Source organism: Saimiri boliviensis, chromosome X (assembly GCF_048565385.1).
Source record: "Saimiri boliviensis isolate mSaiBol1 chromosome X, mSaiBol1.pri, whole genome shotgun sequence".
In the NCBI taxonomy this organism is placed as follows: domain Eukaryota; kingdom Metazoa; phylum Chordata; class Mammalia; order Primates; family Cebidae; genus Saimiri; species Saimiri boliviensis.
The window spans coordinates 25,172,609-25,244,697 of record NC_133470.1 but is presented as its reverse complement, the minus strand read 5'-3'; positions in this window follow the sequence as shown (position 1 = coordinate 25,244,697).

Genomic DNA, 72,089 nt, shown 5'->3' with positions numbered 1-72,089 from the left:
TCAAATATGAACATGTTGGCTATTGTAATCTGATAAACTCACATAGAAATAATACACACACATACACACAATTTTTCTGCAATATTTGATAGTTGCAAAAATCATCACTTTTACCTTTAATGATTTCCTTAAACAAAGACATTCTCTTACATTACCTCAGTACAATTATCTAACTCTAAAATTAACTTTCCTATAATATTATCAGCTAATCCACAAATCTGATTCAAATATCACTGATTGTCCCAATGACATCTTTTGCTAGCAAAAACAATTTTTTTCTTCCTGGTCCATGATTCATTCCAGGATCACATGTTGCATTTAGTTGTCATGTTTCCTTAGTCTGCTTTAATCCGGAACAGTTTCTCAGCCTTTCTTTGTCTTTCACGACTGTGATATTTTGGAAGAGTACTGGGCAGTTATTTTGTAGAATGTCTCTCAATTTGACTTAGTCTGATGTATCCTCACAGTTAGTTTCGGATTATATATTTTTTGGCAGTAATCCCACAAAGTGATTTTATAGGATACACATTTTACAAGAAGCAATTACCAAATAGACTGTTGTTTGGGGTTTTCAGGAAATGTTGCTAAATGACTGCCCCTACTTATTTTTGAAAAAGTGAAATAAGGGTCCATAATACTGTGAAAATGCATTTGTGCAGCTTACTTGCCTTTCAGTTCTTTTAAGTTGTTGGCTTTATTTTTCCTTTAAATATGAGAGGCTTTTACTGTGAAGCTATATGTAACAGCACAGTTTCCTATTTGAAAGAGTATCGTACTCACACATTGAGAGAATGTAAGTTTACATAACCCAACATGCTGTTCAAGTGAGTAGATGTTCTTAAAATCATAATGTGTACCACGTTCCTAAGAAAGTAACTCAATACAAATGAAAAATAAAATAAGGTTTGAAGAATTGGAAGGATTTATGTTTCTGCATTGTGATAAAAGATAAGCTGATCATAGAATTTCTATGTACATATCATTTTAAGTACCTCTTTTACTTTGCAAAAGCAGTGGAATTCAGAAATTAAACACATTGTCTATGGAGACAGACTGTCTGGGGAGAATCCTAGATCTGTGATATCCTAACTGGGAGACTCTGGATCCCTCTAATTTCAGTTTGCCCATTACAGATAGGATTGTAATAGTATTGAGTTAATGGAGCTATGGAGAATTAAATGGAACAGTATAAGCAAATTCCTTACAGTGGTTCCTGCCATACAGCCCTCAGACACTGCTGTGATCTAATTACAAATGACTTAGTGCAAATCCAGGCTTATCCACTTTTGTGACCTTGGACAAGTGCTATTTAAAATTGAAGAAAATATTGGAACATATACCTCTAGGGAATATTTGCTTTTCTTCCAAAATATAATTGCTGAAAGATTTTCTTCTTCAATGAACACAAGTGCTTTATACATTACCTCAGATGTGTTTCATTGTTTGGATTATGCACAGATGTGGGGATTTAATTTTTATTGTTAACTATAGCTACATATTGACACTGAAAATGTACACAATTTACTATTTTAAATGTGCTGAAATATCACATTTCAAAATACCTTTGCAAAATATCAAAGAATTCTGTGTGTGTGTGTGTGTGTGTGTGTGTGTGTGTGTGTGTATGTTGACCTTAAGTCTACCAGTAGTCAATCTAACCAGAATTTCACTTGGCTTAGTTAACGTTCCAGAGAAGTGGCTACTTACTTTACTTTATCTGCTTAAACTGGACACCAGAATGTTTACTGCCATTGTCACCTGTGGGACATATTATTCACAAATTGCATCCAGAGGATGGTGCAATACATTGTTATTTTCCAGCTGGTAGAAAGATCCAGTTAGTGCAAGGTCTCCCTCTCCTCTTGTCTCCCTAATTTTCTCAAGTCTTACCTTTGCCTGCACATCACGGCTAAGCCCTGTTGTGAAAGAAAATCATTAGAGTCTAAGATTCTTTGGCCTTTTTTTTTTTTTTTTTTTTTGGTGACATGGATTCGGCAGCCAGTATTCATTTAATATGTATTTACCTCCTCCTTTTCAAAGCAAGACTGATACTTTTAATAATATCCACAGAAGTGAAACTCATTACCTTAGAAAACAGAATATTCCATTTTCTGGGAAGCTCAAATTGTTGGGAAAAGTCTTCCTTATAAAAAGGGGAATTGATGACTGTCATGAATTAAGTATTAAACTTGGGCCACCCCTTTATCAGTTTCCTTTTTAGAGAACTAGAAAATTTTCCTTATATACTTCAAAGAGGTAAGTTTAATTATAAAATAATAGATGACAAAATAACATGATAAAATAATAAAATGATGAAATTACAAATAATAAAATGAAAATATAGCTCAAATTTATAACATTAGAGACCATAAACTTAAAATTATTTAGATCAATTTATAAATAATTTATTGTTCCCTAGTTATTGTCAACTTCTTCTCTTTTTTCTACTAATTTCCATAAAAGGCGTGTCAAATAGGCAGGGCAGGAATGATTTCCCCCTGTGTAGAGATAAGAAAATTGAGCCATGAGATGCTGAGGGACTTACCAGTCTTCCCATAATTGTTATTGCTAGAAGCAAGGCATGTTTTCTTACTCCTAGACCATTACTCTTCTCAGAATATCACCCTGTTGTTCAGTGTGACTTCAAACCTTATAGCATGCCAAGTCAATTCCATGAGTCAATTAGGATATATTTTTCAGTGTTGAGAACAGTCAGTCCTCTAGCGAGAAATTGACTTGGTCTCAGTCAGCTTGAGTTTTGCTTTCCCCCAGGGAGATTGTTGTGGACTTTTTAGTGATTCCTTAAGATAGAGCACCAAGACACAGGATAACAGTTCTCATATGTGCTAAAATTTTAAAGGGAACAATTAAGTACAGAGAAAAGGCTGGAATTTACAGAAACACACAGTCTTACAACTGTACAAGTCCTTAATTAGTCTCCATGGGATCACTGGAAATATTTTTTGTTTTTACCTCCCCTGTACATCTGTTTAATTTAGCAGCTGCTAAAATATATTTATGCAATTGATCCTGCCTGGTTGAAGGTATATGATAATATCTTTTATCTGCCATCTGTTGCCTGGCACTGAAACAGGTTTTATTTATCTCCCTCTAGGTCTACCTATCAATGCAGAAATTAAAGTGAGCACTTTTTTTTTAAAGTTTAATTGGAATTTCAAAGAAGAATTTTGGGCAGAATGGAGACTGACCAACAAAACTCCCATTAAATTTCTGTGAGATCTTTATTTCATTTAATATCTTAAAAACTTTTGTAAAATACTTGGCTATTGATATTGATATAATACCTTAGAACTCTAGTTTTACAAGAGACTTGATGATTGTAAAGGCCATAATTTACCCCATTCATAAATACCGTAAAAAGCATTACCCATGAGTTGTCAGGTAGTTTGACAGTTTTTAGGGATAGAAAACTAACTAAAATCTAGACTTCTAAAAATGATCAAGAATTAAGACTCTTCTAATATAAATCTCTTATCACACATATAAGAAAAAGAAAGGTAAAAAAAGAAAACAGAAGTAGATAGTGAGCAGAATTCAGATTTTAGTTATTAATTCACCATGTCGTGTTGCTCTTCAGGAGTTAGATTATTCAAAGTAGTTTCTGATTCACCCCAAAGAATATTCTTAGTTCTGAAATCTACTTTTTATTATACTAATACAGCTACTCTGGACTTATTTTGATTAGTGTTAGTGTGATATATCTTTACTTACTCTTTCAATTTTCACCTATTTTTGTCTTAATATTCAGAGTGGGTTTCCTGATTTGGCCTATGATTGGATCTTCCTTTTCTTATTACACAATCTGACAATCTATGTGTTTCAGTTGGTATGTTTAGACCATTTAAATATTCTTATTATTTATATGGTTAGGTTTTTCATTTTAATAATAATTGTACATATTTGCAGGGCACAATGTAAAGTTTTGATGTATGTATACATTGTGGAATGATTAAATCAGGCTAATTAGCATATCCATCACCTCAAATATTTATCATTTCTTTGTGATGAGAAGATTTGAAACCCCTTTGTTTAGCTATTGTAAAATATATGGCATTACTATTAACTATTATGTTTGGTTAAAGTCTATCATCTGACTATTTGTGTCTAATAAATCCATCAATATTTTTTAATCTTTTTTTGGACTGAGAATTTATTGTTATTTCATTTTATCTTTTTTGTTGCCTTTTTAGCTATAGTACTTAGTTTTAAGGTGTTTCTTTAGGATTAACAGTACAAATCTTTAACTCATCCCAGTCCTTAAAGTAACATTATACTACTACTCTTATCTTACAAGAACCTTACAACTCTACACTACCTTTTCCATTCTCTCAGTTCTTAAGCTAAGGTTGTCATGCATTTTACTTCTATATATGCTCAGAACCACATACTGTATTGTTATTATTTTGGACTTAAACAGACAATTATATTTTTAAAAAAGTTAATCTGAAGTCTTTATATTTACCTTTTTTTTTTTTCATTTTATTCTATTTTTATTTTCCAGACAGGGTCTTACTTTATCACCCAGGCTGGAGTGCAATCATGGCTCACTGCAGCCACAATGTTCCATTCTCGAACGATCCTCCTACCCCAACCTCTCGAGTAGCTGGGAGTACAGGTGCACACCACCATATCTGAGCTAATTTTTGGAGTTTTTGTAAAAATGAGATACACCATGTTGCCTGGCCTGGACTTGAGCTTCTGGCCTAAAGCGATCTGCCCACTTTTGCCTCCTAAAGTGTTGAGATTACCCCAGCATGAGACATCATGCCCAGTCTGTATTTATCATTTCTGGTGCTCTTTATTTCTTTTTGAAAATCCAGGTTTTTACCTAGCATCATTTTCATTAACCTGAAGAATTTTAATAACATTCTTACAGTGCAAATCTGCTGGTGATTAATTATTTCCGTTGGTACATATAACAAAGCCTTTTAGTTCATATTTTTGTTTTTGAAAGATATTTTCACTAAATAAAGAAATCAAAGTTTTTCATTTTCTTTTTAACCATTATTTGAAAGATGCTGTTTCACTGTCTCCTCACTTGCATTTATTCCAATGGGAAGTCTGCTGCAATCCTTATCTTTGATTACCTAAACATACAGGTTAAGCATCCCTAATCTGAAAATCCAAAATTCAAAATGCTCCAAAATCTGAAACTTTTTGGCACTGACATGATGCCACAAGTGGAATTCTACACTTGATCTGATGTGAAGGTTGCAGTCCAAATGCAGGTGCATAGCACACTATGACAGTGACGTCTTTACTTCCTGATGACTCAATGTAGACAAACTTTACTTCATGCACGCAATTACTTAAAATATTGTATAAAATTACCATTAGGCTAAGTGTGTAAGGGGTGTGTGTATCTATATACACACAGATTTATATAATAAATAAATTTCGTGTTTATAATTGGATCCCACCCAAGATATCTCATTATATATATGTAAATATTTAAAAATCTCCCCCCAAAATAAAAAATTTGAAACATTTCTGGTCCCAAGAATTTCAGATAAGGGATGTTAACCAACAATGTATGTTTTTGCCTCTGGTTCTTTTAAAGAGTTTTCTATTTATCATTGGCTGTAAGCAATTTGATGATACACCATGGTGTACTTTTCTTCATTTTTTTTTTTTTTAAATAGGAGTTATTGAGCCTTGTGGATCTTGGGTTTATAGTTTGCATCATATTTGGAAAATCTTTAGCCATTATTTCTTCAAACATTTTTTCTGTTCCTTTTACCCTTCCTTGCTTTTGATGACTCCAATTGCATATATGTTAGACAACTTGATGCTGTCCCAAAGCTCACTGATGATTCATTAATTTTTTTCAGTCTTTTCCTCTATTTTATTCTGGACAGTTCACAGTGGGTTTTCAAGTTTACTACTCTTTTTTTTCCTGCAGTGACTAATCTCTGGTTAATGCTATCCAATGTATTTTTTGTTTTTATGTGTTTATTTCCATACAACATGTTCAATCTTTCACCTTCTTAAGGATGTGTAATACAGTTACAATAACTGTTTTAGAGTCCTTACCTACCAATTCTAGCATTTATGTAATTTTTGAACCTATACCTATTGATTTGTTTTAATTCTTATCATGGGTTATATATCACTGCTTCCTTGCAACCCCATACTTTTTAATTTGACACCAGAAGTTGCAAATATTACCTTGTTAGGTTTTGTATATCTTTGAACTTACTTCTGAGTTGCAATTAAGTTACTTTGAAACATTTTGATCCTTTCACGACTTGCATTTAAGCTGTGCTAGATGACTAGAGCAGGTTTAATCTATAGTTTATCCTTTTCCATTGTTGTAGCAATGTCATTCTCAGTACTCTTTTTTATACCTTGTGTTGTATAAGCTTTTCCACTCTGACTGGTGTAAGCATGAACTATTACTGGCCCTGTAGGAGATATGGTGATTGTTCTCTGTATTTCTTTTAGATAGTGTCTTAGCACATTTTTGTGTTGCTATTACAGAATACTTGAGGCTGGGTAATACATTTTAAAAAGTGGTGTATTTGGCTCACTGCTCTGTAGGCTGAAAAGCTCAAGATTGGCCAGTGGCATCTGTTGAGGTCCTCATGCTGTTTCCACTCATGGTGAAAAGCAGAAGGGGAATGGGCATGTGCAAAGAGATCACATGGTGTAAGAGAAAGCAAGAGAGAGAAACAGAGGAAGCCAGACTATTTAACAACCCACTCCTGTGGGAACTAATCCATTCCCTCAGAAACTACTTCATTCCCACAAATAAGAACCCCCTCACCCTAGTGGGAGAGCATTAATCTATTCATGAAGGGTCTGCCTCCATCACCCATATACGTCCCAATAGGCCTCACCTCCAACTCTGCCACATTGGAGATCAAATTTCAACATGAGTTTTGGCATCAAAACTGTAGCAAGTAGTTTTGAAGATCCCTAAAAGAGTGAGCTTTTGCCCTACTCACACGTTGAGAACTTAGTCTGCCACAATTTCAGGGATGTTAAGAGAAGACAGTTTGCCAATTCTCACAGGGCAATGTAAAGAAGGCCAGACAACTCCTACACATGCTGTAGGTTGTATTACAGGAGAAAAACCCAGAATCTAGATATTTTATACTGGACAGTAAGCATATTTGTCCTTTGCTTCCAAAGAAGAAATTGTATCTGTCTTATAAGGCAGTTCACAACAACAAAAAAAGCTTTAACAAGATATACCAGAACAAAGGAAGTTCATGACTGTAAGATGTACAAAAATGTAAGAGACTGCTATGGACTGAATTATGTCTCTATAAAATTGTATTTTGAATTTTAATCCCCAAAGTGACTGTATTTGGAGATAGGGCCTTTAAAGAGGTAATTGAAATTAAATGAGGTCACAAGGTTGGGGTCCTAATCGGAAAGGACTCATGGGTGTTCTTATAAGAAGAAGCAGATTAACCAGAGATCTCTTTCCGCACATGCCCAGAGAAAAGACCAAGTGAGGACACAGCAAGAAGGCAGCCATCTGCAAGCCAAGAAAAGAGGCCTCAGGAAAACCCAACTCTGCTGGCAACTTGACCTTGGACTTCCAGCCTCCAGAACTGTGAGCAAATAAATTTCTGCTGCTCAAGCCATCCAGTCTGTGGTATTTTATTACAGCAGCCCTAGTGGACTAACACAGAGACTCATAGAGGAATGTCTCCAAAACAGTTCCTTCCTTCACTTCAGGCAATTTCCATCTCCTCAACTCAGGGTGACCTCCAGGTTCTGCTTTATCTCCCCATCCCTGTGCTGGGCTTAGGAACTATCTCCAGACAGTAAGCTGGGGCAGTCATAGGGTCATACCATTTGTTTTCCTTCTTTTAGGGATCACTATCCTGTGCTACTTGATATAGTGTCTGCAAACCATTTTTAAATACATATTTTTTCCTTTTTAAAAGTTATTTTAGACAGAGAGGTAAATTCAGCTCTGGATTCAAAAGGAAGCATCTCATTCTAAAGAATAAATGATTACTTTTAACCTTAGAAGAAATAGAAATCAAAGCTGAATTAGTAATTAGTTTGGGACTTAAGGGAATCATCACAGTTTTAATTCAACCACTTCTCAGACTTATGAATGCATGTCAAATATCCTTAGTATTTATATCTCATTTTCTCATTTGTAGCATTTGGAAGAAAATAAATAACTAAGCCTTCCAAGTAGAATATTGACGTGGTTAGAGAAAATGTTATGAAAGAGATTTGAGCTCTCTGAAAAAAAGTTTATATACAAATATGAGGTTTCTGAATTATTAACAAGACCTGGAAAGTTCAAATTACATTATGCAGTTTGGCAAACTATCAAGAAAGATTATAGTAAACACAAAACCTCTCTCCTGCTACTCTGGGTGTTGTAGTAAAACTCCAGGGTACCATTTCTTTTTCTTATTTTTAACCGTTGATAACTTAAAGTAAACCAATTTTTACCCTTTATATCTCTACTTCCAACCATGTAGATTTGAGTTTTTCATGTTCTTTTTATTAAAAAGAAAATAAAAACCAGGGAGAAATGATTGAGTTCAAATTAGAACATGTAATGGAAATCAAACCCAGACAAAATTTGAGTTCTGTGACCTAGAATGTTTTTCTTTTATGATTTCAAAATTGATGTCAGCAGATAATAAAATATTGCATTTTGTCCAGACCATTTAATAAAAGATTGGGAAATTGTATCAGGAGAGACAAATAACTTGAAAAAAAAGGAAGATGAAGAGGAACAAGAGGCAGAGATTAGAGTGAGTTACCTTTGCCTTGGGAAGAGCAACTACTTAAATACTTTTTAGAAAAGTCACTACATTGCATCAAAGGAAAGAAGATGTCATCCTGGAGAGTATACTGTGAAACTGTTTTTAGATGCTTTTTAAATCTGTAGCTAGAAAATATGATCATTTATAAGCACTTCAGAAAAACAGCTTCTCTTCCCACATACTCACACTGGAAAAAAAAATGCTAAGAAAGAAACTGTTTTTTAAGAGACCTGAAGTTGCTTTTTAAGTGAAACTTTTCATTTTTAATGGAAAAAAGAAAACTTCATTATTTTCTTATTTTGCATTCTGTGAACCCTGTCTGATAGGCATTAGTAGTTTACATTAGAAGAGATTGGCTTTCTGCTTCTCTCAATGAAAAAACACACTGCCACACAATGGAAAAATACATTGCCACATAAGGAAAGGAAAAGAAAGGAAAGGAAAGGAAAGGAAGGAAGGAAGGAAGGAAGGAAGGAAAAAAGGAAGGAAGGAGGAAAGGGAGGGAAGGAGGGAAGGGAGGGGAGTAAGGGAGGGAAGGGGAGGGGAACGGAAGGGAGGGAAGGGGAGAAAGGGAGGGAGAGAGGGAGGGAGGGAGAGAGGGTAGAAGGAAGGAAGGAAGGAAGGGAAGGAAGAAAAGGAAAGGAAAATTCTCCAGAACAGAAATTAGCAAGCTACTGACCTGCCACCTGTTTTGTAAGTAAAGTTTTATTAGAAAATATTGTCTATGGCTGCCTTTGCAATTCAATGACAGAGTTAACACTTGCAACGGAAACACTGGACCTAGAAAGTCAAAAATATTTACTCTCTGGCTCTTTACAGAAATAGTTTGTTGGCACCTGCTCTAAGAGACCATCTTCCATGCCTAATAAAAGAGTTCATTCTGAACGAAGTCATTCTCTTTTTTTAATTAATTAACTTATTTATTTATTTTTGAGACAGGGTCTTTCTGTCACCCAGGATGGAGTACAGTGGCCTGATCTCTGCTCACTGCAAACTCTGCCTCCCAGGTTCAAGCAATTCTCCTACCTCAGCCTCCCAAGTAGCTGGGATTACAGGCACGTGCCATCACACCCAGCTAATTTTTGTATTTTTAGTAGAGACAGGGTTTCACCGTGTTGGCCAGGCTGGTCTCAAACTCCTGACCTCAAGTGATCCTGTGGCATTGGCCTCCCAAAGTGCTGGGATTACAGGCTCGAGCCACTGCATCTGGTCCATTTCCTTTTTAAAGTCCAAGGTGAAGTATGCCAAATAAGGGAGTTGTACTTGTTCTTCATCCTATTGGTTAATATGTCATGACATTTAATTATTTTTGCGTATTTCTCTGGAGCACCAGAATATTTTGATGAACTAGAATTGCTGTTGCTAGAATCAAATTGACATTTTATTTGAAATTTATTTTCTGTTATTCTAATTGGAAATAAAGAACTGGTAAACTTCAGTTTTCATTACATTTTGTCTTTCCTCAGTGAGTGCCTATAATTACTCTGACTAGTTGTAATTAAAAATAGACTTTTTTGTTTTTTAGTTTTGTCACCCTTCCTTTCCCTTACATAGTCTTTCACAAAGATGATATCAAATATTCAAATGAATAAATGAAATTAGGGAATAATTAAGGGAGAAAAATTGGACCTACTGAATAATTTAGCATATGGATTTTTGAGTTAATAGTACAGAAGTTTGATTTTTAAATTTCTGTAATTATTTGTCTCTTCTATCATGGGTTACAGTAGCTATCTCCTCTACATACATAACTTAGGGGCTGAGGTGTTAAACATCATTGACATTTCTTAAAACACAGATGATTTTACTTCTAGTTCTTTGCACATGCAGTTCCACAAACACACTTCCTATTCCCCCTCTTGGCATGTTTAGCTTCTATTCAATGTTCGTGTCTGGACTTAAAGCCCTTTTCCTCCAGGCAGGTGCTACCCAGCGTAACATTTACCACACAACAAATCAGTATTTGGTTTATCTCCCTTAACAGAGTGTTTCGCCTTAACTTGAGGGCTGGGGCTGAACCTCTCTTGCTTACTGCTGCATCTCCAGTAACCAAGAGAGTACCTGTAGTAGTTTCCTGTTGCTGCTGTGATAACTTAACACAAGTTTAGTATCTTTAAGCAAAATAAATTAATTATCCTACAACTCTGGAGGTCCTAAGTGTGACACAGGTCTCACTGGAATAACATCAAGGTTTGACAGGGCTTCATTCCTTCTGGAGACTCTAGGGAAGAATCTGTTTTCTTATCTTTTGCAGCTTCTAGAGGCTGCCTGCTTTCCTCAGCTAATGACCCCTTCTTCCACGGTCAAAGCCAAAAAACACCAAGCTGAGTACTTCCCATACTGCTATTTCTCTAGTTCTCTCTTCGATGGTCACATTTTTTTCTCCTTCTTTTAAGGATCTTTGTGATTACATTGGGCTCACACATATAATCCAGGAAAACCTCCCTATTTTTAGGTCAGTTGATTAGCAATCTTAATTTCAACTGCAATCTAAATTCCCTTTTGCCATGCAACACAACATATTCAAAGTTTCTGGGGATTAGGACGTGAACATATGAGGGACCATTAACTTGCCTAGCACAGTACCTGACACACAAAAGGCTTTCAAATAAAAGTAGCTGAATGAAAGAATGCATGAATAAATAAATGAATAAATAAGCATTAAGTGAAAGGTATGCCAATGATAGAGAGACATGGGATGATGTCTAGGGAATAGATCTGTTTATGAACCTCCAAAGAAAAGAGAGAGAGAAAGAGAGAGAGAGAGAGAGAGAGAGAAAGAAACGTAAACAAAACCTTGAAAAACAGGGTTCAAAGCTAAGGGATATCATTCAGGTCACAGGGCCTGTAATTTCTAATAGGAGAAAGTATCTAAAGCCTGACCTAAGACTTCATCTGCTTCATTCCATTGAAAAAAGCCATACAGCATAAGACAGAGATTCTCAAACTTCAGTGTGCACCACAAACATCTGAAGGACCTGTTAAAACACAGATTTATCTAGTTCAGTACGTCTGTAGTAAGGTACAATAATTTGTACTTCTAACAAGTTATGAGGTGATGCTGATGTTGCTGGTTCAGGACCAACATAAAATACTGATGTGATAAGTTTGATAACAACTTATGCAGTAGAAAGGGCACAGAATTTTTCAAAAGGCCAATGTTTGGGTTCAAACCCCTGTCAAGTCATTTATTATTTCTGTGACGTTGCGTGAGTTATTTAGCTTATCTTTAGTTGAATTTACATGGCTGTAGAATGATAATAAATATTTAATAAGATTAAGAAAATCATTAAGATGAAAATTACTGCTTCATTAAAATATATGTAAATTTCCTATTTTCTAGAAGATAATCAACAAATACTGATATCCTCCATTCTCTACTCCAAGTGAAGTTACTAATGCTTTTAATAGAGCAAAATTATGAGTGGAAGGAATAACAGTAGGGTAGAGCAGTATTAATGTGTAACCAGAAACAGCAGAAGCATGAAGCTTCCAGATCCCACGCTAGGCAGTATGGAAGGATGGCCACATTAAGCAGTGGGAAAGGAAAGCCACTAAGAGGTAAGGTCCCTGTATTAAAAGACTGGGCAACAGCTGAAGCCTCAGCCACAGCTTAGGATTATGAGTTGGTTAAAACTAACAGGTACCAATATAATTAGTGCTCTCTTCTACTCATAAAGGATCATAAAACTTATCAACAGTAGGTCTTTTTAAAATTGTATATGATTTGGGGTGGGTGATAAATGTTGGTTTTAAAATTATATATGATTGGGGTAGGTGATAAATGCTGGTTTTAGATTTTTTTTTTTTTTTTTGAGGGAAAAGCTGTATGTTTCTGCTCACAGTTCTCCGGGGAAATATCTCCCTTTATGACGTTTTCTCTTGTTTTGGTCAGATAAATGTGATTTACTTTTATTTTGCAAATATATTTCAAAGATTATATGAAAGTCTTGAAATGCCCCATGTCCTCATTATTCTGTCAAATATATAAAAATGTTGCAATTTGTATGTTATAGTTTCTTCTAGTTGACAATCACCAGTAATTCAGCTTATAACTATTGTTGCTCAGTGAAATTTTATTAGTAGTTATGCCCTTAAAGTCAGATCCTGTCTCAATTTCAACTGGAGTTATTCTAAAAACCCAGTATCTTTTGTTCTAGTAAACTGAAATATGCGTGTGAAATATCAAGCAATATGTTATACAGAATTCAAACTAGGCAACTTTTAATATACCAATTCCATGGTCTAATAAACAGTAAATGTATTTCTAAAAAATTTATTTCTCCTTCTAGTAGACCTTCTTGGTTCCACACCAAGATTCTGTTTACCTGCCTACTGCTCTCATCCCTCAGCTGTTGTTAGGGCTGGCTGCTAATATGAATAGCTGGCCTTTCTCCAGAAAATTGCCCTTACCTTGCCTGGGAAACACCTCCCTCTCAGCTCCTACTCTTCTCTCCTGCCCACTCCTGCTCCCAGGGACAACCACTGACCAATGACTGGTATGGGCATACAAAATGCTGCCCCCCTCACCTCTGGGCAATACCTATTCTATGTTACAATTAATGCTCCAGAGCTCCCTGCACAGTCAGGCTCAATCTAGACTCCAGGTTAGACCAGGCTGTTGCTTGATTTAAATGTATCTAACTTAGAAATACCTGCCGTATTTGCTTCCTTCACTTCTTTCTCCTGAGAGCACTCCTTCAATAATTAACTTATTCAAGAATTCCCATCTGCCTCTGTTTCTATGAAAAGGAACCCAACACTCCTGAAATTGGATATTAAATTATTTCTGAGTCATGTCTGGCTTTTATCTCCCAATGTTTTGTTAAAAAGGGGAAAATACTGAATTACTATACTGTTTACTTAGGATAGGATAATAGTAAATTAGAATTGATATAATACAGTGATTGGGGAAGGGTTTTGAATTATTTGATCCAACTATCATCAGTTTATAAAAATGGTCCAAAATGATTAGCTTGAGGATCACTTATCTGGTCTGGTTCCAGGAATGAGAAGGAAAATGAGGGGGTACAGCAACCAACTGTTTTCACAGTGATAAGGTGCAAAGATAGTTGTGGATGCAAACCAATAAAGTATGTCCTGGTAACTGAACAGCCAGTAGTTGAGAAAAACAATTTGGGATTCCCTAGAGATTCCTATTTCCTGGTAGAAAGAATCAAATTGACTTGAATGCTGGACTATCAACCCCCAAACTAGGATCGTGGTTACATTTAGGGAGAAGGTTGTAATAAGGAAGTAGCAAGTGGGGAGTTGCTGCAGTGCTGACAATATTGCAGTTTATGACTAAAGCATTGATTACATGGTTCTCCATTCCATTAATATTTGTTTAACTGTGAATATAGATTTATGCTTTATTCTGAGTATAAACTTGAACGTTTAAAAAGTTACACTTTCTTTCTACTTGCTACTGTTAATTTGAATGCAATTAATTTTTTATATTTATTTTTTTATCCTGCAGTGTATAAACTTTCCTATTGAATGTAATAATCTGTAGATTAGGGTTTTTTCAAACACAATATTATCCGAGAAAATGATGATATTTCTCTCATTTTCTAGTTACTTATTTTTCTTGACTTATTGTGCTGGCTTTAAAATTCAGTATATTGTTAAATAGAAGTAATATGTCCCTGAACTTAAAAAGGACATTTTTTATATTTTTTCATTAATTGTGATTTTTACTGTGGGGTTTGTGGAGGTATCTTTAATCTAAATAAATATTTCCTTCTAGTATATTTTTAAAACCATATTAAGTTAAAAATGATGTTAAATTATACTGAACACGTTTTCCATTCCTACTGAGCTCTTAATATCCAATATTTTATTTTTATTCTTAAATCCAATAAGGATATTTTTAGGTCTTTTGCTCTTTTTTATATTTCCTTATTTTTATCATATTTAATTGCTTCTTTTATTTTTAAAATCTATTACTATACTTATTTCTGTATTTTTCTTCTACTAATCCAAATATATGAAGTATTTTCAGTTTGACTCCATAGTCTGATGCTCTTGCTGCCTTTCATATATGGCACTTTAGTACATTATGTGTTTAGTGATTTTTGAATTTGAGTTCATGGTTCTGGAGACTTTATCTTTGAAAATCCTTTGAAGATTGGGCTTTAGGTAAGTTTATCCAGAAAAGATTTTCATTTTCTTCTGAAAGCTATCAGGAGGATCTACCAGCTCTGGATACTTTAAATTCTTGGATAAACGTTTTTCAAACTACTCATGTAGTAGAAATTTAGGCTGTCGATGCACGTAAGATCTATGTTTTGGATACAAGTTTTCCAGGAAGATTTATTTTTTGCCCCTGAACTCAATGGCAAAGCTCAATTAGACATATTTCTTTGCATTTTTTTCAAGGTGCACAGGGAGGGAGGCAGATTTGTTTCTAGTATATTCTTACTTTGAATGTGTAGTTGCTTGGAACCCCAGCTCTATGTTGGGAGTATTTCCTATTAGACACACCAAACTGGATGACCCTTGTGCTTTGCCTATTCTCCTCCAAGTCTTGAGAGAGTTTGAAAATCAAAGTTCAAGTTAACACATTTATCAGAGATTATCAAATTGAAAGCTATCTCTCAATGTGTTTTTCCTCTGGGTCTTAGCTTACTTTTATTTCATTTTAAAATATTTTTCGAGCATTTTTTGTTGTCTTTTTTTCACTCAAAGGGTTGTTCAGGTTACGTAGTCGGCTAGGATGCCAGAGGCAATAACTTTAACTTTATGATTTCTAACCTCTCTTTCAACTTTGGAGTTGACACTATGTTTACTATATTAAAGATTTGTGGTTGGTAAGTGCTATATTTCTAAGAAGAAATAACTTGTGAGTGCAAGCAATATAATTGTTCACTCATGAGAGGGTTTTGGGCCACAGAGTCCCACAGCTTATGCATCTATGCCCTTGCCCTAGGCTGTTCCATTTAACCTAGAGGGGATGTTTAGCTAAATGGCAAATTTAGTTTAACTAAAATCCCATTTTCCAATCATTTCCTAAAATGCAGTAACAATGCCTTGATATTGTTGAAATGTATTTCTTTAAATAAATGATAGCTTTTCAAAATAATGTGAAAATTCATACAGTATAAGATGCATCCAGCTTTTAACTATATAAGCCTCTTTTAAGAATTAAACACATCCCTTTTTAGTTAAATACACATTATCTTCCTCAAAATAATTTGGTCTTTTTGATTACAAACATGTATGTTAAATCATACTTTGGGTTTCTATAATTACCATTCTTGAGATGATAACAGTACCAATCTAACAAAGTTGTGAGAATTACATGAGTATATGTATAAGAAATTTTTGCAAATCATAAAGGAATACAAGGCTACCAGATATATTTTATAAAATTAAATGTTACATTTAAATTCTCATAGCAATTTAAAAAATCATAAGTGGATACATGTTTACTTTTCCTTCTAAATTGTAAGCTTAATAATGAAAGAAACAAACTGATTTAGTCTCCCCAAATCTCTAGAATTCAGCACTGTGCCTGGCACATAGTAAACATTCAATCATAAAGAATATTTGTTTTAGTTGATAATAAATGATGAAAACTTCTAATGAGTTATTTTTTATGTATCTCATGTCATTGAAATATTCATTTTTAAGGGATATTTATTTTATACTAGGGATTTTTTTATCTCTTCTTTTTCTTCTTCTTGTTCTTCTTCTATATTTTGTATCTGCTAATAGGTATCTATAACAACTTTAAAATAATGGTCTCTTGCAGGGATAAGAACAATGTTAAGATTATTTTCCCATGTGTCAAATGACAGAGTTTGATTGGATAAGGTGAATTGTTTTTCCCAGATGTAAGATCCTCTGAGCTTTGATATTAAATGAAGTGTAGACATTTAATTTCTACACTGTAATACTATCATGGTCAGCTTTTAGTTTAGAAAATGCATAACAGCAGATATGTAGGCAAAAGTATGCAAATATGCAACATTTGCAAGCATATGCAAATTTTATTTTGCAATATTCATTTAATCCACTTTTCAAAATAGAACTACACAAGGCACTACTTCTGTATATAATCTGAATTGGATTGCTTTATAAAGGCATAAACCATTGCTACATCCTCCTTTTATCTTACCATCAAAACTTTTTTGCTTTGGTTATGGTCAATTTGGGGTCAATTTGTCTAATTTCCAAGGTGACAACTAGATAGTCCAATAATATAATCCATGAGACAATGTATATACATTTATGGAGGAGGAATTACAGCCAAGCATCATATATCATGCTATCCTGAATTATTTAAATGTAATGAAATACAATATACTTATAATTGTTGTCTCACCAGAAAGAGTCCACTTATTATTATGAATTTCAAGGTAGATTGTAATGAGGGTACTGCTTAGCAGACCTCAGAGTAAACAGAGATCTTGAGGTCAGCACATATGTAAATTTGATGAGTATGTAAGTCTTCATCAGGCTTTGAGGTATGTAAAGGATTTTTAAGGGGGCACCGATTATAAAAAAATAGTTTTTGCATTGCTTGTATACATTCAACTTTCTTAAACATCTATTACTTAGACTAGTACTATGAACAGTATTTGTATTTAATAAATGGCTAATAAATACTACAAGACTGAAAGTTGAACACATTTCAAAATTAATATACTACTTGATGAAATGAAAGAAAAGGAGCCTAATTTAATCTTTCTGTTACCAATATATCCTCATTCAAAAGGCATATTCTTTTAATACATAGTCCAACATTTATGGATGTTGCTAAAGAAACTTCCATTTACTTTTTTATAAATAGATACATTGTTTTTAAAGACTGCCCCCATTTTCTATAGCTGTACATTAAAGATAAGACAGAAAGCAAATGTTATATGTAAAGAAACATTCTAAATATTCCTGAAAAGGTAACATTTTGTTGTCAACTTAGACTGTGAAGCAACTTGAATAGAAATCAAAATCACTCACAAGAGGTAGTCTTTTGAGACTTCTATTGATGTCTATATTACTCATAAGATGCACATAGGTTATCTGTGGGAAGTATTGTATGGCTGTAGATATAGGGACCTTATTCTTGCTATCAAACTCCCTTTAGGCAGTGAATCAAGGGACCGTAAACTGAAAAAACTACAGATAAGGGATTTTAAATACTTATTAAGAATTCATCCATCCCTTCTGGCATTTAAATGACTATAAAAAGTTACTGATCTGTGGGCATGTCATGTTTTTTCTCTTCACATCAGTTTCTTGATCAGTTTCTTGGTTTCTACTTGGTTTTCTTTCCTCACTTTTACTTTTCAAAATTAAGAATATAAGACATTATTACTTTAACATACCATCTGTTTTCACAAATTATCACTTGGTAACAAATTATTTAGAATTTTATGATATTAAAGAAGTCAATCATGTGAGAACAGAAATCACTATAGCATGATTTGACTGTAAATTACATTTTGAGCATGCTTTACAACATATGCAGAATTTGTACATTGGCAACATTCAAATTAAAAAAAATTAGATCAGAAATCCTTAGCTTTACATTTTCATTCTCTAATGTCCCTTGCATTTGGCTTCCAGGAAGAAGCAGACATGGCATGAAAGAAATTGATATCACAAATATAGGATACAAATAAGACTGGGGATGGCAAATTGATAACACAAATCCAATTATCAACCTTTGTATACCAATAATACCTATGACTAATAAAACAAAGCACTTTCTGCCTTCTCCTCATCATGATGTGGCATTTCAAGTAGTGCTCTAGAGACACTAGCTGTCCAACAGAGATAGAATAAATCTAACATCATTTCCCATCTCTGATTGAAAAATGTTTGGGATATCAAGATTCAGTTCAATCTACCCAACATTTTACAGATGTGGGTATTCAAAATGGTAACTGAGGCAATGTATAGATGAATTAAATCTGTTTTGAGGCCTTAACATGTATCAATTGTTGATCTATATCCTGAATATACAAAGATAAATTAAGAAAAGATCCTTGCTGTCAGTCTATCAGTCTATTAGGAGAGTCATACAAATAAACTATTTTAGTTCCAAGTAATATACCATAAAAATAATGTGAAAAAATGTTGTAAGAACATAGAGAAAGAGGGAAGAGCTCTGTTATTGCCCAGAGTACCTGAGGAAGACTTCTACTGAGAAAGTGATAACATTTGAAAGATAAGTAGAAAATAGAGTAGGAGGATACACAAAAGCAAGACTACTCCAAGAAGAAATAATGACAAGACAAAAGTAAGATTATAATGGGGTATGTCTTGATTTGAGAAAGGTAAATCTTTTGGTGAGGCTGCATGGAAGAAAAGGAGAACAATATTAAGATTACAGGTTATGAGAGGGCCATGTATAAAGAATTTGACTTCTATTGTTTAGACAGGGAGGAGAAAGTAAAGGCTTTAAGCAAAAGAGGTATATGGTAATTTAGTTAACAGTGTGAAAGATAAAATAGAAAGCAACATTTTCATTTTGAGAAAGAGTCTTACTGTGTTGCCCAGGCTGGAGTACAGTGGTGTGATCTTGGCTCACTGCAACCTCTGCCTTCCTGGTTGAAGCGATTCTCATGCCTGAGCCTCCCAAGTAGCTGGGACAACAGGAGCATCCCACCACGGCTGGGTAATGTGAAAATGACATTCTGATGGCAGAAATATCCCTTAGAACAATTATCTCTAAAGTAAAATAAGCATACCCTAGGGAACCTTAAGTAAGCCATTGGAATATGAAAAGAAAATATTAGAACATTTACTTTTATTTAAAAATAAGAAAGAGAATATGTTTAACTTACATTTAATATATGGATTGACAGACAAATATAAACACACTTATAATGGGCTATATATGCAAACAAACAAAAAAACAAATACAGCTGTGTCCTTTTTTAAAATTTATTTTATTTTATTTTTGTTTTTGAGACAGAGTTTCACTCTGTTGCCCAGGCTGGAATGCAGTGGCATGATCTTGGTTCACTGCAACCTCTGCTTTCCAGGTTCAAGCAATTCTCTGGCCTTAGCTTCATGAGTAGCTGGGATTACAGGCACCTGCCAACATGCCTGGTTAATTTTTTCTATTTTTAGTATAGATGGGGTTTCACCATGTTGACCAGGCAGTTCTAGAACTCCTGACCTCAAGTGATCTGCCCACCTCAGACTCCCAAAGTGCTGGGATTACAGGCATGAACCACTGCACCTGGCCAGCTGTGCCCTTCTAAAGCTACTATCTGCCCTTCGCTGTCCTGACCATAGCCTAGAGAGGATGACTTCTATGGTCTACTTCAACCAAGTTCCTATCCTCTCTGACAATCAGATTCAGCCAGTGGATTGTAACAGTAACAGAGTGAGGTGTGAAAGACAGAAAAATTGGAGACTATATCACCCTGACTTTCTCCTCATGAATATGAGATTTTTTAGTGAATTTCTTCTATTAAGACAGCAGTTTGGCCAGGTGCAATGGCACACAACTGTAATCCCAGCACTTTGGGAGGCCACGGTGAGAGGACTGCTTGAGCCCAAGTGTTTGGTAACAGCTTGGGCAACATGATAAAACACTGTCTCCAGAAAATACAAAAAGTAGCCAGGCGTGCTGGTGCACATCTATAGTCATTGCTACTTGGGAGGCTGAGGTGGGAAGATTACTTGATCCCAAGAAGTCAAGGCTGCAGCAAGCTATGAGCATGCCACGGCACTTCAGTCTGGGCAACAGACCAAGACTCTGTCTCAAAAAGAAAAAAAAAGACAGAAGCAACTCTTAGTGGGTAGAACAAAGGAGGGAAAGAAAGGAGAAGACAGGCCACCAGGCGTGTTGCTTCATGCCTGTAATCTCAGCACTTTGACAGGCCGAGGCGGGTGGATCACTTATGGTCAGACATTCGAGACCAGGCTGACAAACATAATGAAACCCCCATCTTTATACTAAATATACAAAAATTAGCTGGGCGTGGTGGTGCATGCCTGTAGTCCCAGCTACTCAGGAGGCTGAAGTAAGAGAACCACTTTTTCCTGGTTGGCGGAGTTTGCTGTGAGCTGAGATCACGCCATTGCACTCCAGCCTGGGCGACAAGAGAGAAACTCCAGAAAGAAAGGAAAGAAAGAAAGACCTTTAAATTATTCATTTTCAGAATTTGTTTATATGCAAGAAAGAAGGAGAGGAAGGTCGGGGGGAAGGAGAGAAGAAGGGAAGGAGGGAAGGGAGGAAGGGAGGGAGGGAGGGAAAGAAAGAAAAGAAAAAAGGAAAAGGAAAAGACAGCAGAGAAGGGAAAAAGAAAAGAAAAGAGGAAAAACGGAGAAAAACACTGAGAAGGAGGATGGATTAAAGCTATGCTTCTTCACTCAGAGACACCACAGACATGGGAGGAACAGTTAAGGGCAATCATACTACAATAAGTAGCTACAGCCAGGGAAGCAAACTCTTCCAAGACATTAGAGGAGACAATTCCCATCTCATGTAATGACATCAGTATTAGCCTGATACTAAAATCAGAAAAAGGCTAAATAAAAGAATACCACAGACCAATATAACTCATAAATGTACATTAAAAAATTCTAAATCAAATATCAGCAAGTCACATCCGACAAAGTATAAAAAGAAGTATATACCCTGACAAAGTGGAATTTATTCTAAGTGTGGAAGGCTGATTCAACATTCAAAAATCAGTGGAATCCACCATAATAAGAACAGGCTAAAAAAATTAATCATATCAATTGAGGAATAAAAAACATTTCACAAAATGCAACTCCTATTCATATTAAAAACAGTAAGCAAGTTAGGAATGGAGGAAATTTCCTCACGTTGTTAAACAGAAGCTACAAAAACCTCTAACTATCCTCATGCTTGGGGGTGAAAGACTGAATGCTTTCCCCCAAGATCAGGTACAAAGCAAGACTGCTCTCATTATTCTTATTCAACATAGTACTGGGAATTCTAATAAGGGCAATATAGCAAGAAAAAGAAAAGGAAATAAAAGACATACAGATTGAAAAGTAAGAAATAAAACTGCCCCTATTAGCAGATGACATGATAGTCTACATAGATATTCTGAAGGAATTCACAAAGTCTCCTAGAACTAGTAAATAAGTTATTTAGGAAAATTCTTAACAACAATTGAAGTGAAGAAATATACTACTAGATTAACCTTTTGATCAAAAAGTAAATAAGAAGGGAACTTACTATCTATAAAACAATGTAGGCAGAGCACTACATATCAAAATATATAAACAGCAAAAACTCTACTTATGTGTCTTTATTGTTGAAGAAGAATGCTTAGAAACAAAAAATAGCCATCTTAAGAAACTAAAAATCATAATTAGAAAAGCCATATATATTAAATATGAAATTGATGGACATTTTCCCTGTAGTGAGGTAGAATAAAAATACAGAAATTTTTATTAATTAATCAAAAGGTATTATAAAGGATAAGCATGAGAAAGACTGCTAGATTTTCCCCAATGCCCACATTGACCTCTTTTCTTTTTTGAAGTAATAGAACCATTAATGCCTGCCTGGTTTATTTATTTTTCTTTTCTCTTTTGTTTGAGACAGGGTCTCACTCCGTTGCTCAGGCTGGAGTACAGTGGCATGCACACGGCACACTGCATCCTCGACCTCCTGGACATAGGCAATCCTCCCACCTCAGCTTCCCTAGCAGCTGGAACTACAGGCATGTGCCACTATGCCTAGCTAAGTTTTTTGGTACTTTTTGTACAGACAGGGTTTTGCCATGTTCGCCAGGCTGGTCTCGGACTCCTGGGCAATCCACTCATCTCGGCCTCCCAAAGTGCTGGGATTACAGGTGTGAGCCACCACACCCAGCCTCCTGCCTGGTTTAAAGCTGACACGTCCAGTAAAGTTCTTTATTCTGGCTGGGGTGCAGATGTGATGGCTAGATCTCATGGACCATGAGTCAGAAGACCCATATTGATTTTAATGGAGTTACAAGATAAAAAGTGTTGGAATATATGCACATTATAGACCTTTAAAGTATTCATTTTCAGAATTTGTTTATATGCATGAAAAATAGCATTCTATATAAGTGGTGTCTCCAAAGGACAGCTTTAGCAGAATAAAAGACTGACATTCTTCCAAAAAAAAAGGCTGAGAACCTATAATTAAGGGGAGGATTAAGAATTTTGTCTTCTCATCAAAGTCTAGAGTTTCAGATGGCCACAAGGAGCTGCTATTAGGCTGAGGGACAGGAGTTTGGTAGCATGTAGAGGCTAGTAAGTAAAAGACTGGAGTCTCAAGGCTTAAATACACGTCTAAATAGGGAACTGGCCTCAAACAAATAGGCCAGAAACCAATTAAGTTTTTGAAGTAAAAATTTTACCATAAAAATCCCAAAGAAAACAAACAACCCCAAAATACAAACCAAGACTGAAAAATTCTGAGACTGTCTAACCCATAAGTCAATCCTCAGGCCTCTAAAGCTACACAGCAAGAAGCCAGTTGCAAAAGCTCTGCTGCTATGCTTCAAATATGGCCACATGGGGCAAAAAGAACCACCACAGAGGAATATAGGAAAAAATCATCCTAGAAAACACAACCAGAGGAACTTCCAGTCAACTTACTGCATTGCTATGATATAGAATTTGATGATGGTTTGATAATGACTAAAAATCAGTGACTGTTATCTGTATTTCCTATTTTCCCTTTTTTGGATGGGAGATTCATCTGGGTTGTTCTATTAATATTTCATTTAATATTAAATAACCATGGGTCTGATAACATGTCTGGAAAACCAGTACCATATATAAATCTGAATGACAAGATGACTAATCACCCACAGAGCTCAGATTTTGAGACATAGTAACTATACAGTACAGTGGGGTTTGTTTCCTCAGGAATAAAAAGATATGAATATATATGGGAAAAAGTTATTCACGGATACTTGGTTTCCCAGACAGCTAGTTGTTCCCCAAGTATACCCATTCTCAATTTTTAATGTAATAATATAACTGCTAATATTTAGTAGGACATATGGCTGCCCAGATTAAAGACTACATTTTCCCGCTTGCTTTGCAATCAGGTGTGTCTATGTAGCCAAGTTCTGGTCAATGGGATATATATGGAAATGGTTTGTTCCAATTAGGATAGGATCATTCCTATTTTAATTAGAACCAAGAAGTATGTTCTGCTTCCCTCACTCTTTCTCTTAAATGGAATGTGGATGTGATGCATGGCATAATGAATCCATTGTTAACAGTTGTCAATATTGATAGCCATGAGGTAGAGAGATAGAGAGGAAGCCTGGATCCACCTAGATGCCTACCAGCCTTGGAATTTTAACTTCATATATATGTAATACAACAAAAAAGTAAATGCTTATCTTTTGGGAACTTTGATGTCCATTCCAAATATTCCCATAAGTTTTCCTCTCTGGTGCACTTCATTCATTTCTGCATTATTATACTTCCGTTTGGAAGAGTTTTCCTTCTGCCTAAATAATAATATGTAGTATATCGTTTAATGTAGGTTTGCTAACCTCTCTGCAGCTCCCGGAAATCTTAGCTTGTCTTTGAAAATTATTTTATTTCTTTTTTTGAAAGAAAATTTTGCAGGTTATACAATTTACATCTAGCTGCTCTCTTCTTTCAGGACCTAAAATAACTATTTTCTTCCTACTACCATTTTTCTGTTTCTGTTGTAAAGTAAGCTGTCAGTCTTGTTGATGTTCTTCTAAAAATAATTATTTTCAGTGTCTCCCTTTAAGATTCACTATGATGCATAGGTGTGGTATTCTTTGTATTTTTTTCTGCTTTGGATTTATAGATATGGAATCTGAGCTGTCTTACCCTTAGTCCCTTTGAGGATATTTTTGCCAATAACTTCTCAAATATTGCTTTTGCCTCATTTTATCACACTTTTCCTTTGAGATTCTATATATACACATGTATGGGGTGAAGGGAGATAGAGATATGATTGCGCTACATATGTGTGTGTGTCTGTGTGTGTATTTCTTATATTTTTATCTCATATATATTCCTTACATTCTTATTTATTTTATATTCTTTTTCTCTTGCTTCAGTCTGAATATTTTCTACTAATTTATCTTTATTTAGCAAATGACCTCCTCTGCTGTCTAATCTTCTCATAATCACACATATTTTACTCGTAATTTCAGTTGTTTTGTTATTTTCTAATTTCCATTAGATTTAATTGTATAAGTTTCAGTAATTTGGCAAAAGTATCCATCTTTTAATCAATTTTTGTACATATTGATCCTAACTGGAGAACACTATGTTAAGTAAAACAAGCCAGGCACAGAAAGACCAACATCACATGTTTCTTACTTAATTGTGGGATCTAAAATTCAATACAACTGAACTCATAGACATAGGATAAGGATGGTTACCAGAGGCTGGGAAGGGGAATAGGGGTGTGGGGGGAAGTTGGGCACGGTTAATGGGTACAAAAAAATAGAAAGAATGAATAAGACCTATTATTTGATAACACACAGGATGACTATAGTCAATAATAAGTTAATTATACATTTTAAAATAACTAAAAGAGTGTAATTGGATTGTTTGTAATATTAAGTGTAAATACTTGAGGAGATGGATACCCCATTCTCCACAATGCGAATTATTACACATTGCATGCCTGTATCAAAACTTCTAATGTACCCTACAAATATATCCACCTACTATGTACCCAGAGAAATTAAACATTTTAAGGACTTTAAAAAAACTGACCAAATTTTCCAAGTAGCTTAGAGTAGATAGAAAATTTCTTAGCTTGATAAAAACTACATAGCAGAAACTTAACAACAAACATCATAATAATGGTGAAATATTATTATCACTACTTATTTCAAAAAACACAAATGGTTAAAATGTATTTAAAGAAAAGTAAAACAATTACTAGAAACCCTTATAGAAGGAAATAAGTAGACTTTAATTTTTGAAGAGATACACTATGATTTTCAGTGGTAAGACTCAGCCTTGTTAAAGCATCATGTCTCTCCAAACTTGTCAAACAATTAAATGAAGAATATTAAAGAAGAACAGCTTAAAAATGAGGGAAACTTTATCAGATATCAAAACAGTCATTCAATCTTTTATTCATTGATTTATTCACTCACAAAATATTAATTGCATGCCTACATTCTATCAAATACTGTATATATTAGGAATTCCATTCTGAGTAAAATCATAATTCTTCTAAAGACAAAGCATATTTACCATATATTTTGGGCATATATTAACTTATAAAACTTATAAAAATAAATCATAATATGTGCTACATTGCTGAGGTAGCTGGAATTATGAGAGCTTATTATAGAGGACTTTGAATCTTGATACATGGGTCCAAGAGGAAGTATTAATGTAGCCAAAATCTAAAGTTCATTTTAGACACTGGTATTAGCAGCACATGGATAACAAATTAATCAGTGAAAGAGAGGGGGGCATTTCACATAGGTGAGTAGAGTATACATGGTATGAGACCATGTATAAAGACCAGGCACTTCATTTGTATGAAGAATATTTGATCTCTACTTCACATCATTTACTTTATAAGTTAAATACTTTGTAGATTAAAGGTCTAAATATGAAAACAAAATGTTGAAATTACTAGAAAACATAAAAGATTGGATTTCTTTCTAATTTAGCATGAGAAATGAATTCTTAAATTAGAAAATGTTTCAGAAAGCGTAAGAGAATTTAAGAAAGATTACTACCTAGATTTAGACAGATCTTTTATGCTAAAAGACATCAAAAGTAAAAATAAACTAAAAAGTAGCAGGATTATTTATACATCTTACAAAAGGGCATTTATCTAAACAAGTTTGCATTGTTTGTAATATCAAAAATGGTGTAAAATGGATTTTTAGTATATAAAATGCAATACTGTACTATGTACTAGTTACAAAAACAGACCTAGATGTTTGTCTATTATATATTAAGTAATTATTTTAAAAAAGTTTGTTATAGAACTACATGTATAGTTTGCATAGATAGGTAATTAGGTATGTATGTAGATAGACACATACAAACATATGTAAATACATAGATGAAGGAAGAGAGAGAGAGGCAATGTACTAACCACACATAAACATATTTATGTAAGTGATAGAGAATAGCTTTGTTCCTAAAATTATATGGATGAATCAAAGATGTGTGAATGGAATCATTAATGGAATTTATCATTTAAAGAAAAGTATGTGGTGAGTCATTATATGACTCACTAAAAGGTGAATGCAAACAACCACATTTTAAAATATAGATAATTACATCTAATCACTATTTTGTCACTTGGGGTTTCAAAGAAGCTACCTGTTTGCTTCTGCATTCTAATAAAAGTAGATGCTCTTAATTTAGTGATTCAGAAGCTCATGGTCTTGGTTGCATTCCAGCTAATCTGTTTCATAGGCACTGACTCAGCTGCTGAAATAACTGTGGTATTTAAGTTGATAATGACATGGCCCTCAATATCAGGTGTTTCCCATGAAGTGTTTCCATTTATGGAATTCATTTTCCCCCTGAATTGGTGAAAAAGCCAAATCTATTTTAAAACTTGTTGTCCCAAATGAATCCTATTAATCAGTGATGTGGGTGTGTGCTGAATCAGATTGTTAAAGAGTACTTCATAATTTAAACTTAGTTGATGTGGTAAGCTGAATAATGAAAGATAATCAGTTCCTTATCTCTGGATATAGGAAAAAGGAGTCTTTGCATATGTAATTAAGAATGTAGAGATAAGGAGATTATCCTGGTTTATCCAGGTTGAATCTAAATGCAATCACAAATATTCTTTTAAGGGTTACTAAACAGAGGGATACTTGTCACAGATTGAAGGAAAGAAACAGAGTGTTATAATAGAGGCAGAGATTGGAAAGACATAGCCACAAGTCCAGAAATGCCCAGGGAATGCCTCTGGCCACCAGAAGCTCTAAGAGGCAAGGAATAGATTCTCCTGTAGAGTGTCTAGAAAGAGTGTGGCCCAGTCAACACTTTGATGTTTGCCCAGTGATACTGATTTTAGACTTCTGGCCTCCAGAACTGTAAGAGAATAAATTTATGTTGTTTTAAGCCACCAAGTTTGTGGAAATTTATTATGGCAGCTGTAGAAAATTAATAGTTGATGTTATAAATTTTCATGCATCCACACGGGATCAGCAGGTACATTTACTCTAGAAAATTGATGAGACACTTCTGAAAGTAAAAAATAAAAGAAAAGCATGCTTAATACAGATTATTTTGTTGCAAATGGCAATAAGCTTTTCTTTTTAACTTATATTTCTAAGACACAAGTTTTTACTCAGCCTGTAGTGTTGTGGATTTGACTCCCATTTGAAAGTGCCTTACCTCCCCATAGACTATGTGGGTTACAAATAAACCCTTGCATCATTTTCTGAGAGAAAATGAGATTTGGTAGTTTGAAAGAAAAGGATATAAACAATGATTCTACGATTCATATAGCAGATGCTAGGAGTTTGTCTTATGTAAGCTCTCTTAAATTTGACTTAGTAGTGAAAGTTATTGGGTTTAAAGATCTGTCTAGGCCGGGCGCGGTGGCTCAAGCCTGTAATCCCAGCACTTTGGGAGGCCGAGGCGGGTGGATCACGAGGTCGAGAGATCGAGACCATCCCGGTCAACATAGTGAAACCCTGTCTCTACTAAAAATACAAAAAATTAGCTGGGCATGGTGGCACGTGCCTGTAATCCCAGCTACTCGTGAGGCTGAGGCAGGAGAATTGCCTGAACCCAGGAGGCGGAGGTTGCGGTGAGCCGAGATCGCGCCATTGCACTCCAGCCTGGGTAACAAGAGCGAAACTGTCTCAAAAAAAAAAAAAAAAATCTGTCTACCTCTTAGAACAGAGTCAAATAAAAATAAGTTGCTTTATTTTATTAGATGATGTCTCACCATTGCCTGTTAATAGCCAGCTTCAGGGAGCTTTTGGTGTGACTCAATTATTCTAGGTTTGTTCCATGAGAATTCCACACTTCATTCATGAATTAGAGGCAATATAACAGAGGTATGCTTTTCTCCCTCTTAGCAGCAAGGTGAATTGGAGAAAATCAAGTCCAGTATAAACAAATGTTCCAACCTTGGACATGAGAGAGAAAAGATGATACGGTGCTAATAGTTAAGTGAAAGTAGCAGATGGGGTCTTCTATTGACTGAAAAATATCACAGGTTGGAAGGAGAAGTCATGAATGGATACAGAGGATGAATGGTTCACAGGGTGAATGGCAACTCCCAGATTCATCTTGTAAGAGAGATTTTATATATTTTGTGCAAAGGGCTAACTTATTCCCCCGGTAAAATCATAGGTAGCAATGTAGTTAAGAATATTGGAAATAAGAATGCAAGGAAGAAAAATCAATATTATCTTTCAAAAATATATAATAATGGGCACTCTATGCATATTAAAGTAAATAAAACTACTATACCTTATTATTTTCAGTTTTGTAATTGTTTCTGGAAAAAATATTTCTAATTCCTTTATCTTCATAATCTGCAGCATACATAAACTACTTTATCATTCCTGTTTTCTCTTTTTATCATTGGCACAATATTTCCTCAATGTAGATTCACTTTGAAATGACTGCATATTATGCAGTTTTTATAAAGCAAATTAAAATTATAAATTAATAGGTACTATTATTTTTGACTTTACAAAGTGAAAGCCTTCTACCAATTCATCTCTATTCCTGTGCTAGTCACCCCTTCATAACTGAATTTGTAGTATTTAATGAAAGTTGACAAAAATCTTACATTTTAATATGTTAGACTTTAAAACTGTTAATATTCCAATCTTGTTGGATTATTTAGTGGGAGCAACAGGTTCTAATCGACCAGTTGTGTACTTGCCAATATCTTGAGCACTCTTAAATGACATGATCATCTGGACCATTTTAATAGCCAGTGCACATACCATATTAAAGTTTTAGGTGTGATAAAATACATATTGCCTTAGATATCTAAGAGAAAAATCATGTCTTAGTCATCTATTGTGCCTTTGAAATTTTTCCCAAACACAGTGACTTGAAAATGACGATATTTATTATCTCCTACTTTTGTGTGTCAGGAATCCAAAAATGGCTTAGTTGGATCCTCCAGCTCAGACTTTTACCTGGCTGCAGTCAAGGTTCAGCAGAGGCTAGAGTCATCTCTGGAGCAGAATCCACTACCAAGCTGAATCAGTAGTCGTTTGCAGGATTAATTTCCTTGCAGGCTGTTGAACTGCTGGCCTCAATTCCTTATAGGATATTGGTCAGAGACCACCCTCAGTTTCTTGCCACATACTCTTTCCTACAGTACAGCTTACAAAATGGCAGCTTGCTTTCTCAAAAGTGAGCAAGTGAAAGAGAAGAGTGTCAGCAAGACAGAAGTCAGTCTTGTAATCTAAGTTTAGAAGTCACATGCTATTATTACTTTTGCTGTTTTCTATTTGTTACAGTAATGAGGTTCAGTTCATACTAAAGGGAAAAAGTCAGACAAAGGTGAAATTTCTAGAAGGTGAGACAGAAGCCATTTTAGAAGGCAGCCGGCTGGGCATGGTGGCTCATGCTTGTAGTCCTAGCCCTTTGGAGGCTGAGGTGGGTGGATCATGAGGTCAGAAGTTCGAGATCAGCCTGGCCAGCATAGTGAAACCCTGTCTCTACTGAAAATACGAAAAAAAAAAAAAAAAGAATTTAGCTGTGGTGGTGGGAGCTTGTAATCCCAGCTACTTGGGAAGCTGACACAGGAGAATCACTTAAACTAGGGAGGTGGAGGTTGCAGTGAGCTGAGTTTGTGCCACTGCACTCCAGCCCAGGCAACAGAGCTAGACTCCGTCTTAAAAAAAAAAAAAGAAGGCATCCTACCAAAGACATGCATTCCTCTTTTTCAGTTGAATAACAATGTAGATTGGTCCATTTATTGCAATTTGATTTGCATTACTTTGCCCCAAAATTATTCAGTTGCGAGGTAGTTGTTATTTGAGGATATATTTGTAGACATTCCTCTGATTTAAAAAGAGACATTTATATGTTATTTCAGTACAAGTCACCACATAGAAAGCTTATCATTCTAACAAATATTGCTTCTCTAACTCTGTCTTAGTCCACTCATGCTACTCTAAATGAAATACCTGAGAGTGGATAACTTATAGACAACAGACATTTATTTCTCACAGGTCTGGAGATAGGAGGTCCAAGATCAAGGCTCTGGTGGGTTTAGTATCTGGTGAGGGACCAGTCTCTGCTTCTAAGATGGTGCCTTTTGCTGCATCCTCCAGAGAAGATGAATGTTGTGTCCACATTGTGGAAGAGATGGAAGGGCAAAAAGGATGGAAGGGACAAACTCTGTCCTTCAAACTCTTTTATAAGGGCTCTAATCCCAACCATGTGGATAGTTTTTATGGCCTAAGCATCTCCTAAAGGTCCCACCGCTTAATACTGTTGCATTTAGGATTAACTTCCAACATGAATTTTGGGAAAGACACAAACATTCAAACCATAGCAACCTCCCTTCTACCAAATCTGTTTCTTTCACTTTATTCTTGTATTACATATTCTACTGGTAAATCATATTATACCAAACTTGATCTAACATGACACAAATTTACTATGTGTCACAATTTCGAGTTAGTTTTAAACTGATTCTACAAATGTGGTTTTGATAACCTTACTAAGGAAGTATACACATATACATCAGCCAGTGTAACTGAGTCTACTCCCATACTATTTAAAGTTGTAAAACACATGACCTATGTCCTGAAATGTCTTTCTGGCTTTACTATTCTAGATAGCACTTTGCACCATCTGATATATAGAAATGTTTTACTTGTGGAGATATTCACGAAATGTTTCCTCTAATAGAATCTAAACTCCATGAAGGACAATATTTTTGTTGGTATCTTTAATGCTAGAACAGGATTTGGCACACAATTGGAACTGAAGAAATATTCAATGAAGAAATAAACTGATAAATGTCTACATATGCCATGTGTGAAATAATAAATATATGTATATTGGTGTCTGCCCCTCAGTTCCTGACACAGATCTCCTAAAACTCTTGTAATTTCCTAAGCAGTAGGAATTCTAGGAACATCTTTTGTTTCACTATTTGATTTTTGACCCTGGTTCCTAAGGGTCAAAAAGAGAACTCCTGAATCCATTGGAATTTCCCAGGTGATAGGAAGATCTTTTGTTCTAATAATGCATTCTTGGTGAGCTTCTGGATGGGGATGGTCACCAGAAAAAACAATTCATGATTAGAAGCTTGGAACTTATAGCCCTACTCACTATCCTTCAGGGAGGTGAGAGGAGTTGGAGACTAAGTTAATAATTGATCATGTCTATCTGATGAAATCTCCATAAAAATCCCAGAAGTATAGTGATTCATAGAGCTTCTGGATTGGTGAACACATTCATGTGCCAGAGGTGTGGCACATCCCAACTCTACAGGAACAAAAGCTCTTGCACTTGGACCCTTCCAATCTCTTTCTCTTGTGTATCTGTATCATTTGTAATATCCATTCTAATAAAGCACTAAACACAAATAAGTGTTTCCCTGAGTTCTGTAAGCCATTCTAGCCAAAGACTGAATCTAAGAATTGTTGATTGTGGGAACACCAATTTGTAGCCAAGTTGGACAGAAGTTGAGGACCCACCATTTATGACTGGTATCTGAAGTGGGGGCAGTCTCATGGGACTGAGTCCTTAACCTGTGGGGTCTATTCTAACTTCAGGTAGATAATGTCAGAATTGAATGAAATTGGAGGACATCAGTTGGTGTCTGCAGATAATTAGAGAATTGCTTGATATGTGAAATTTTTAAAAAACCCTCACACATCTAGTGTCCAAATTGAAGTATTCTGTGATAAGTGCGAGTATAGAGAAAAAAAGTTTGATTTTCCCATATACCATGACACTACATGTTGAGCCTCTGAGATAATTCTTTCTAGGCCTCTGCTAGTTTTATACCAGCCTCTCAGAATATGTTGAAAAATTCTTTATTTATATAATTTACTACAAACAAGGTAATATTCTTTCTAGGAATTTAAGTATGTTTCATTAACGAATCTTATGTCTCAGTTTCCTCACTTTCTAAGTAAGCATAGAATTTTTCCTTTGGAAAATGGTTTAGCCAACTGCTAAACTTTCTGGAACAAGGACAGGTAAACAAATGATAAACAAAACAAGTAAATAATTTTATTAAGCTTAATGAGAAGGTACACTTAATAGTCACACTATTTCATATTTTAAGATAATGTTTCAGCAGTGTTTCTTTTGCTAAATGTATATAATTTTAAAATAGGTGTCACAATTGGTGAACAGGGGTTGTAGGAAGGGTAAATAATTTACAAAACTAAAAGACATCTAAGCCATTATTCATACAAAATACTGTTAGACTATTTATGAAGTTATTTTTCATTTAGGCACAAAATTTTACCTCTTGAGATTGTTTCTCCCTGAATACTTTTGCCTTATTGTTTTAGTGACCTTGACAATAGATTCTCTATTACATCCCATTGACATGACTGACTAGAGGAATAATATATTTTCCAATCCAATTATTTTCTCTAATGTCAAATTAAATGCTTTAATTAAAAAGTTAAACCAAAATGTTAGAAAACATAATACATATCAATCTCAATAATCATTAGTTGCTGGGATTTCTATTTCTACTTCAAACTTATTTATGCATTTTCTTAGAATATGCCTTCATATCTCAATCCATTTTCTGGAAGAGAAGGATCTTTTGAGGGGATATTTATAGCTTCACAATTAGTTAGCATCAAGCAACTTGTTAGTTATTTACAGCTCTCGCTATTTAACTTTAGGTAACCATGTCAGGGGTCCCCACGGCCACCCTTGTGCTAGATTATTTGCTAGAGGACTCATAGGACTCAGAAGCATTTATATGCACAGTTATGGTTTACTATAGCAAAATAATACAGATTAAAATCAGCAAAAGGAGAACTTTCATGGGGTGAAGTCCAGGAGAAATCAGGTACAAGCTTCCAAGTGTCCTTCCCAGTGGAGCTGTGCAGGACATACTTAATTCTCCTAACAATAATATGGAACTTAATTCTGCTAACACATACCAATCAGCGAAGCTCCTCCAAGCTTTTTTGTCCAGGGTTTTTATTGGGGTCAATCATACAGGCATGCATGACTGATGTAACCTACTCAGACTCCAGACCCCTGGAGCAAAAGCAGGTGTTCATAAATCACATCGTTAGCATAAACTACCTAGTCAAACTGGTACAGGCAGAACATTCCAAGAGCTCAGAGCTCAGCTCCCAGAAGCCAGCCAAGGACTGACCCTAAAATCTGGCATTTCATGGGAATGTGTAGAGTTTGAACAATCCAGATATGCTGAGTTAACCCTTTCCTATACAGGAACACAACATGTATCTACTGCTTGAGGAAAAAAAAAAAAAAAAAAAAGGCTTCATGAAGAATAATCCCCTAGATACTTAGCTCATTTTTTCTTCTGAGCCCTATTTTTATTTTTCTCCAAACATTGTAAAAAGAACAAAAAGAGGAAGGGCATTATCATTTAACCACATGAATCCCCATCATTACCATTATTCTATAAATTGGGATAGTTAATTAATTTCCTTTAAAACAAGATAGGTGAAATTACCTTCTTTCCCTGAGAGGAGTACTCATTTGTCAACTAAGTTGTATAATCACTAATGTAATTATATTTGTCCTTTTAGCAACCAGTCTGATATGGGAGGACATATTCAACTTTTTCTCATATTATCCATATTGTATAAATACCAGAAAAATTGTTTAAAATAGTTATCTTTTAAGCCAAGGCTTAAAACAACTGTACATAAAACTCATTGACTTTAATTGCATTTAAAGTCAGTTCATTTTGTGTATGTGTCATTTTCTTTGAATAAAATGTCAAACATTACAAAAGAGTAAACATTTTAAAAAGTAAATGTACTTCCTTTGCCTCTAATCCCATTCTTCAAAATTCACACTTGTAGCCATTAGAAATTAGTATCATTATGATCATCATCATCACCACCACCACCAAAAACCTCCATGAAGTGGCTTACATATCCAGGGATTTAACTATATTTCATTGAAAAAAACCACAGAGGTAGGCATCCTAGTGCTGCTGTTGTTGACCTAGGATGTCATGAGAGACACAAAACACATTGCTTTTTTCCCTCATGCTAGCATGTTAGTTCTAGGCCTCATATTTGCTGCTTCATGGTCACTAATTGGCTGCTATACCTCCTGTTTTCATCCTGCATTAGAGGCAGGGTAAAAGAAGGGGAAGAGGTTGTAATGCTAGACTTTTGATAATACATCATTAGCCAGAGAGTTTTGATATGGTCAATCCTAGCTGTAAGGGTGCCTGGGAAATCAGGTTCTTATCTTTTAGAGCCTCCACACAAGAAGAAGATAGGAGAAAAGAGAGTTGAAAATAAATATCAGATAAGTCAACATACAATTTCAACTACAGAGTTCCAATGTATACAAAATTATACACATATAGATATACACGTTTAAATACATAACTTATGTATTTAAATAATAGCATATAAGCTTATAACTTACTCTCTACCCTTAAAATATTTATTAGGTATCTTTCCTTATCAGACACAGAGATATTTTCTTCATACTTTGTGAAGGTGAAGATTATATGGATATATCATAAGTTATCTTAACTAGTTCCTGATTAATGGATATTTATATATTTAGATGTCAGTACTATTATCAATGTATTGCAGTGAACATCTGAGAACATCTGCCCTCTTACACTTGTGTGAGTATATCTTCAGGATAAATTCCTTGAAGTATAATTGCTAGACTCAAAGGTATTCACATTTTAAATCTTCTTAATAGGAATTTAAAGAGATATAAAAATGGTTTTGCACTTATAATGGGAGGTAATATGTCCACTTTTATGCTAGATACAAAGGGTTGATTATAGTGAAAAACTCAATAGATTCTAGTACAACCTTGTGCAGTGAAAAATGAAATGCAAGTTTATTTTTAAAAGGGTGTTTGTGAAATTCTGGAAGACGTAGCGATGATCTAAAGTGATCGGGAGAATATAGTTTGCAGTAGCTTATATATTTGTGACAGATTTAGAAGATGTTAATGTATCTAAGGAATCATTTCTTTAGCTCAGTTTCCCCCAGGTATTAATATGTATAATATGTATATACACTACTTGTTAAAATCTGGGCTCTGATCCTTTAGGTCTAGAGTGTGGCCTACATGATGCTGATGTTACTGGGGACAAAGCTTTAAGCAATCTTCATGGATCAGAAACTGAGTTCTAAAGTAAAAAGAGTACTAAGAACCAATGTTGATTTGTATAAAGTTGTACTCCTTTGGGAATCAGATGGGGCCCCCAGCTACACATTCTTCATGCCAATTTTTGATCACTTTGATTGGTATCAGCACCAGCATTAGGAGGTAACACTGGTAAATGTGGCTTATATGTGTTCATATAACATAGTAAGCATCTTGGGCCCAAGGTGAGATGCCATTAAAGTGGACCAAAGCAAGAAGGGGAAAACTTGGAAGACACTCTGTATTCACTGACAGAGCATTTGCATGATCTCACATAAAACAGCCCTTTGGCACTCTCATATAAAACTTGGAGCCAGGGGAGATGGTGGATTTTGTGGCAGGCCAGATGTCTCTAATTAGCTGTTCAGGGTCTCACAAGGCTGCAATCACGATGTCAGCTATGACTGTGGCTCATCACCAGATTGACTGAAAACCTGCTTCCAAGTTTTTCAAGTTGTTAGATAAGTTCATTTTCTCATAGCTGTAAGACCTAGGGCTCCAGCTTTTTCCCGGCTGTCAGCTGTTGGCTGCTTAGGTTCTAGAGACCTCCAGTAGTTTCTGGCCACATGGTCCTTACCACAGACCCTCTCACAACATGGCAGCTTACTTATTCAAAGCCAGCATTGGCATCTTTAACCTCAGGGAGGAGCCCAGTGGGATTTCTCCTCATTAAGACAGACCCACCCAGATAATCTTTCTTTTGATAGCTCAAAATCAAATGATTTAATTTGCAATACTTAATTACATCTACAAAATCCCTTCACTATGCCAGATAATGTAACCTAGTCAAGGGAGTGACATCTCATCATATTTGCCATATTCTGTTTAGAAACAAGTTCTGCTTATACTCAGGAAGGGATTACAAAAAGGCTTGGACACCATGGGGGCAGGAATCATGGAAGCCACCTCGAGGTCTGTCCACCACAGCATATATTTACATTTATACTTTTTTTAATGAGAAATTCTCAATCAGTGGCACTGTTAGATACCTTTGTAATGAGTTTGGCTATACAACTTCTAAAGGCACATAAGATTAGAACCACAGGGTTTCATCAGTATGTTGAAGAGATTTCTGCACTTGCATGTTTATTGCAGTATTATTCACAATAGTCAAACGATAGAAGCAACTTAAGTGTCCATCAACAGATGAATGTGTAAAGAATATTTTCACAATAAAATAGTACACAATCTTAAGGAAGAAGAAAGTCCTGTCATTTGTAAAAACATGGATGAATCCGAAGAACATTATGTTAAGTGGCATAAGCCAGGCACAGGAAAACAAATACTGCATGATCTCACTAAAAAATTTAAACTCTTAAGAGAGTAGAAGGGTAGTTACCAGGTGTTGGGAGATGGGGCATTGGGGTGGGGAATGGAGAGAAGTTGACTAAAGGATGCAAAGCTTTAGTTAGAAATAAGGAAAGAGTTTTTGAGATCTATTGCACAGCATAATTATTAATACATTATTAGTTCTTGTTAATAATAATGTATATTTCAAGTTGCTAAAAGGATATATCTTAAATGTTCTCATTACAAACGAGTGATAATATATGAGGTGATAAATACACTAACTAGCTTGATATAATCATTCCATAATGTAAACATATATAAAAATATCACATTATGTCCCATAAATATATACAATTATTGTTTTGTCAGTTAAAAATAAAAATTTAAGTAAAAACAAATAAAACTAACAAAAAATTTAAAATTAAAAAAAGTTTTTTAAGGTGGAGGAGATTTAAGATGGCTGACTAGATGCACCTGGGCATGCCTCTTCCACAAAGAGAAGCCAAAATATTGAACAGATATTTACACGTTGAATGCACTGTCTGAGAAACAATACTGGAATTGAAGAGAAGCAACAAGAGACACTGAGGGTGAAGGAAGGGGAAGAAGGGCTATCTGCTCAGGGTTGCTAGAAGCCAGGAGCAGCCTGTGGACCCAAGAAAGGGACAAGTGGGAGACCTGCCAGAACTCCTCATTCTTGCCATGGACATTTACAATACTAACTACAGGAGAGGTCCTCAATCCCCTCAGACCTCCATAGTGGTATAGGTAGTTGCCTGGAAATCATGTACAGGCACTGCTTTAGTCCCATAGGTTTCTAAGCACTGGGCGGCTGCAGCACAGTGCCATTCTGGGACCTCATCCACCAAGGCTCTGCATCTTGCCCTGAGGCCACTGCTGCTGCTGTCTGCTACCAGGCCAGGTAGGGAAAGGGGAGGCCCAGTGCTCTCATTTGCCCCAAGAACAAGTTCCACCACCACTGCTGTGGGCTGTCATGGGGCCACAGAGCATTTGGACCATGTGCCACACATGTTCTAGCCTCCCTCAAATCTGCCTGCTTAGCCATTCCCATGAAGAGGGGCCTGACCTTCCTGGTGGCAGGCCTACAGTGCAGCTACCATTGCTCCACTCTACTGTTCTACTTGTGGCCTTGGACCAGCCCACATATCCCTATCGAAGATAGCACTTGAGTCTGAGAGCCTAAGGGCAAGTCCACTGGTCTAGTGCCATCCTCCCAGGACTCGAGCATGATGTCCAAGGGAATGGGGATGAGATTTGTGACCTGATTTGGAGTGGGGACAGAACCCCAAAAGGTAAGAAATTACAGGAGAGTGTAGCATGGTTTCATGCTGTGATGCAGGAGCTGGGTACTCTTCCCTTTGTGGGACTGGACCAGGAAGAGTGTGGTCTGAGCGCCTCAGTTTCTGCCCTGGGCAGAGTCTCCTGTCCTGGGATGGCTTTGTGACATGAATACACACTGCTTGGGACTGGGCCTGCTGCCAGATACCACAGGGAGACTCCCTGGGTCAGGGAGGTGGGATCTGGGTTGGTTCCACTGCTGCCTGTTGGCCTGTGGATTCGGGACCACCCTTATCTTTGTGTGGGAAATTTGGTGTAGGAGAAGCACCTGTGCCTCTCCCTGGACAGTTGCCCTAGAGGCCTAATAGTTGCCTGCTACCCATGCTGGGGTCAAGACTTGAGCCTGCCATTGGTGAGCCCAGATGTTGGCTTACTCAACCCAGCTAGGCCCTCCCCCTGTGTTGGTGGCAGAGCATGGGATGTGGACCTTTTGGAGTTCCACAGCCCCACCCATTGCCTGGGACATCCAAGTACTTCTGATTAACAAAGGCCAATCGTAAGTCCAACTGCCGCCAACACAGCTGGGTCCCTCCTGGAAGTACCACCTACTGGCTAAGTAGGTAGCCAACCCAATAAAACACACCTGCATAACCCAATAAAACACCTGCTGATGGAAATGCACAACACCAGGGAATGAGATAAGCTTCCTGAGACTTCCACCTCACTTTCTCTGCAGGAGGAATTGAACTTGCACACAAACACAGTACACCACTACTACAGTGTATAAACAAGCAGCATTTGAAAAAAAACACACCACATGAAGGTTATTAATAACCAAAGAATTCATATAGACTCTTGGCTTCCTGACGCACCCAGAAGCAAAGCCAAATGAGGCTACCCAACACAGACTACAATCCTACCCTCAAGGGGTACCAGTGAAACAAAAGGAAATACAAAAATAAGAAGTGACAGTTTCTCCAAATGAGATAAAACCAGCATAAGAACTCTGGCAGTATGAGTAAAAAGAATGTTTTGACACCCCCAAAGGATCACACTAGCTTTCTAGCAATGGACCCTAACCAAAATGAAAATCCTGAAATGACAGATAAATAATTCAAGATATGGATTGTAAGGATACTCAATTAAATGCAAGAGAAAGTTGAAAACCAACACAAGGAAATCAGAAAACCAATTCAGAATATGAATGAAAAATTTACTGAAGAGACAGTTATTTGAAAAAGAAACCAAACAGAACTTCTGGAAATAAATTCATTGAAGAAATTAAAAAATAGGGCTGAAAGCTTTAGCAATTGAACAAGCAGAAGAACTGTAGAACTTGAAGATGGGTCTTTTGAATTGACCCAGTGAGACAAAAATAAAGAAAAAAAAATTTTAATGGACAAAACTTCTGAGAAATATGGGATTTTGTAAAGCAACCAAACCTCTGAGTTGCAGGTATTGCTGAGGTCTGAAAAAAACTATTTTAGAAAATAATTCAGAAAACTTCCATGGTTTTGCTAGAGATGTAGACATCCAGATACAAGAGATTCAGAGAATACCTGGAAGATATTTTGCAAGACAAACTTCACCAAGGCATACAGTCATCAGACTATCAAAAATCATTATGAGGCTAAAAATCCCAAAAGTAGCAAGAAAGAAGCATCTAATCACCAATAAAAGAAATCCCATCAGACTAATAGCAAAATCCTCAGGAGAAACCTTAGAAGCCAGATGAGATTGGGGTCCTATTTTCAGTCTTTTAAAGGAACAAAAAAAAAAACCTTCAGCCAAGAATTTTGCATGTGGCACTGTTTACAATAGCAAAGACCTGAAAACAACCCAAATGCCCATCGATGATAGACTGGACAAGGAAAATGTGGCACATAAACACCACGGAATACTATGCAGCCATAAAAAATGATGAGTTCATGTCCTTTGTAGGGACCATGGATGAATCTGGAAACCATCATTCTCAGCAAACCGACACAAGAACAGAAAACCAAATACCACATGTTCTCACTCCTAGGTGGGTATTGAACAATGAGAACTCATGGACACAGGGAGGAGAGCATCACATACTGGGGTCTGTTGGGGGGGAATAGGGGAGGGAGAGCAGGAGGTAGGGAGGTTGGGGAGGGATAACGGGGAGAAATGCCAGACGTAGCTGAAGGGGGGATGGAGGCAGCAAACCACATTGCCATGTATGTACCTGTGCAACAATCCTGCATGTTCTGCACATGTACCCCAGAACCTAAGGTGCAATTATATATATATTATATATAAAGAATTTTGCATGCTGATTAGCTATACTTTATAAATGATGGATAAATAAATTATTTCCCAGACAGGAAAATGTGAAGGGAATTTGTCACCAATAGGCTAGTTCTACAAGAAATGTTCAAAGGAGTTTTAAACAAGGAAATAAAAGAGTGATACTATAAAAAAAATCTCAAAGCATATAACTCACAGGTCTTATAAAGCAATGACACAATTAAGACTACAAAGCAACTAGGTAACAATCCACATTATTACAGGAATAAAACCTCACATATCAATATTAACCTTGAATGTAAATGGACTAAATGCTCCATTTAAAAGATATAGACTGAAGGAATGAATAAAAAATATGTAACCACAGGTTGCTTACAAGAAACCCATCTAAATGGTAAATATATTTACAGATTCAAAGTAAAGGGGTAGAAAAAGATATATTCCATGCAAGTGGAGACCAAAAGCAAGCAGGAGTAGCTATACCTATATCAGATATAACATACATTAAACAGTACAGGCCAGGATTGGTGGCTCATGTCTGTAATCCCAGCACTCTGGGAGGCTGAGGCAGGTGTATCACCTGAGGTCACCAGTTTGAGACCAGCCTGGCCAACATGGTGAACTCCCGTCTCTGGTAAAAATACAAAAATTAGCTAGGTATGGTGGTGATTGCCTGTAATCCCAGCTACTTGAGAGGCTGAGGCAGGAGAATAATTCGATCCTTGGAGGCAGAGGTTGCAGTGAGCCGAGATCATGCCATTGCATTCCAGCCTGGGCAACAAGAGCGAAACTTCATTTCAAAATAATAATAATAATAACAGTACAAAAAGGCAAATAATGTCATTATATAATGACAAAAAGATCAATTCAACAAGAAGCTATAAAATCATAAATATATGCATCCAAAGCCAGAACATCCAGATTCATGAAACTAACACTTCTAGACCAAAAGTTCATGATAGACAGCAGTACAATAATAGTGGGGCATTGAAACATCCCACTGACAACCCTGGAGAGATTATTGAGACAGAAAACCAACAAAGAAATTCTGGACTTAAACTGGACTCCAGACTAAATGAACCTAACAGACATTTACCAAACATTCTACCCAACAACCACATAATATACATTCTTCTCATCTGTGCATGGGATATTCTCCAAAATAGACCATATACTAGGCCACAAAGCAAGTCTCAATAAATTAAAAAAAAAAAAAAAACCTGAAATCATATCAAGTACCCTCTCAGACCACAGTGGAAAAAAACTAGAAATCAATCAAGAGGAACTCTCAAAACTATACAAATAGAAGGAAATTAAACAACCTTCTCCAAAATGATTGTTGGCTCAATGATGAAATGAAGGAGGAAACATTTAAAAATTTTGAAAATAATGAAAGTAGAGACACAGCATGCCAAACCTCTGAAAAACAGCAAAAGCAGTGCAAAAAGGGAAGTTTGTAGCATTAAATGCCTAAATCAAAAAGATAGAAAGATCTCAAATTAATGACCTAATGTTGCATCTCAAGGAACTAGAAAAATAAGAAGAAAAAAACAACCCAAATCTAGCAAAAGAAAAGAAGTAACAAATATCAGAGCAGAATTAAATGAAATTGAAACCAAGAAAACAAAACAAATTATCAATGATATGAAAAGTTGGTTCTATGAAAAGACAATTGCTGGCTAGATTGACCAAGAAAAAAGAGAAGATTCAAATATGCACAATTAGAACAGTGATGACACTACAACTGATACCACAGAAATACAAAACATCACCAAAGACTACCATGAGCATCTCTATGCAGACAAACTAGAAAACTTAGAGAAGATATACAAATTCCTGGAAATACACAACCTCCCAAGATTGAACCAGAAAAAAATAGAAATCCTGAACAGACCAATAAAGAATAGTAAAATGGAATCAATCATTAAAAAAATCTCCCAACAACAACAAAAAGCCCAGGACCAGACAGATTCACAACTGAATTCTACCATATGTATAAATAAGAACTGGTATGAATCCTACTGAAACTGTTCCAAAAAATTGAGGAAGGAATTCTCCCTGTTTCATTCTATGAAGCCAGTATCACTTAGAAAACCTTAATGACTCCCCAAGGATTCCAGATTTGATAAATGACTTCAGCGAAGTTTCAGGATACAAAATTTATGTACAGAAATCAGTTGCATTTCTATATGCCAGTAACAATGAAGCTGAGAACCAAATCAAGAAGTTAATCCCATTTACAGTAGCAACATAAAAATAAAATATCTATGTGGTACATACATACCATGAATACTACTCAGCCATAAAAAGGAACAAAATAATGGCATTCACAGCAATGCAAATGCCTGGATGGAATTGGAGAACATTATTCTAAGTGAAGTAACTAAGGAATGGAAAACAAAACATTGTATGTTGCCACTTATAAGTGAGAGCTAAGCTATGAGACTGCAAAGGCATAAGAATAATACAATGGACTTTGGGGACTTGGGGGGATAGGTGACAGGTGTTGAGGGATAAAATACTACACACTGGGTACAGTGTACACTGCTCGGGTGATGTGTGCATTAAAATCTCAGAAATTATCACTAAAGAACTTATCCATGTAACCAAACACCACCTGTTCCCAAAAACTGTTGAAATAAAAAAAAAAAAAATCTAGAAATATATTTGCTCAAAGAGGTGAAACATCTCTATAAGGGAAATTACAAAACACTGCCAAAAGAAATAGTAGATAACACACACAAGTGGAAAAATATCCCATGCTCATGCATTGGAAGTACTAATATCATTAAAATGACAATACTGACCAAAGCAATCCACAGATTCAATGCAATTCCTGCCAAATTACAAATGGCATGTTTCACGGATTAGGAAAAAATCCTAAACCTCACATGAATCCAATAAAGAGACTGCGTAGCCAAAGCAATACTAAGCAGGAAGAGCAAAGTTGGAGGAATCAAATTAGTGACTTCAAACTATATTACAGGTTATAGTATTATCCAAACAGCATAGTACTGGTATAAAAATAGATCAATTGAACAGAAGGGAACCCAGATATAAAGCCACAGGCCTACAATCAACTAATCTTTGACAAAGTTAACACAAATATACACTGGGGAAAGGGTACCCTGTTCAATAAATTTTGCTGAGAAAACTGGATAGCCATATAAAAAAGAATAAAACTGGACTCCTGTCTTCCACCATATATAAAAATTAACTCAAAATGGATTAAAGACTTAGATGTAAGACCTGACACTAAATCTTCAATGAAATACTGGCAAACCAATTGCAACAGCACATCAAAAAGCTTATCCATCATGATCAAACTGACTTTATCCCAGGAATGCAAGGTTGGTTCAACATCTGCAAATCTATAAATGTAATCCATCACATAAACAGAACCAAAGACAAAAACCACATGATGATCTCAATAGATGCAGAGAAGGCCTTCGACAAAATTCAATAGCCTTTTATGCTAAAAACTCTCAATAAACTAGGTATCTACGGAATGTATCTCAAAGTAATAAAATCCATTTATGACAAACTCACAGCCAATATCATACTGCATGGGCAAAAACTGGAAGCATTCCTTTTGAAAACTGGCACAAGATAAGAATGCCCTCTCTCACCACTCCTATTCAACATAGTATTGGAAGTTCTGGCTAGGGCCATGAGGCAAGAGAAAGAAATAAAGGGTATTTGAATAGGAAGAGGATGTCAAATTGTCCCTGTTTGCAGATGACATGATTATATATTTAGAAAACCCCATCGTCTCAGCCCAAAATTTCCTTAAGCTGATAAGCAACTTCAGCAAAGTCTCAGAATACAAAATCAATGTGAAAAAATCTCAGATATTCCTATACACCAATACTACACAAACAGAGAGCCGAATCATGAGTGAACTCCTATTCACAATTGCTACAAAGAGAAAAAAATTACCTAAGAATGCAACTAACAAGGGATGTGAAGGACCTCTTCACGGAGAACTGCAAACCACCACTCAAGGAAAGAAGAGAGGACACAAACAGATGGAAAACATTCCATGCTCATAGTTAGGAAAAATCATTATCATGAAAATGGCCATACTGCCCAAAGTAATTCATAGATTCAATGCTATCCCCATCAAGCTACCAATGACTTTGTTCACAAAATTGGAAAAAACTACTTTAAACTTCATTTGGAACAAAAAAAGAGCCCGCATAGCCAAGACAATCCTAAGCAAAAAAAAAAAAAAAAAAAAAAAAAAAAAAAAAAAAAAAAAAACAAGAACAACAAAAACAAAAAACCAACAAACTGGAGGCATCACACTACATGACTTCAAACTATATTACAAGGCTACTGTAATCAAAACAGCATGATACTGGTACCAAAACAGAGATATAGACCAATGGAACAGAACAGAGGCCTCAGAAATAATGCCACACAACTGCAACTATCTGATCTTTGACAAACCTGACAAAAACAAGCAATGGGGAAAGGATTCCCTATTTAATAAATAGTGTTGGGAAAACTGGCTAGCCATATGCAGAAAGCTGAAACTGGATCCCTTCCTTACACCTTATACAAAAATTAACTCTAGATGGATTAAAGATTTAAACATTAGGCCTAACACCATAAAAAACTCTAGAAGAAAACTTAGGCAATTCCATTCAGGACATAGGCATCGGCAAGGACTTCATGACTAAAACACCAAAAGCAATGGCAACAAAAGCCGAAATAGACAAATGGGATCTAATTAAACTTAATAGCTTCTGCATAGGAAAAGAAACTATCAATAGAGTGAACTGGCAACCAACAGAATGGGAAAACATTTTCGCAACTTACCCATCTCACCAAGGGCTGATATCCACAATCTATGGAGAACCTAAACAAATAAACAAGAAAAAAACAAACAACCCCATCAAAAAGTGGGCAAAGGATATGAAAAGACAATTTTCAAAAGAAGACATTTATGCAGCCAACAAATATGAAAAAAAAGCTCATCATCACTGGTGGTTAGGGAAATGCAAATCAAAACCACACTGAGATATCACCTCACACCACTTAGAATGGTGATCATTAAAAAATCAGGAGACAACAGATACTGGAGTGGATGTGGAGAAACAGGAACACTTTTACACTGTTAGTGGGAGTGTAAATTAATTCAAACATTGTGGAAGACAGTGTGGTGATTCCTCAAGGGTCTAGAAATAGAAATTCCATTTGACCCAGCAATCTCATTACTGGGTATATAATCAAAGGATTGTAAATCATTCTATTATAAAGACATATGCACACGTATGTTCATTGTGGCACTGTTCACAATAGCAAAGACTTGGAACCAACCCAAATGCCCATCAATGATAGACTGGATAAAGAAAATGTGACACATATACAGCATGGAATACTATGCAGCCATTAAAAAGGATGAGTTAATGTCCTTTGCAGGGACACGGATGAAACTGGAAACCATCATTCTCAGCAAACTGACACAAGAACAGAAAAACAAACACTGCATGTTCTCACTCATAAATGGGTGTTGAACAATAAGAAGACATGGACACAGGGAGGGGAACATCACACACCAGGGCGTGGGGGGTGGGGAGCTAGGGAAGGAATAGCAGGAGGTGGGGAGCGACAGCATTAGGAGAAATACCTAAGGTAGATAACGGGGCAATGGATGCAGCAAACCACCACCATGGCACGTGTATACCTATGTAACAAACCTGCATGATCTGCACATGTATTCCAGAACTTCAAGTATGTATATACATATAAAAAAGACCTGACGCTACAAAAGTCCTAGAAAAAAGCCTTGGAAAACCTCTTCTGGTCACTGGCCTAGGCAAATAATTTATAACTAAGTCCTCAAAGGTAAATGCAACAAAACCAAAAATAGGCAAATGGGACTTAACTAAACAGCTTCTGCAGAACAGAAATAATCAATGGAGTAAACAGAAAATCTACAGAATGGGAGAAAATATCTGTGAACTATGCCAACAACAAAGGACTAGTATCCAAAAATTACAGGGAATTCAAACAACTCAACGAGACCGAAACAAATTACCCCATTAAAAAGCAGGCGAAGCACGTGAACGGAAATTTTTCTAAAGACACACAAATGGCCAACAAGGATATACGAAATTCTTGACATTACTAATTATCAGCCAAATGCAAATTAAAAACATGATGAGATACTAGCTTACACCAGTCTGAATGACTATTATCAAGAAATGAAAAAATTATTTTCAAGGATGCAGAGAGAAAAGAACACTTATATACTTTTGCTGGGATTGTAAATTGGTACATCCACTATGGAAAACAGCATGGAACTAGAAATAGAACTACCATTAGATCCAGTAATCCCAATACTAGGTATCTACCCAAAGGAAAAGATATCATTATCTCAAAAGGACACTTGAATTAATATGTTTATCACAGCACTATTCACAATAGCAAAGTTATATAACCAAGTTAAGTGTCCAGTAACAGAAAACTGAATAAAGAAAATGTGGTGTGTATGTATACATACACACATGCACATTATTGAATACCATACAGCCATAAAAAGAATGCAATCATGTCTTTCAAAGCAACATGAATGGAGCTGGAGGCCATTATCCTAAGTGAAATAATCCAGATACAGAAAGTCAAATACTACATGTTCTCACATACAAGTGGGAGCTAGACAGTGGGTACAAATATACATAAAGAGTGGAATAATAGATACTGGAGACCCCCAAAGGAGGGAGTTTGGGAATGGGGTGAGGGTTGTAAAACTACTTGAATCACAGTGTTCACTATGTGGGTAATGGGTACAATAAAAGCACAGACTTCAATGCTAGGCAATATATCCATGTAACAAAATTGCGATTGTACCATTTAAATATATATATATATTTTTAAAAAGTAAAGAAGTATCCCTGGCCACAAAATAAAAAAAAAATTTAAAAAGCACAGAGTTTCAGCCAGAGGCAGAGGCAGACAAGGCAACAAGGACAGGATCTCACAACCTGATACTTAGAAACAATGGGAAAATATATATAGAGAAAAAAATATACAAGGACCCAAAGGTAAACATCCTAGGAACATATAGTAGGGATACAAATTTTTCTACCAAATTCCACAAATCCCAGAGGCATCAATATATTAGAGCACAATACAACAGTTTATTTTCATAATAGTGATAACCTAAAGGAAGAGGCATAGAAATTGCATTGAAAGTTGCTATTGAACAAAATATAAATTACATTTAGAATATTTAGGATGCTGAATTTTCATTTGGTTCAAAAATATTTTTCATAAAAAATTAATATACACAAATTTTGATGCCATATTACTCCATGACAATAAACGTTTGAGATGCTGATGAACATGATTTGCATGTATGAATATAAATACTTGTGGATATATTATTCTATAGAGGAGGGAAATTATCCTCTTATATATCAGATATTACTATAGGATAGAAATCAAAGGAAGAATAATTTCTATTTAGTGTAAGCTAATGTTTTCTAATAATTGAAGACACCCAAAAATGAAAGGGAATTCCTTGTAACAGAGCTGAACTTAAATTCTCTGGGAAGGTAAAATCAGTTGTGTGTTTATCATCCTTGGTGGTCTGAAAATAGAGATGATAGTTTTGTTGCATAAATAGACTAGATGAACTCTTATGACAATTCTGACTTTTAATCCCTTTGTCAGAAACATTTGACTTGGTTATCCTTGCAGATTATAAAATTCCTTAGGGTAGAGGCCGTGTTCTGTACACTTTAGGCTAACTTTCTAGTTAGTAGAGTTTTGGAGACCACAGATGGTAAAAGCTAAAGGGACCCACATTACTATAAAATGTCTTTTGAACCTTTTTTTTTTTTTTCTTTTTCTTTTTTTTTTGAGGCAGAGTTTCGCTCTTGTTACCCAGGCTGGAGTGCAATGGCGCGATTTCGGCTCACTGCAACCTCCGCCTCCTGGGTTCAGGCAATTCTCCTGCCTCAGCCTCTTGAGTAGCTGGGATCACAGGCATGCGCCACCATGCCCAGATAAGTTTTTGTATTTTTAGTAGAGACGGGGTTTCACCTTGTTGACCAGGATGGTCTCGATCTCTTGACCTCGTGATCCACCCGCCTCGGCCTCCCAAAGTGCTGGGATTACAGGCGTGAGCCACCGCTCCCGGCCTATAAAATGTCTTTTAATGGTGAAGGGGAGAATAAAAATTAGGAAAGAATTAAGAATTCCATTAGCAGAGAAGGCATATTGGTCTTTTAGTTGACTTCAGAGCACTGGCAGACAAGGAAATGGTCAGAAAGCAAAACTGAGTTGAATAGCAACTTTCAATGCAATTTCTATTCCTCTTCCTTCATCTGTTGTGCTGCTAAGAGGGCAGCCTCGGCATATAGAAAAGCAAAAAAGTATCTCCAAAAAGTCTTCTTGCTGATTTAGAGCAATCTGGATACCTTTTTACAATATTTGTGGCAAGACTAGGAAATTCAATTTTCTATTTCTCAGTAATGCTTATCTATATTGTAATGAATGAAATTGGCCTTTTAATTTTTTTATTGTCAACATGCAAAATGCCCTCATAAAAGCATCCTCTTAACTGCCCTGCCTTCTTTCTCTCTGCTACTGCTGGCACATAACTTATCACACACATGAGAATTTGGGGGAACATTTAAAAACAGTACACCCATGCAAACAATGTATCCCTTTACAGTGTTTCAGATTGCAAGCTTATCTCCAGGTTGAGAATATTAACTCTGCGGATATTTATTTCTTTTTCTGTTTTGTGTTTTGGACTACATGAAGCAAATGGCTTAATAAAGAGAAAGCTTTATCTTATTTAACAGTGTCTTTATGATCCCACATAGCTTAATGCATATATTGTTTATATACCATGCACTGAAAGTTTATCATTGCTACTGTTTATAAGGACATTGTTGCTATAAAATAAATGTTCACTCTGTGTGCTTCTTGGCTTAGAGAAAAAAGGAAAAATAAGTCAAACCCTTCCAATATTCTTGCTTTTAATGTTATTAAGATTAATAACACTGAAATCTGGATAACTATAATGTTACTAACATTTGGAAAATATTCCACCATATTTAGTTTCTGGTCCCAAACAGTCTTTTAAAATTAAGTAAAAAGAGCAATTTTCTTTTAAAATCTTTAAAAAAAAAAAAAGATTTTCTTGCCGTAGACAGAAAGTTCCCCATCCCTGAAAACAGGAATTGTTTCTGATGTATCTTTATCATCTCTCAGTGTCTAGCATAATGCTAGGTACCCACAGCTCATTTTCATAAATTTCTTTTTTGGCAGTTTCTAAATATTTATATCTGAATTGCATAGGCCATGACTGCCTGCTTGAATCAAAGAAAAACAGACCTGTGTACTTGGACATAAAGTTTGTTATGGAAGAAGAATATTTAAAGATAAATTCAGAAAGAAAGTAGTTGATTGGTATGAATTTATTAAAAATCGTTTATAGAGGAAGCATGTCAGCAAATGATGGAGTATTGAGAAGGACTAAAAGCAAGGAGTTCAGCTGGAATGCTATTGCAAAATAAGATGAGTGTAAATAGCAATTTATAGACTAGAGATTACAGGCTTGGCTCTATGCTATATATTTTGCACACAAGATTTCATGTAGTCATTGTTATCTCCATTTTGCAGAAAAACAAACAAACAAACATATTTCACATCTTAGGAAGGTGATATAACTGGCTGAAGGTCATATATAGCTCTTAAGTGCCAGAAGGAGATTCTAACACCCATCCATTTGATTACCAGGCCTGTGCTTCTCCCATCTTACTCTACTCTCGCCTATGTACCGTAAATTTGTGGAGATGCCCGGGAAGAAGCTCTGCGAGGTGGTAATCACACTAGTTTGAAAAAACTGTTCTGGATTTTCATTTTTCTTATGTTAATTAATTTTAGATATATATTAGTATCTTCTATTTGTGTGAAAGCTAACATTTTTCATTTTCTAACGTCACAGCTATTATGAAAGCCTGCAAGTAAGTACAGTGCTCAAGCAGCAAGATGAAGTTTTTATTGTATAGGAAAGTTATAATAAAATAAAGTTTGTACATTATAGTGTCAAAAAAGTGTGACTTTAATGGCTCAATAAATTAAGAATAAGGCAGAAATATGAGTACTTTATCACTACAAACTGTTTTAGGAACATAAAGTCTGTGTTCATAATACTAAATTTATCTAGATGTTCTGTAATCACAGAGAGTACTTGATAATATTAAAAGGATTCAAATAGACAGGATGCTCACAAGTTACCACTTCTGATATAGAAACAGGGAATTCTTCAGATCAACTAGAGAAAAATTTTGTTATCTAGGACAGAATGGATTCCACTCTATCACTGCTGTTTAAATTGCAGTGTAGAAACTGGGATGAAAGACAAATTTAAAAAAATAACTAAATTGGAGATATAAAATGGAATGATATAAAGTAGAACCATTATTTCAAATAATAAAAATTCTTTTTATTAATATATCACTAGAATGAATATTTATTTTCTTAATTCTATTGTAATATTCTTTTAATTTAACTCTAAGAAACTTTCAACCTACTTTTCCTAACACGCAGCAACTACTAGTGTAACAAAAATCTTTTTGAAAATCTACAAGTATACTTTCTCACTTAGTAAGAAATCTTTCATTAAATGGGGAAAATAGGATAATAACTACAATAAGAGATTATTTTATACATACATGCACAGGAAAATCTATATATTTATGCACATATAATATGTAATATATAATATGTATTATAAATATATAGTATGTCATGTAAAATAAATAATATATTAACATGTAAGTGATTAAGATATATGATATGTAGTAATAAATAGCATATATATAATGTAGTACATAACATACTACATTGATGAATATTACATGATATAGTGGATACAATATATTATGATGTGTATTTAGTATATAGCATAATATAAAATAATAACATGGTATATAATACATATGTAACATGTTTTATATAATATGTATGATACATGGAATGTGACATGTAAAATAGTATATTTTATATAATATATTTTTACTTTCATGTTTGTATAATTTTTTCATACCCAGATCATGTGTATATGTATTTTTTTTCCTACATGAGCAACACTTGATAATAATGATGGTCTTTTTCTCTCATTCTCTGTTTCTCACTTTGACTGACATTATATGAAAGAGTTCTAATTACATTTCACTTCAAAATTTTTAGACTGCCTCTGCATTTCAAAAAATAGTCTTAAATTCTAAGTTGTTGCAGCTCTTAAACAGCCATATATACATTTACCCTTTCAAATACTTCACAGAGTTTTACTGAAGAGACTAAAAGAGAACAAGATATTTGAGCACAAATTACCTAGTAGATGACTTATGTAAGTAATCTCACTGAATCTTTACATCAATCCTGTGAGATATATATTATTATAGCCTTTTACAAATGGGTTATAATTACTTGGATAATTACTTTTTCCCAAGTCTTGCCAGGATTTGTACCCAACTGTACTTAACTCAAATGTGTCGAGTTAAGTACTCTTTGCAATGCACTATATTGCTACCCTAGCATGGTTTATGTAACATACATCCTTATATATAAAGAATAAGTGTTAGCATATCTTTCCTGGAATAGGCCTAAAATAGTTATCTAGACTGGATGAAGTAAATCATTTCTACAACACTTGAAATAAAGTTTTGAAGCAGTAGAGAATCTGAGGTGAGCTTATTTACTTCCCCAGCACAGTAATTAAACTCAGTTATATGCTATTTGTCCATAAACATTTGCCTAGTTTGTTTTATCTTTTATCTGTAGTTTGAAGTAATCAACAGCATGCTATAGACTCTCCCATTACCTTGAATCATTATCATCCCATGTCACTTTGAAGAAGAATCTCATAGATTCCTATTAAATCCAAGCTTTCTAACCTTGTGTTTTCATCATTACATAAGATTGATATTGAGGTGGCTTTGAGAACTATCCAACCTTGTAATAGAAGGTTATTTTAGAAAGGTATGCTGTATTAATCCCAGCATGGGTTATTGATGCTAACATCAGGGAATAGGAAAATTTAGATGGCATGAACTTAAGAAAAAATGATAGTTCTGCTGCAAAGGGAATACCCTGGAGGAGCCCTTGCTTTAGAGATAATTACTGTGTGAGATGAATGATCTTGGTTTGCCCATACCTTATATTCAGCTTCCATGCACTGCTTCATCCTTTATCTAAAAAAAATCAGAATAATAATAAATATTACAGCTTAGGACCAGGAGATTATATGAGCATTTTCAGAAAAATGAGTAGAAATGATGTTGATTCATTGCTTCATCCTATTTATCTTGATTTTAAAAAGGGAATCCTTAGAACCTTTGCTCCATTTCATTGTTCTCTTTTTGATATGTTGGTGTTTTTCTGACATTACATTATAGCAATTTAATAATGATAATAAACTGAGTCATCCTATTAGTAACAGCATTTGCAACCTAGAATCTATGTACTTAAACTGATTAATTAATAATTGAAACATTTAGTGAATACGTGCATGTGCTTCTTTTAGAAATTAATGGATACTCTCTCAGTTTTTTATTTATTGAATTTTTTGGCATATGTTTCTTTATTTTGTTCTCTTACTCCTACAGAGATTTTGACCTCAGATTATTCCACCATTTCTATCTGCACTCATGAGTTCTCATGCACAGGAATTGAGGGTGTGATGAATGGAGACAGACAGTAGATAGGTTTGTAGAATCATTATCACACACATTGGCTTTAAAGATACAGCTTAATTCAGAAATTATCTTACAAATGTACTTTTCCAGGGATATTTTAGACTGCTTTAAATAAATTTAAATGTCAAGGAATTCAATATCTTCTTTAAAAAATCCTTTAAAATTACTTTAGAAGTAGCCAAATAACTAGAATGAGAAGTCAGATTCCTTTTTAGATAGACAGTAGAGAGTGGATCATCACATGGTGGCTATAATTCAATGTAACATATGTGTATCGAAATGTTGAGAATCTAAGAAAACAAACATGTCAAATCTGGTTGGACCTTCAATTCTACAACAGTGCATAAAAACCATATGAAGATCCATTTCCTGAATAAAACCTTCTGCACTGAATGTCTATCTTAGCCTAAAACCAGCAACTCATTCCCCTTAACAAATTTATAAGCATTTGCTTTGTGTATATTCCTTTGGTAATAAACCACCTGGTCTAAAAATACAATATTTTATTGTTTTTTATAACATCATTAAATGGTTTATTTAAATATTTATTTTAAAATTGTATTTATAGCTCGAGCAGAAACTTCTCTATGACAAAGCCATGTATTTTGGGATATGTGAAATATGGTACTCTTAAAATATGGTACTTCTATTACACAGCCTCTTGCCCATAGTAAGTAGCAAATAATATAAAATGTGAGTGACATGGTCAACTAGAAAAGATAAAACAGTATTTAATAAAATAGAAAAAATAAGACATAGTAATATAGTAGAAACAAAACTATATATATCATAAATGAAAATGGACAAAATTAACCAGTTAAAATAGATCAGACTGATTTTATAAACCTGTATATGTGCTATTAACAAAATAAGCACTAAAGCATAAGAAAAAGCAAATGTTTAAAGTAAATTAAATAAACACTATATAAGACATACACTAATCAAAAAAAGCTGATATAACTGCATTAATATCAAATAAAATAGAATTTAAGGCAAAAAGTGTTATAAGAGATAGAGTAGGTAACTACATGAAAATAAAAGTTGCAACTAACCAGAAATTTAAAAATTCTAAGTATGTATACACCTAAAATATATCCTTAAAGACGTAACACAACACATGAGAAGTTGATAAATTCACCTTTATCCTAACAAATTTTCACACAGCTTTTTGTTGATATGTCAAGTTGCTCCCCAAAAGCAGTAATATGACGTATCTAAGAAAATGCTAAAATGCTAACAGAAGCTTGACTTATTGACAAACACAGAATTCTACATCCAAAAGTAAGAAAAAGCACATCCTGTGCTTTGTCAGGTGGAGGAAATTAATCTCTATTAATAGTTTGTTGACTTTTTTAAAATCATAAAAAGGTATTGAATTTTAAGTACCTTTTCTGATTAAATAATACTGTGTATCACATTGACTTGTATTCATATATTGAATGTATTTTCTTATGCATTCCAAGAATAAATTCCACTTAGTCATGTGAAAAAAAAAAAAAGAAAAAGAAAAGGCACAACCTTTTCAGAACTCATGGACGATATTCTAAACTGATGATTTACTCCATGAAGAACAAATCTCAGCAAATTTTAGGCATCATATTCTCCATGCATTTTGTTCTCAATGCAATTTAGAAGTTAATAACAAAAGAACCTAAAATTTTTCCACATAAGAAATTCAGAAACACTATGGTAACTAATTATAAAATAATAATGGAAATTTGGAAATTTTAAATAAAACAGATAATTGGCGAAGAAAATCTATACATATCAAACTATAGAAGGCAATAAAAAGTGTTACAATGAGGGTAATTGAAAGCCTTCAGTATTTATAATATTAAGCAATACAGGCTCAAAATAAATGAGTTAGAGTCCAGCTTAAGAAGACAGAAAACTGAACAGTAGAAAGGAGAGGATCCAAGATGGCTGAATAGGAACAGCTCTGCAGTGTAGTTCCCAGCAAGAACAACATATAGGTTGAGTGCCCACTGCATTTCCAAACAAATTTTCACTGCACACAGACCAGGAGATTCCCGAGCGGAAAAGTGTCACGAGTTTTCAGCGTGGTGGTTTCTGCCAGTGCCAGCTTGGCACACAGAAACTCACACAAATCTGGGCAACCATTTCAAATGGCACCTGGAATGCCTAGGAAACAGAGGTGCTCATTCAACTTAAAGGGAGGGGGCAGAGACAGGGAGCCAGGTGATCTGGTTCAGCAGGTACCATCCCCAAAAACAAGCAACCTGAAATGTTCTGGATTCAGAGTTTCCCCGCAAGCTCACCTGGACCCAGGAAGGTCCAGCTTAGTGGGGGGAAGGGTGACCACCAGTACCAAAGCAGTCCGCCACTAAAAAGGCAGTTCACACAGCAGCTGGGCACAGCCTGCGGCAGCTCAGCAACACCTCTGCTGGCAGACTGTGACTAGACTACTCCATGCAGGGCAGGGCATCTATAAAAAAAGGCAGCAGCATGTCAGGAACTTATAAATAAAACTGAACTTCCTAGGACAGAACACTTGGGAAAAGAGGTGGTTATGATATCCGCTGCAGCAGACTTAAAACTACCGGCCCAGCAGCTCTGCACGGAACAACAGAGCTCCTAGCACAGCACTTGAACTCCTATAAGTGACAGACTGTTTCCTCAAGCAGCTCCCCAACCCCTATATACCCCAAAAGACACCTCATAAAGGAGAGCTCAGGCTGACATCTGGTGGGTACCCTTCTGGGACGAAGATAACAGAAGAAGAAACTGGCAGCAACCCTTATGTTCTGCAGCCCCTGCGGGTGATCCCCAGGCAAGCACGGTCTGGAGTAGATCTCCAGCAGTCCTGCAGCAGAGGGATCTGACTGTTATAAGGAAAACTAAGAAACAGAGAGAAATAACTTCATCATCAATAAAAAGGATGTCCACTCAGAGAACCCATCTGAAAGTCACCAACTACAAAACCACAGGTAGATAAAGCCACTAAGATGGGAAGAAACCAGTGTAAAAAGGATGAAAACATGAAAAAACAGAACATCTCTCCTCCTCCAAAGGATCATAACTCCTGACCAGCTAGGGATCAAAGATGGATGGAGAATGAACCTGATGAGTTGACAGAAACAGGCTTCGGAAGGTGGGTAATAACAAACTTCTCAGAGCTAAAAGAACATGTGCTAACCCAATGCAAAAAAACTAAGAATGTAGAAAAAAGGTTAAATGAGATGCTAACTAGAATAAACAGCTTAGAGAAGAACATAAATGACTTGATGGAGCTGAAAAACCGAGCACGAGAACTTCGCAAAGGGTACAAAAGTTTCAATAGCTGAAGTGACAAAGCAGAAGAAAGGATATCAGAGATTGAATGAAACAACTTAATGAAATAAAATGAGAAGGCAAGGACAGAGAAAAAAGAGTGAAAAGAAATGAACAAAGCCTCCAAGAAATATGGGATTATGTTAAAAGACCTAATCTGCATTTGATAGGTGCAACTGAATGTAATGGAGAGAATGAATCCAAGCTGGAAAACACTCTTCAGGATATTACCCAAGAGAACTTCCCCAATCTAGCAAGTCAGGCCACCATTCAAGTCCAGGAAATACAGAGAACACCACAAAAATATTCCTAAAGAGGAGAAATGCCAAGGCACATAATTGCCAGATTCACCAGGGTTAAAATGCAGAAATAAATGCTAAGGGCAGCCAGAGAAAAAGATCAGGTTACCCACAAAGGGAAGCCCATCAGATTCACAGTGGATCTCTCCACAGAAACCCTACAAGCCAGAAAAGAGTGGGGGCCAATTTTCAACATCTTTAAAGAAAAGAATTTTCAAACTAGAATTTCTTATCCAGCCAAACTAAGCTTCATAGGTGAAGGAGAAAGAAAATCCTTCATAGACAAGCAATTGCTGAAAGATTTCATCACCACCAGGCATGCCTTACAAGAGCTCCTGAAAGAAGCACTAAACAAGGGAAAAAACAACCAGTACCAGCCACTCCAAAAACATACCAAATGACATGTTTCATTCAACACAATGAAAAAAAAATGCATCAACTAACAACCAAAATAACCAGCTGGCATCAAAATGGCAGGATCAAATTCATGCATAACAATATTAGCCTTAAATGTAAATGGGCTAAATGCCCCAATCAAAAGACACAGACTGGCAAATTGGATAAAAAGTCAAGACCCATTGGTGTCCTGTATTCTGGAAACCCAACTCACATGCAAGGAAACACATAGTCTAAATATAAAGGGATGGAGGAAGATTTATCAAACAAATGGAGAACAAAGAAAAAAGCAGGAGTTGCAATCCTAGTCTCTGATAAAATGGACTTTAAACCAACAAAGATCAAAAGAGACAAAGAAGGGCATTACCTAATGGTAAAAGGATCAATACATCAAGAAGAGCTAACGATCCTAAATATATATGCACCCAATACCAGAGCACCCAGGTACATAAAGCAAGTTCTTAACAACCTCCAAAGAGACTTAGACTCCCACATAATAATAGTGGGAGACTTTAACACTCCACTGTCAATATCAGATAGATCAATGAGACAGAAAATTAACAAGGATATCCAGGACTTGAACTCACAACTGGACCAAGCGGACCTAATAGACATCTACAGAAATCTCCACCCCAAATCCATAGAATATACATTCTTCTCAGCACTGCATTGTACCTACTCTAAGAATGACCACATAATTCAAAGTAAATCACTCCTCAGCAAATGAAAAAGAACAGAAATCATAACAAACAGTCTCTCAGACCACAGGGCAATCAAATTAGAACTCAGAATTCAGAAACTAACTCAGAGCTTCATGGAAACCAAACAACAGGCTCATGAATGTCAACTGGATAAATAATGAAACAAAGGCAGAAATAAAGATGTTCTTTGAAACCAATGCGAACAAAGACACAATGTACCAGAATCTCTGGGACACATTTAAAGCAGTGTCTAGAGGGAAATTTATAGCAATAAATGCCCACATGAGAAACAAGGAAATATCTAAAAGCGACACCCTAACATCAAAATTGAAACAGTTAGACGAGCAAGATCAAAAAAATTCAAAAGCTAGCAGAAGACAAGAAATAATTAAGATCAGAGCAGAACTGAAGGAGACAGAGACACAAAAAAACCCTTTAAAAATCAATAAATCAAGGAGCTGGTTTTTTGAAGAGATCAACAAAATGGACAGACCACTAACCAGATTATTAAAAAAGGAAAGGGAGAAGAATCAAATAGATTCAGTAAAAAATGATAAAGGAGATATCACCACTGATTCCACAGAAGTACAAACCACAATCAAACATTACTACAAACAACTCTATGCACATAAACCAGTAAACATGGAAGAAATGGATAAATTCCTGGAGACTTGCACACTCCCAACCCTAAAGTAGGAGGAAGTTGAAACCCAGAATAGACCAACAACAAGGGCAGAAGTTGAGGCAGCAATTAATAGCCTACCAACCAAAAAAAGTCCAGGTCCACACGGGTTGACAGCTGAATTCTACCAGATGTACAAAGAGGAGCTGGTACCATTCCTTCTGAAACTATTCCAAACAATCCAAAAAGAAAAAATCCTTCCCAAATCATGTTATGACACCAACATCATCCTGATACCTAAACCCAGCAGAGACTCAACAAAATAAGAAAACTTCAGAACAAAATCCATGATGAACATAGACGCAAAAAAATTCAATAAAATACTGGCAAACCGACTGCAACAGCACATCAAAAAGCTTATCCATCACGATCAAGTAGGCTTCATCCCAAGGATACAAGGCTAGTTCGACATAGGCAAGTCGATAAACATAATACACAACGTAAACATAACCAAAGACAAAAACCACAGGATTATCTCAATAGACGCAGAGAAGGCCTTCAACAAAACTCAACAGCCCTCTATGCTAAAAACTCTCAATAAACTAGGTTTCAAAGGAACATATCTCAAAATAATAAAAGCTATTTGTGACAAACCTACAGCCAAGATCATACTGAATGGGTAAAAACTGGAATAATTCCCTTTGAAATCTGGCACTAGACAAGGATGTCCTCTCTCACCACTCCTATTCAATATAGTATTGGAAGTTTTAGCCAGAGCAATCGGACAAGAAAAAGAAATAAAGCATATTCAATTGGGAAAAAAGGAAGTCAAATTGTCTCTATTTGCAGACAACATGATTGTACATTTAGAAGACCCTATCATCTCAGCCCAAAATCTCCTTAAACTGATAAGCAACTTCAGCAAAGTCTCAGGATACAAAATCAATGTGCAGAAATCACAGGCATTTCTATACATGAATAACAGACTAACAGAGAGCCAAATCATGAGTGAACTTCCATTCACAATTGCTACAAAGAGAATAAAATACCTAGGAATACAACTAACAAAGGATGTAAAGGATCTCTTCCAGGAGAACTATAAGCCACTGCTCAACAAAATGAGAAGACACAAACGGATGGAGAAACAGTCCATGCTCATGGTTACGAAGAATCAATATCGTGAAAATGGCCATACTGCCCAAAGTAATTTATAGATTCAATGCTATCCCCATCAAGCTACCAATGACCTTCTTCACAGAACTGGAAAAAACCACCTTAAACTTCACATGGAACCAAAAGAGAGCTCACATAGCCAAGATAAACCTAAGCAAAAAGAACAAAGATGGAGGGATCGTGCTACCTGATTTCAAACTATACTACAAGGCTATAGTAATCAAAACAGCATGGTACTGGTACCAAAACAGAGATATAAACCAATGGAACAGAATAGAGGCCCTGGAGGCAATGTCACATATCTACAACCATCTGATCTTTGACAAACCTGACAAAAACAAGCAATGGGGAAATGATTCCCTGTATAATAAATGGTGTTGGGAAAACTGGCTAGCAGTGTGCACAAAGCAGAAGCTGTACCCCTTCCTGAAACCTTACACTAAAATTAACTCCAGATGGATTAAAGACCTAACACCATAAAACCCTAGAAGAAAACCTAGGCAAAACCATTCAAGACATAGGCATATGCAAGGACTTCATGACTAAAACACCAAAAGCATTGGCAACAAAAGCCAAAATAGACAAATGGGAACTAATTAAACTCCAGAGCTTCTGTATAGCCAAAGAGACAATCATTAGGGTGAACCGACAACCAACAGAATGGGAAAAAATTTTTGCAATCTACCCATCTGACAAAGGGCTAATATCCAGAATCTACAAAGAACTAAAACAGATTTACAAGAAAAAAACAAACCCATTCAAAAGTGGTCAAAGGATATGAACAGACGCTTTTCAAAAGAAGACGTATATGAGGTCAACAAACATATGAAAAAATGCTCATCATCACTGATTAAAGAAATGCAAATCAAACCACATTGAGATACCACCCCACCCCAGTTAGAATGGTGATCATTAAAAAATCTGGAGACAAGAGATGCTGGAGAGGATGTGGAGAAACAGGAACACTTTTACACTGTTGGTGGGAGTGTAAACTAGTTCAATCATTGTGGAAGACAGTGTGGTGATTCCTCAAGGACCTAGAAATAGTAATTCCATTTGACCCAGCAATCTCATTACTGGGTATATACCCAAAGGATTATAAATCATTCTATTATAAAGACACATGCACACGTATGTTCATTGTGGCACTGTTTACAACACAGCAAAGACCTGAAACCAACCCAAATGCCCATCAATGATAAACAGGACAAGGAAAATATGGCACACATACACCATGGAATACTATGCAGCCATAAAAGAAGATGAGTTCCCATCCTTTGCAGGGACATGGATGAACCTGGAAACCATCACTCTCAGCAAACTGACACAAGAACAGAAAATCAAACACCACATGTTCTCACTCATAGGTGGGTGACGAACAATGAGAACACATGGATACAGGGAGGGGAGCATCAGACATTGGGGTCTGTTGAGGGGCAAAGGGAGGGACAGTGGCGTGGGGCATGGGTGGAGGGGTTGGAGAGGGATAACATGGGGAGAAATACCAGATGTAGGTGACGGGGGGATGGATGCAGCAAACCACATTGCCATGTGTGTACCTATGCAACAATCCTGCATGATCTGCACATGTACCCCAGAACCTAAAGTACAATTACAAAAAAGAAAGAAAACTGAACAGTTGAATATCCTCAACAAGAAAGACATCAGTTCATTATGAGATACAATTAAATGAAATAGTAAAAGAAACAGTAGAGATTACAGAAAGTTTTCTAACACTTGAAGTTAGTTCTTTAAACAATAAAACAAAATAAGTAGACCTCTATCAACATTGATCAATAGAAGAGACACGAAAAAGCAGTATTATGCTTCAAAAAGATTCATAATTATAAGTAGAAATTTAAGAGAATTCTTCCTATAGTAATATGTCAACGATTATAAAAACAAACTCATTTTTTAAATTCTTAGAAAATCTTAGTTCTATGAAAATTAAATGAATTGAAAAATAAGATAGTGTTATAGGAAAAATTTACTAAACATCTGAATTCATGTCAATCTTAAGTAAAATCTTTCAAGATTTATATAAGAGTAATACTCCCCACCTTATTTCACAAAATCAAGATAGTCTTGATGCCAAAACCATACAATGATATTATAAATAAAAAGTATCAGGCTATTTTTTTAAATGAAAAGTCCTTAAAATATATCAAGTCAATTCCAACAGTATATAGAAATATACACATACTGTGTCATCTCAAATATATAATGGTAGTTTAATTGTAGATATTTTTCGATGGGTTGGAAATGAAAAATCATATAATCATTAAATAGATGCAGAAAATGTACTCAATAAAATCAACATAAATATTTAACAAAAACTTTTAGTAAATTAGGAACAAAAGTGAATTTCTAAAACTTAATACAAATATACATGTTAAAACCTAGAAACAATTACTCCAACTGGGCTAATCTTAGAAACACTCTTTTTTTTTTCTTTTTTGAGACAGAGTCTCACTCTGTCGCCCAGGCTGGAGTGCAGTGGCATGATCTCAGGTCACTGCAACCTCCACCTCCTGGGTTCAAGTGATTCTCCTACCTCAGTCTCCTGAGTAGCTGGGATTACAGGCATCTGCCACCATGTCTGGCTGATTTTTGTATTTTTAGTAGAGACAGGGTCTCACCAAGACACATCCTTTTTAAAACCAGAAACAAGACAAAGGTGTTCACTATTATACTTCAATTCAATATTGTGCTACAATTTGTAGTCATCAAAGTAAGACAGTCAAGGATTAGAGAGGAAATAATAAAACTCATTATTTTGGGGTGATTTAATTATTTATTGAGAAACTCAAAAGAATGTGTGGACAACTTAGTAGAAATAATAGGTGGGTTTAGCAGTTGGTTGGATGGAATACTAATTTATAGAGATGAATCACATTGCACTATATCATAAACAAGAAATCAAAAAATGTTTTTAAAAAGAGTACTTAAATTGGTATTGCAAAATATCACATATCTAAGAATAACAAAAGACATACAAAACCTTGACAGAATTACAAAATTCTACTAAGTGACATTAAATGAGACCTAAATTAATGGTGAAATATACGATGTTCACAGATAGGAAGACAATATAAAAATAACAGTCTTTCCTTAGTCTACTGACTAAGGCAATAACAGTCCTCATAAAAGAATAAGTTCTAGTGTTTGAGAGCACAGTAGGGTGATTTTACTTATTAATAATTTATTGTATATTTCAAATAAGTTGGAAGAGAAGATCTGCAATGTTCTTAACACAGAGAAATAAATGCTTGAGGTGATGCATATCTCAATTACTCTGATCATTACACACTGTATGTATATATCAAAATATCACATGTACCCATAAATATGTACAATTATTCTGTATCAACAAAAAATTCCCTATAAAGCATTTATGCCAAAAATATTTGACATAAATCTAACCATGAGAAAACCATTACTAAGCTTCAGCAATTAAGGATATTGTAAAAGACAACAGACTAGGTTCTTCAAAAATCCAATGTCATGACAAAGAAGTAGAAAAAATGAATACCAGGAAAAACAAAAAGGCAGAGAAATGTTTGAAATTGAAGATAATATAAAAACCAAAATTAGCTGTGAACTTTGGATTTTTTAAAATTATAGAAGGCAATTTGAGAACAAGTGGGAAATTTTGAATATTGGAACTATATTATACAAAATTATAATTTTTAAATGAGTTCAAAATATTATGATATTTCAATTATATAGGTCAATGTCCTTCTTAAGAGGTAAATGGTGAAATAATTAAGGGAAAAATAATGATGTCAACAATTTCCTTTCAAGTTCAATATGCACATCAACACATTAACCAAGCATATGTGGCAAAATGTTAAAAGTTGGTGAATCTTGATGTTCACCTAGGGTGAATATTTATAAGCAATGGGTGTTCACTGTACTATTCTTTTAACTTTTCTGTAATTTTGAAAATACTAAATATAACAATTTATGGGCAAGTAACTTTTGTTCATCAAGAGATACTTTAAAGGTCTCATTCTTTTTTTATGGCTAAATAGTACTCCATTGTGTATAAACGAAAAATCAAGTTAAAAACTTGGAATGTACTTGTAGGTACACAAATGACAAAAAAAGTTAGGACCATAAAAATTTTCAACAAATAGCTAAGAAAACAGAAAAAGAAAAAAGGAGGGGAAATAAAGAACAGGCATTGGCCAGATGATAAAACACTTTGTGCTAATAAATTTTTGAATATGAGTTCTGATCACTGAAAAGCAAATAAAGACCAAAGTGATATATAATTTTTCCCATTTGGGTTGGTGAAAATGAAAATAAAAAGTATCTGACAATGCCACATAGTAGAGGAGAAACAGAAACACAGCATCACTTATGGATTAGAAAACATTTGACAATGTCTCATAAAATTGTACATATATATTACTTTTGAATCAAGAATTCCATTTCCAAGGGGAACTCAAATACTTCCATGAAAGATATATGTGAGAATGACCACAGTAATATTGTATGTAAGAGCAAAAACCTGTAAACAATGCAGTATCTATCAAGAAAATAATGGATAAATGAACGTGTGTGTTCACTCAAAGAAATACTGTACCAGTTAAATGAGCCACAGCAAAACATGACATTATATGTATGTCTCAGAATTTTTAAGTTAAAAATCCCAAAAAGATAATATATAGACCGATATTATTATATTTATATATCTCTATCTTTATATATATATATATATATATATATATATAGGAATATATGTACAAAGAGATAATTCAAAACTGTGTAAAATTTAACCTAAGGAATGTTGAACACAGGATTCAGATGGAAATTCCATTAGGTTGGGGGTGGGCAGGAGAATATTTTGTATAGGTTCACAAATGATTTAAGTTATTATTCAGGTTCTATTTTTCTTGTTGAGTAGTGATTTCTTAGGTTTTTATATTATTAACATAGATAAATAAACACAAACATATATGTATCTAACAGAATAATAAAAGAAGGTCATTCCTAGACCAACAATGAATGTGTTTCGTGAACCAAGGATGAAGGTTAATCATCAATCCTATGTCCCTGTGATCAGGTGGTGTGATAAGCATGTGCTGTATGAAGCCTGTATGAATTACAACCGTCAGTAGGAGTACAGAGAAAATCTGATGGCAAACCTTGAAGAATACTGGAAGTGAATTAAGTAATTCTGTGTTTTCACTGTGTACCTACTTACATTCTTTATTTGTACTTTGCTCTTTATTAATTCCATGAGCTTTACTGAATATCACTTTGTCTTCTAATTTCTGCAAAAATTTACTCACTGTGTAGGTGGATCTTTTCCTGAGAAAATAAAAATCTAATAAACCTGAATGTTTTGAGCTGTTTGTAAGAGCCGTTGGGCATGGTTTGAAAATCCTGATGCAAGAAAGAACAAATTAAGTCTATACCTTTTGTCCTCCAAGTGCAACTCCTTAGACTAAGTAGCAGTCAGATTCTTCATCTTACCTCTCATTTTCCTTGGTGATGAGGCAAATTTAAAGTGTGTATCTAAAAATAAGGCTTTGTCTTTTTAGAAGGTTTGAGTAGTTCTCTGGCAAATAGATACTGTACAAAGACAGATGCATTTCTACAGAATATTCAGTGACACTCCTAAAATTAGTTGTGAAATAAGCATTGGTATTTAGCAATTAGAAAGGTGATTTTCTTCTGGAGAATTTTCACATTTTAAAACCCTGAGAGATGGATAAAACAATAGACACATGTTTTTACTCACACCATTTCTCCACTCTGCTTATTGGACCATGTGTCTGGGCTCAACTGGTAGTGGGCTAGGTAGCTGGCTCTGTCTTCCTTGGCTGTGCATATACACATATCTAGAGTCAGCTGACTGTTCGCCAGGGCAACTGCTGTGATCCACATGTCTCTCATCCTCCAACAGGCTAGACAGAGCATTTTCCCATAATAATAACAGAAATCCAAGAGGAAAGCAGAAACATGGAAGACTTGGAGCTGGTATACCTACATCTGGCAAGTCACATGGTCAAATCTAGCTTTAAAGGAGGAAAGTATTCCAATGTATAGATATAAGAAGAGGAAAATAACAAGGCCAGTTTTGCAACCTATTAATGACACTTAGGTCTCTAACTGTTCTCCAATTGTTTGTCTTTGAACAAGGCCAAGTTTTTATCATGTCACATCCTTTCCCATATTATTTATAGTAGTGTAGATTAGAGCCTCTCTAACCTCATCCCTTTAATGTTTCTCTCACTGCCAAGGCCCGAGAGAGAGAATTTCAAACGGGTTAGCAAATATTCCTAATTTCACAAGCATCACTTAATTTTTATATTATGGGTCATTATTTCAGATAAATACGCCTCCTTCATAAATAAAATGACATGCCTTTAGATCAAGGACATATTTTAAATATTGTATTTTTTCTCCTAGAATCTAACATACTCATAGGAGGTGCTCAATAAATAAATAGCAGTTGTTTAATGCATTTGTCACTTCTTTTTTTTTTTTTTTTTTGAAACAGAGTTTTGCTCTTGTTACCCAGGCTGGAGTGCAACGGCATGATCTTGGCTTACTGCAACCTCCACCTCCTGGGTTCAAGCAATTCTCCTGCCTCAGCCTTCCGAGTAGCTGGGACTACAGGCACGCGCCACCATGCCCAGCTAATTTTTGTATTTTTAGTAGAGATGAGATTTCACCATGTTGACCAGGATGGGCTTGATCTCTTGACCTCGTGATCCACCCACCTTGGCCTCCCAAAGTACTGGGATTATAGGCATGATCCACTGCGCCCAGCCGCATTTGTGACTTCTAAGGCTAACATAGAATTTGTCATATCAACAAAAGAAGTCCAGGCTAAAGAGGGAGTTTTCAAATGTGGGTTTTCAAGAGGCAATACAGAAATATATTAGTTTTAAAAATAAACAGAATAAAACAATCAAATATTAACTAATTTTTTCTTGAAGAAACACCTTTTTTATTGACCTAGCAGAAGCTTATTATGAAGTATGTAAAAGTTCAAGCAACTGCCGTTATCATAAACCATTGATTTCCAGCCCTGGTTTCATACTAGAATCACATGGGGAGCTTTTAAAATAATACCGATACCTGCGGCTCACCCCAGATCAATTAAATCAGTATCTCTGAAGGTGGAGTCAAGGCATCAGTATTTATGAAAGCTCTCTAGATGGTTCTAATGTGAAGCCAAGGTTGAGGACAGATGCTTTAAACTCTTCTAAAAATGCCAACAAGAAAGTTTGGAAATTGGGCAATACACCTGGAAGCAACACACGGCTGTTAACTTGGATAGTGCTAAACAATCCTGACTAATGAAACAGTATCCTAATTAATTGGTCTTTCTAAGTCTATTATAGGCCATCATCTGGCAGCATTTTGAAAATAAATTTGAAAATTTATTTTGAATTTCAGTAATTATAAAGTAGTTCATAAATGCTGGCCAAGCAAACTTGCGATTTCACTTACACTGTGATATAAAATCGATTTGATATCACTGGGATACAGATCTCCTGATGAAAGCTGACAAAGAACAGCTGAGGTTTTAGCTAAATGATGTGTGAGAGCACTGAGGAGCAGATAATTGGAAACTAATGAGATGATAAAGGTTTTCAGGTATGTGACTTGATCAGCTACCTGCTGAGACCCTCTCAGCCTAAAAGAGAACTCCCGGGCTCAGGGCATGCTTTTCCAGCTTAGGAGAAATTAGGGTCTGTCCAGGCTGCATGTAATATTCCCTTAAGTGTTGTCCATGCTCATTTTGAAGGTGAAGTTGAAGAGGAATGGGAGCCAGTAGGTATGGCTTCCACACCCCACTTATATATATTGCACTCTAAGAAGCATTCTTATTAGTATTTGTATATAATGATACCTGGATGATTGGTGACAGCATTTAAAGAGGGAGTCTTGAGCCACAGATCCAGACTCTAAGATCACTTGAGATTGTGCTTGCGGCCCTGTAAACCTGCTGATCGTGATTGGAACTTCCATCCCTAACCCTGTCAAACTTGGTCACTTATTACTTCTTTTATCCAGAGTAGAGTGACTAGTTGGGAAAACAAGGCATGAGGCCACAATTTAAAGTCAGTTTTTGGATTCCAATAAAAGTCCATTGATTTGACAGTTCCATATTCAAAGAATTTAAATAACTCCTGATGAGAAGATACCATACTGGAATAAAAAATATTGGTAAAATATAAAGAAACACGTGTAAATAATCAAGGAACACTAGGTTATAGAAAAGTACAAACACAATGATCCTGTTCAGACTGAACTAGAAAAGTGACTCTCATTGTCCTTTCTTGCAATTTTCGCTTTTTTCTTTCTAAAATGAACTCATTGTAAGCCTCCTGATTGAAATCCTTTAGAAATAAGTCCATTTATATGCTATTTAACCATTGTTTCAAAGTATCACTGTTGATACCATATGGGATCATGATAGTATTTCTGTAACACTTACTAATGTTACTACTAGCAAGGGAAGTATTACTTAATATTGATATAGTTTCATTAATAGCATTACTATGCATTTGAACATAAATGCATAGTAAATTAATTTTTCTTGCAGACTGGTGCAGTTCTTTTAAAAGAACCAGAAGTTATTTTGCACTAGAATATCTACATATTACTTCAACAGGGTAGTTTTGATAATTGACAACTATCTGCAAGTTATTTGGAGGAAGGAGTATTTTTAAAAGGCCACTGAATGAGTTTTTGATGTTAGATGAAGTGACTTCAGTAAAGAGCCAGAGAAAAATGAATATTTGCAAATGAACAAGAGTGAAGGAAAGGTAAAAATATATGACATATGTACATCACCTCATTGATATATATGTATATATACTTATATTTACATATATATACATATATCATTGATAATTATTTCTGGAATAATAACTTTTGTGAACAAAAAATTCCTTCAATGAAAGGTATATGATAATGAGAACTAAGACACTTGTACTGACTCCAAGCCTGACACTATTTCAAATGCTTTACATGTATTCGTTTCATACTCACAATCCATTTATGACCTATATATTAAGATCATATATATTATCTCTATGCTTACAGAAAAGATAGATAAGCTTTGGTCAATTATCTAGGAGTCACCCAACTGGTCCATGCCACTAGACTAGTTGAAGTTATTGATGTTACTTGCCCCACCCTAGCTGGGTCCTGAATACAGACAATCTGATTCCTCAGGCCATATACTCCTCAATGACATTATACTAGCATTCGCCTTCAAAGTCTCAGATGAAAGATATGGACCTACCACTAAATACCCCAGCCATGACTTTCATAAGTACGCTAGTACTAATACATGTTAGATCACATGTCACAAATTCTGTTTGCAAAATATGAAAATGTTCCAAGGAACATTGCTCTGTATGTAGCTTTTACTGAAAGCTATATTTACAGTGGTGCATAGTCATGGTGGCCCTATAACGAAAAGTTATATATGGGCACAAAACACTGAAATATATTTAGGCTAAAATATTAAGACGTATAGGACTTAAAATACTTGAATGGAAAATATCACGTTACCTTTTATGGGTCAAACCCAGAAATGTTACATACACAAATTACATTAGTTTTTAGGAAAAGGGAATTTTTTCTCTCCATAAACACTGAGAAACGTACACATCTCAGGACTGTAAAATTGCTGTTTTAGGAAACAAAAGTGATTTAATTCACAAAGGCAAAGCAATGGAAAAACACTCATTTCAGTTGCTTGTAAATGTGGTAATAAATAGAGAGAAATGTTGGTATAAATGATCAAATCCCTTAGTGGCAAGGTATTTAAGTCACTGGTATTCGAATTGATGAGACTGTTCTCAGGAAAAAGGTTCTCTTTGGCCTTTGCAACTCTTTAATTAGAAGGTGAGTATTATAATAAAATTAATGAACAGTAACTTATTTGAAAAAACATATTTAAATGAAAATTTAAAAAATTGATTACATTTCACATAAGAAAATGAAAAAAACTAGTTAGTTTGAACAAATACATTGTTCATGTAATACAGTAAAGAGTATAATAAGTTGCTTACACTTTTAAGTTTCTATAATTTTAAGAATGAGAATATTTTCAAAATCTATGGGTTAGTAAAGTTTCTGAAAATCCAAAACATGCTTTTCTACTGATAATGATGATCATTTAAAGATGAATTTCACGGAAATAAATTTGGAAATAAATGATGGAAATATCATTTATCAAAATAAATTTGGAAATAAATGATTTATTTGGAAATAAATGATGGCACGTACCTAGAATAAAATAAAAATGGAAACAATGCAGAAATAATTTATAAATCAATGTGTATAGATTTTGAAAATCATAATTTTCCAATTAAAATGATTCTTATTTTGCAATGGCTTGATGAATTTCACTACTAAGTAAGCAAAATACACAGGTAATTTTCTAAGTAAATGAAGTATTTTTTTTCCCTCTGGTTATTTTCTTATCTGTCCCAATTTCCAAATCCTCTGCAAATTCAATGCTGGGAGACTTTCCTCCAGACCATGCCTTCTTATTGTAATTTTATAAATTAGTAAAGGTGGTTCTATTTATACATAAAACAAACACTTATAAAGTGTGATTTGTTAAAGTTCCATACATACCATATTTTTAGAATTATAAAATAGTAAATTCCAGCCTTCAATGTTAAAAAAAAAATTAAAAGGAAAAAATTTAAAGTAATCAATAAAATATAAACCATCATTTCTCAGATTTACCAAATTGATAAAATAGTTGTAGGAAGATTGAATCATTTTGTAAAATGACATATTATTTTGTAATTTAAGAAAGAATACCATAACATGAGACATGAATTGTGATGGAAATCTTATTTGTGTCATTCCAGGATGCTATCACTGAGTGCATTTATGTATATATTAGAAATTGCCTCTCCAAAACCTAGTGAAATAAAAAATATAGTAATAATACAAACTACAAGTTTGTATTTACAAAATAATGCAATTATCTTTAAGAACTCTTCATGGAGAAAATTTTCCAGAAAATGGTGTGGTCCCAAAAACTTGTATAGGTCACTGACCTGTTAGAACGTGACTTAAAATTTGTATAAATTTAGGTGGTACAGGTACAGTTTTATTACATAAGTATGTCTGTGTAGGTGAAGTCTGCTTTTATTGTATCCATCACCTCAATAGTGTTTACTGCACTCATTAAATAATGTCTCTTCCTTCACCCCTCTCTCCTTCTGAGTCTCCAAGGTCTATTATTCCTCATTCTGTGTCCATGTGTACACATTATTTAGCTCCCACTTATAAGTGAGAATATATGCTAAATGACTTTGTTTCTGAGTTATTTCACTTAAGATAATGGCTTTCAGTTCCACTCATGTTGCTGCAAATGACATGATTTCATTCTTTTTTATGGCTTAGTAATGTTTCAGAGTGTGTGTGTGTGTGTGTGTATCACTTTATGTATCCAATCATCCATTGACAAACAGGTTGACTCCACATCTTTGCTACTGTGAATAGTGCTGCTGTAAACACATGTGTGCAGGTATCTTTTTTATATAATGATTTCTTTTCCTTTGGGTAAACACCCAATAATGTGGTTGCTGGATCGAATAGTAGTTCTATTTTCAGTTCTTTGAGAAACCTCCATACTGTTTTCCATAGTAGTTATACTAATTTACATTCCCAACAATAATGTATAAGGTATAAGTGTTCCCTTTTCTACACATTCTCACCAATATCTGTTAATTTTTTTCTTTTTACTTTTTAATAACAGCCATTCTGACTGATGTAAGATGATATCTCATTGTAGTTTCAATTTGTAATTTCTCTGGCAATTAGTGATATTGAGAATTTTTTCATATGCTTGTTGGTCACTCATGTCTTCTTTTGAAAAGTGTCTGTTCATGTACTTTGTCGACGGTCTACTTTTTATCATCTTCATTTTTTAAAAATTTTAGAGACAGTGTCTCAATCTGTTGCCCTGGCTGAAATGCATTATCATT